Here is a 72,089-nt window from a genome sequence, read left to right on the forward strand (position 1 = left end):
TTGACCCTTAACCAGGCGCCCCTCTTCCATCACCTTAAGTAGACGCGTGGGGGTAAATTTGACCCCAAAATATAAAATATCATTTATAATAAAGTAAGATTCATATGCACCAAAGATAATTTTTATGTGATTAAATTTACTAATTTACTAAATTTTAATAGTGCACACAAAAAAGTGCCTCGATATTATGGCCTAACTTCCATACAAAGTATGTTTTTACGCAAGACTAACAGGAAAAAAAAAAATATGTGTGGAATATTCGAATATTGTTTGAGATTTGTTGACCGTGATTGTTTTGTTTTTTTACTGAAAGTGTTAATTGTGCAATAATTTTGTGCCCAAAAGCATGTTATCAGGGTGTCTACCAGCCTGGAAATCCTAGAAAAATCAGAGAAATATGCTTGTATTTGTGGAAAAATCAACGTTTTCGTAGTAATGCACCAAGAGTAGGTTTTTGAAAAAGGAAAAGGACAAGTAATAAATTTAAAATTTGTTCCCTGCAAACTCTACTTCAATTTGACATTCTGAGTATAACTGGTAATTATACAGTAGAAAATTGTATATTAAGTACTCTAGGAAAAGGTAACGCTTCAAAATTTCCCATTTCTTTTTCAATTTTTTAGGTTGTGTTTGGTAGATATGAGGAATAATTCAGATACTCTTACTATAATTACGATATTTTATGAGAAATATTATGTTAATCACAAGTAAATACATGCCAAGTATTACGTAAAAGCTCACTCATGGCAACCCTTTCCAACAGTCGGTTTCTATTCAATTTCCCTTCTTGTCATCACTTTTACAATGTTAAGCATTTTTTTGTCATTTAAAAGGTATTTTACACACGTTTTATTCACAAGTAACAGGAATGTACATAGAAAGTGGTATCTGAATGCAAGTAATGTACTCAATGCAATGTTTTCTTATAAATTATGGCATTTATTTCGGAAATAATCTGTCGTAAAAATCCATTTGCCGCCACAGAAAAATTCGACTGCTTCAGCCTTTCTTCCCACATTCCCTGGCGTAACTAAGCGAGATAACGGCTTCACTTTTGCGCCGTAAAGCAGTCCTTCCATGTTATATATAGTTCAATGGGTGCACCCAAGGGGGAGTGGGTTTATTTAGGTAGTGCCATTTCTTAGCTGTGTTAAATACTAATATGATTTTCGTAAAGTGGGCCACGTTGGGAATACGGGCTATCTTTGGCTACCCTACCTTATAACATATGAAATTAACTATCAAGTAACCAGGTATTCAGGGAGCGCCCCCTTCAGCACCCCCTATTCAAAACCTATGTTGAAAATATTAACTCTTGCAGTGTCATATGTAGTAGTCACATTGAGCGCCCGAATGTTAGGTATTGTAGTGAGACCTCTGTTATTGTATACAACAGCCAAGCATTGAAAGAGAAGCCGCATATATTTTTCTGTACTGGCCGAAGTCCCTATAATGATCAAAGGCCGCTGTCTCTTCTTTCGACAATATTGTTGTTAAGAATTGTATCTTCTCTTGTTTTAAGTGGTCTGTTTGTATTTTTCGATATTAGCCTACAACTCAGTGAGTTCTTTTTTTGGCATTGTTGTTAAACGGTTTTATTGTCCGTCTAAATGTTTTCCTCCAGTCGCACTGAAACAAAAATTTCAGGTGCATTCAAGATATCATCAGGTCGTGCTTGGGAAATTGTTTAACGCGAGCTGTATACAGGCGAACAGGGCGCATTAGCCCCAACCTTGGTCGGAATTCAATTCTATCGGGGGGAGGGGGCAAATATTGAAGTAAAAAAAGCAAGGCTAGCAGAATCTAAGAGTAGCAAGTAGTACAAAATTATACTCAAGATGGAATTAGTTTTCATGTATTTCTTTACTCCAGACGGAGAAAGGCACCTGTAAAGGGGGGGGGGGGGCACAGAGAGGCAATTACCATCCTCGATTTCAAATTTTATGCAAATAAAAATACATTTCTCAAAAAAATGCTCGTACATTCCTATAAGTTCAGAGCCGTAGCTAGGTGGCGGTGAACAATCTGAATTAGAATGCTACAAAAGAAAGAATGCGGCGCCCTATTAAATAAATATTGTTTTCAGTTTGCAATAATTTGTAAAAAATGTTCTTGCAAGCGAAGCGAGCAATATCATTATTTTCTGTAATGCATTGAAAGCTACCAGAGAGGGAAGTATTGTTAAGACCAATTATGTACTTCAGACTGTTACCTGCTGTTGCTGCTAAGCAGTTTGGTCTTAAATGCATGGACAATTGTTTTAAATGAAAAGGAACGCACACATTTGAGAGATTTATATCATTATTGCTGTTCGTTTGTTATGAGAGAAATTAACTGATTATGTAATGCATTTAAATAATATGTTTTTTATATATATATACAGTAGAGCGTCGATTATCCGAAGTAATTGGGAGACATGGGTGTTCGGAAAACTGGTTGGTTCGGATAATCGAACTGTACATGTTTATTTGCCAAAAAGAAGTACTGTACAGTAAATTTATTCATAAAAACAGGCATCTCTTTAAGTATGTATTACAAAGTAACGTACAAAGGCAACTTTAGTAGGAATATATAGTATGTGGTACAGTTTATGAAACAAAAATATGTACATATTACATACGCATTTTGCATGAACAATACACACAGTACGCAAAATTAACGTTTAAAAAAATCCTTTATTTTGGTCTGTCTAAGCAAGCCTACACGCTTACGAGCAGCTAAGTCACGTACTTTTTTCATTACAGATATCTGAAAGTGAGCGAGTACACAGTTCGGTTAAGCGGTCGTTCGGTTGACCAACGTTCGGATAATCGACGCTCTACTGTATATATATATATATATATATATATATATATATATATGTGTGTGTGGGGGGGGGTGGATGGGTGTGTGTGTGTATGTATTATAGAAACTTTGAATACGTACACAATTTAGTGATAGCATGTTGCATATGGATTTTGTTGTTTTTTACGTCGCATGTCATATGTATAAAAAGAATTATACAGGGTCCGGCAGAGGAGTTAGATGGTTTAGATCTTGAAGTCAGCGCTTTGCCCGTTTGAACAATTGAAAGAAATTCAAATCAACAATCGGCGATCCGGTGAGAAATGGGTGTGTTGAGTGAGATTACTTTCGTAACATCTCTGGCTGTTTTGCATTGGCAGCTTTGAAGCGAGTCATAAGTCCCGGAGCTGCCAATCAACAAACGGGCCGCTGGCGTCATCTCTACCCAGCACCTATCGCTATCCCTGTTGCTCTCGCTCTGGACTGTTGGTAGGCTCACTAACTGGACTCGCTCGGTCAGCTGGAGTTGTTATGAAAATAATCTGACTACCAAGCTGCAACACTATCCTCGCGTGGGTGCAGAACTTCAGATTGACAGCATCAGCTATGAATAGGTCACCCACGAACCTGGCCGTGTTCGAACCCATGGCGTGCCACATGAAAATGACGTTGAAAAAGATGCTGTGCTGCGTTTTCAATACAGATTCTCCAGTCTTGAAGAATCCCTCCATAACAAACGCTCGATGCTGCACATTCCAGGGCTCCATGCTTACTTGTCTGACAAACAGTTAGGCAGGCCACCAATTTCTCACCGATCGTCGATTGTTGATTTGAATTTCTTTCGATTGTTCAAACGGACAAAGCGCTGACTCAAGATCTTACGTAGGTCATTTAAATGGAAAAGAAAAAGGCCTTCGAATGTGTATAGAAGTAAATTGGACGCATTATTTTTTTTTAGACTAACTGTCGTGGTAAATAAAAATGGCATACAATAACCTGTATTTCTGTAGTAATACATTTCTGTACCTTTGAAAATTAAGTGTGTTATTCACATTTCAAAACCATCTAACTCCTCTGCCGGACCCTGTATTAGTCATGCATTATCTGTCTTCCAAAAATACAGTTTGTGTGCTTGTTTTCAATTATTAGCTTATGTGAAATTGAACGTGTTGAAAAATATTTCAAATCGTTTGTCCAACACAAATGCTTTAGCATCGACTTCTCTTTTTGCGTGATTTACGAGAGTAAAAACGTATTTGATACTATTACTACTATTACTACAACTATATTACTACTACAAATAATAATAGCATTATTATTATTATTGGCAGGTTTATCCTGGTACTTGCCCCCCCCCCCCCAGACAAGAATTCGTGGTTTCGGCTCTGTTAAAACATGCATGCATATTAATGCTTTCTTTATTTTCAACATCGCACCCCCTAAACTTTATTCCGCACCCCTTCAGTACCCCCAGATGATTCATCCTGGCGCCGCCACTGCAGGTATGATATTATATTTTAAGAACCTATGCAAATTTATTTAATGAGAGAGATTCAGTTGATATTACCTGTAGAGAATGTGTTGTATTACATTTGTCAGAATTGATTATTATGTACCAATATTGATTTTCAATTGCTTCCTATTAAAATAATATAACTATCGTTGAAACTCCCTTTAAGGCACTCCCAAATAATTGATTAAGATTCGCAACATAAAATATTTGCACTCCTTCCTAGCTATCGAATTGACTGGCCTTTTGTAATGAGAGGTATTTTAAAGCTAGATTGATTGATTGACTTACTTTATTTTACTTCGCTTTTTGTGCCACTTTAGGATAATTTGCGAAGATGGGGATGAGTGATGATATGATGAAATTGATGAATGGACACTCACAAACATCCATGCCCAGGCCGGGATTCGAAGCCGGGACCCCTGGCGTCGTAGCTAGATGTGATAACCACTCCGCCACGGCGGTTGGCATTAAAGCTACAGAATGAAATACAATACTTTTGTTCACTTATATGATTTATTTTCCAGAAAAAGCTTGCTTCCACACATTATCAAAATAGCCTCTGTATTTGTAAGGTATTTTCGTATCTTGGTGGTGTTTCTTGTTGTTCTTGCTGCGGTGTATGTGTATGTATGTGTGTGTGTGTGTACGAGGGTTGTACAACAAAGACTGAGACTGTTTTCTTTCTTAAGTTCTCGTTGTATGTTATACAGGGCGTTTCACTCGCTCTCAGACCCTCATTTCCGCTTATAAAAATCAAACTATTGATCGCAATAACATTTGCTGCAGACATACGTTGTTATATGAGAAGCATGGAGATGGCGCCACAGGCTCTCTAATCGTTTCGTGGGCATGTACATGCGTATAAGCAATTCTGCCGTTAAATGCCGATCGTACGGACGTGTGCTTTCAGTCTGAGTTCTTGGTCCTGTTGTTGTGACGCACATGATAGTTGCTCGTGTGGGTTCGGGTTCTGTTGAAAGTTCATGCTCACAAGCAGTGGTTCGTCATTACAGTACAGTAACAAAGCAGTACAGTTACGAGTCGGCAGAACAGCGTGTGTTTTTCGTTTGCACGTACTGGACAATTTACTGCACATTTTAAGGTCCGGAAAGCACATTCATTCAATATTTGGTGAAGACACTGGGAACAACGTATGCAGACATGCATTGATGCTAATGGCGACCAGTTCCAACACTTGCTGTGACGTCACCTTGCTTTCCATGCACCTAGGTAAGTCCATAGCAAATTTCATTACATTATGACCAAGAGTTTGATTTTATGAGCGAAAATCAGGGGTCTGTGAAATAAGTGAAAACACCCTGTATTTTTTAATTAACATATTTCAAAAGAATGGGTGTTCGTACATAATACCTGTAGGTGGCAGCAGCGTACGTGTCTTCAGTTGGTAGCACTGTTCCTTTATTTGATTATCGTTTTCGTTTCGCCTGGCAAAAATGGAGGTGGCACGAGACGAGCAGTTTGCGGCAATAGAATTCTGTTTCCCTTGAAGCATACACCCGCGGAACTTGCGAAAAGCTTAAGCAAGCCTATGGTGAATGTGCACTACTTCGTTCTACTGTCTTTACATGGTTTAAGGAGTTCATAGAAGGCAGAATTTCAACAGCGAAGCAAGGTGGGCCTGGCACTTCAGCAAGTACAGTTATATAAATCAACTTTAACACAGATCCTGTGATTGTCCGTGAAGATCGATGGATAACAGTAAGACAAGGAATTTCAACAGGTTGTACTTTCACAATTCTCCATGACCATCTACATATTGATGACCCAGGTTTGTGCCCGATGTACCAGAACTTCATCGGGACGGATGGTGGGTATATCATGACAACACGAGGCCTCATGCGAGAAATGTTGCAACGGAATACTTAGCTAAGTTCAAAGTAAGTTGTGAACCACAGCTTCCCTTATATCCCTGATCTCCCTCCTTGTAACTTTTTCTTATTCCTCACGTTGAAAAAGAAGCTGATTTAAGAACTCGAAAGTAGTGTTAGAGAGGTCTGAGGCGAAGCTGAAGGAAATTACAAAGAATGGCTTACGCCTTACGTCATGTGTTTGAGAACTGTCAGACACATTGTCATAAGTGCATTAAAGTGGGTGGAGCTACAACCTTGGTGACAATGAAGTTCGACCAGAAAGAAATACGTGATTAAATGCACAGAGGCATAGGCGGTGGAATGGGTGACCCGCAGAAGTGACGCATTTGTGTAAGAGGAGGCGTGTGAGCAAGCAAGAATCGTGATCCCAGCATGTTGCACCGAAGGTCACGTAAAGAACGAAAACGGGGAACAATACGCGTGACATTGAACTTCGACCAGCCACCAGACCCATACGGCAAATTCCAGATAGTGGCGCATTCGACGGAAGCATGACGTCACGGACACGATAAAGGAGTCCGCTGTATATAAGCGCGTGCTGTGCACCGAGGAACCGCAGTGCATCATCACCATGGCCAGGGGCAAACCTATTGACAACACCGTGAGGAGAAGAGTGGTGGAGTTGCAACGGGATGGACTCAGTGAACGGGTAATAGGGCGCCAACTAAACTTACCCAAGTCAACCGTCCACTGCATCATCAAACACCACCAAAATACGGGTACTACAGAGCCAGGTAAGGACCCCGGTCGAAAACGCCTGCTGAGCGTGCGTGACCTACGGATATTTAGGCGCTATATCCAGACCAACAATCATGTTTCTGTGGCCGAATTACGACTGTGGACTCGAGAACGCTTTCACATTGAAGTGTCAACCAGAACCATTCGCCGTTACCTACAGCGATGCGGTTACCGAGTGTACAAGGCGAAACGTAAACCCTTCCTTTCCATGTTGAACAAAGGCAATCCGACTACGGTGGGCACGAATGTACCGGGGATGGACGTTTCGGCAGTGGAACAGGGTTTTGTGGATGGACGAATCCATTTTCAATGTTGTGTACGGGAAAATACGGAAAACAGTCATTTGTCGGAAGGAGGAACAGAATGTAGCAAAATGTTATGCACGTCGGGTACAGAAACCTGCGTCAGTGATGGTATGGGGATGCATGACGGCATCTGGGGTTGGCCCACTACACGTCTGTGAGGGCATTGTGAATGCACACGCCTATACACGCATACTGGAGCGGCATCTTCCCACAGTGCGAAGGCACCTGTTCCACAGGCGGCGTCTCATCTTTCAACACGACAATGCCAGGCCTCATACAGCGCGGCTGACAAGAGAATGGTTGACTCGCCATCACGTGCGAACTCTGTCATGGCCACCATCGAGTCCCGACCTCTCGCCCATTGAGAATGTGTGGCGTGTCCTTAAGCGACGTGTGCAACAGAGGGGACCCACGACATTGGCTGCTCTTATCGCCTGCCTGCAGGAGGAATGGCACCGCATCGATGTGGAATACCTTGAATGACTCGTCCGCAGCATGCCCCGACACATTGCCACAGTTATTCGCCGACGGGACAGCGTCACACCATGGTAAACAGGATCCCCTCTAACAGTGGTCGAACTTCAATGTCACGTGTAGATGGACGAAAATGTTTTATTTTGTGTGGACACCATACATTGCTGCGTTGCAGCGGAAATTTATGTTTTCCTTTGTTCCATGTAGCCTGCTGAATAAAATATGTTCAGCTTATGCATGTGTTCTCCTTCTTTCACAACGCACTCCTATATTTGTGACTGGTCGAACTTCATTGTCACTAAGGTTGTACTTTGAAAAGTATCATGTCCACTGAAACAGAGAAATAAATTGTTGCATGAAAAATTCAGCCTCAGGTCTTTGTTGAACAGCTTTCGTATGTATGTATGTATGTATGTATTGGCATAAGAAACTATCAGGATGGAAATTTGAAAAACCTGGAGCTCGCAATTAAGTTATATTATTTAGAACCTTCTGGAGCTCGTTCAAAGGATCGGATTGCGGTGAAACTTGATAACGCTAATGCTGATGAAAAAATAGTTCAAATTCTCACCTCCAAGTTAAAATGTGGCAATGAAGTCCGACCATGAGTCGAGCATGTAGGAACTTTATCTTTAGTGTCAGTACAGTTCAATATGTGCGCCGTCAACGTGAATGACCCTTCGGAAGCGTATGACAATGTGATCAATGGTCGCACAGAGCCTTTCCCGGGACGTTGTTCACTGTGCACCAAATTTCAGCGCCACATATTCACTGGTAGTGAAAATTTGAACTATATTTTTAATCATCATTCGCTTTCCTGTGTTCTCCATAGCCTCTGTACCAAGTTTCACCTCAATTCCACGCTTCGAAAGGCTCCAAGGGGCTCTGAGATGGGAAACACTAAATACTAAGACCATCTGATATAAACATCCTGGCCGCTATTTCAGTGACAGGCTCGGATTAACCTATGCGCAACTGGGGCAATTGCCCCGGGGCCCCCACGAAAAGGAAGCTGTGAAGGGCCTCCACCAAAAAATATTTTAACCAGCTGGCTATGCTTGTGGAAAATCACATAAGAAGTTGTATTTAAAAAAAAAAACTTCAATATTGTCGTATGCCTACACTCTTCAAGATCCAATTGTAGCACAGCTCTCAGTCGATCTGTTTGCTCAGTATACTTTATGCCATGGATTAATTTGGCTGTGGTGTGGAAATAAGGCACACTTATTCAAACAATCCTTTCTCAAAAATGAAATTAGTGAAAAACAGGCTTCGTGCTGCCATGGGACAGGATCGCTTATCCAATCTTTGTTTATTAAGCATTGAACATGAACTTCTTCGTGAATTGGACTTCGATGATATAGTAGATGAATTTTCGGCGAAAAAGGCAAGAAAAGTGTGTCTACTATAAGTGTTAAGCCTTTGGGAATTTTCTTGAAGAAAGTGTAGTTACTATAATTTCCACAATGAACCTGTCGGTAATTGTCCAGTAGATGGACCGTCCATATGTAGTAACATATTTACTCTTAATTGTAAATAATATCATTTATAATAAAATATGTACGTAGGTATAGTCTACTGCTCAGTTCTCTGTTTCCGTCTGAACCCCTTTACTATTTACTATATATTGTAGTTACGGTGTTCACTCTTCATAACATACTGTAGACATTTAGACGCAGAATTTTACTGCTGCTATAGCGCTACAATTTTCGTCCTGTAACTTTATTTTACTGCGCTATTCTCCCTGCAAACCTATCTGCGATATGTTTGATTGTGAATGACTACTGATTCTAAAATCAGGTCTACCATTTCAACTGCTGAAAATTGATGGTTAACATATTGAGCTAATAAAGCTCCTAGTAAAATATAATAAAACAAATGGGGGCCCTCACAAAACATTTTGCCCCGAGGCCTCCACAAACCTTGATACGGCCTTGTCTCTTTCAGTCAAATGTTTATTAGCCATGGGTGACATTATTGAAGCAGCCTTTGTCCATGGACTTGTACCCTTCGTAGGTGTCACGCATCTGGCTGAAATAGTAATACCAGTAGGTAATGGTGAATGAGGCGTACATTGTTGGGAACGCAATCAGAGAAATCTTGTCCAGTTTGTTCCAGTTGCTCGACCTTGAGAACAAGCAGCATCTTCTCCAGCCTTTTCTCTTTTCAGTGGTCTGGCTGGAAACCATCGCAAAGAGGTCTGGGTTCTGGAAATGATCAAAGAGAAATGCATGGTAGTAAATTTTATTACAAAAATACAGCTTAGTGGCGGCGATTGGGTGAGGCGAGGGAGGCACCACTACCACCAAACATTTGGCAACATTTGCTCTTGCACTATGCTAAACCTTATATACAACGGCAAATATACTGTCTTTGCCCCCCCCTTGCCCCCCTGGTATGGAACTCAATCGCCACCACTGATACAGGTTGTTTGTTTTTATATGCATACACAAATATCTAACTTGCAATGTGGTGTATTATTGTCAGGGGTTTCGCCTGATAATGTTCGCATGAGCACATGAACACTCATGTATATGTCTTAAATTACGTACATATTAAATGCACACACATACATATATTTCTTCGAAAAAAAATACTATGTTTGATGTACGAGTATATACACACAATTGACTCTGGCACAACATCTTTCACGTCTGATAATTTTTTTAGATAGTTGGTAACGCTGACTCTCACGGTGTTTCACGGAGGGCGTTGAACACAATTGCTGTGATGCAGGGTGCGAAATCATTTAAAACTTGTGGGGGGGAGAAAGATCATCATCTACAACCCCCCCAGTCTTAACTCGTATTACAAACCTCCCCCCAGGGGAGTGTTCTAGTTGTCAATGCAAGATAATCTATGATCTGGCGATAGCGTAGTGGTTAACGCCATTGATTGCTAAGTAAGGCACATCACTCTAGCAAAAGAAGCACAAAACCGAGATCTAGGTATCCTCAATAGATTCTAAACTAACTTTCGATAATCACATATCAACCATCACAAAAAAGGCAATGCTTATGCTAGGCTTACTTTACAGATTCACCGAAATCAATAACCCGAAAGCACTTTCTATATACTTCAAAACATTTGTGTCCCCCATTCTAGAATACTGTTCACCCATCTGGAACATGGCTGCCCCTTCACATACCTCCAAGATCGACAATGTTCTCAGCTTTTTCCTCTCCATCGTTCGATATAGAGACACCTACCTAAGAGAGATCTGCTTGTAAACTTAAACATAAATACTTCAGAATCACGTACATACGTTGCAGATATGAAATTACTACATAAGATCATTAATGGAAACCAAAGATGAACCATCCCACTCCACGAACTCTCCCTCAGAGTGCCCAGACACAAAACACGGAGCAAGGAAACTTTCCACACTGCAACTCCAAGACTCTCACTCGTTCAACGTTCACTATTTCATAGGCTACCAAATCAGTTCAATGTAATCTCAAACCAAACCGATATATTCAGTTCATATCCATCTTTTATCACCAACATCTGTTTACCTTGGAACTGTCTTGACTTGTTTATGTTTATATTTATATTTTGTTTATTTTATTTTATTTTATCTTGTTTCGTGTGTTCATTTTAACACTAGTGTACTGTTTTACTGTTGTTTCTTTTCGGTTTAAAATGGCTTCTGCTATACTGGAAATTTCAATAAATAAATAAACCAGGCTTCTATATCTGTTTTGGCAAATTGCGCAATACGTCCGATAGCAATTTAAACTGTAGGATCAGTCCGATTTGTCTATCTGAGCATAAAAATGGAGTTGAATCAATCCAAATGATTACCAACAGTAGCGTACCCATACAGAAAAGTGGGAGAATATGTGCATGGAAATAAGTAAACTGAAATAGTAATGGTGAAAAATGGTTCAATTCTATTTCTCGCTTTAAGATTATCTTGGGGATCTCCTGATGCCAAATTGATTAACGCAGTGATATTTTAATCAAGAGTCTCCTATGGGTGAAAACTTTCACAGGTAATTTGAGGTGTCAAAGGGATGGGGGGCGCTGCTATTACCGTGATGATAATTTATTCTTAGTTTTCTAGATCCGGCGGCATCGCCCATCTCAATAATCCATAGATGGTCGTAAGAAATCAAAAATAAAGGATTCCGGGTTAACAATATTATGTCATCTTCACCTCAACCATGGTGCTATAAAAAGGTAACTGGAGAGAGAGGGAGATGGTGCGACGCAACCAATAGAAACAATAACACGTCACCTGCAAAATGTATACTTATGGCAAAAGTTGGTCTATGTGGCCTGGAGTCAGTGATGGTATCATAGGGAGGGCATGAAGGCTGTCGCCTCAGTTCACAGCCAAACGAGTACACGAAAGAGCCAGATCTGGCTCCAAAAGACCTAAGGTGGCAACAGTTCCGCCGAGGGAAAAGCCTTGCGGAAACTGTTATTCATGCTCTTAAAACGAACGCTATGTAGTATAGTATTAATTCGCACACTGGGGGGCACATGGAAGGAAAAGAACACTAGTAATTAATTATATAGTTATAATTGTAATTAAAATTACCGAAATAACTCTACAGCAAAAGAGATGGAAAACGTTACCACTAACCTTATTGGCTACCAGGAATCGATTTCTGAAGCCTTGTCTTGGGTGTTGTATTTCATTCTCTCCTCTGTCCTCCGTTCTTCGAGCCAGGAAGAGGAGAAAGGCAAACTCCAGAAGGGAAAGAAAAACGAAGACGATGCAACAGAGGAGCCAAATCTCTACGGCCTTCACTTGCAGAGCTGGCGGCATCTCTCTCCTGAAAATCACGAATCGGGTTCTGCGTTAGAATGTTGCATTGATAAGTGTCTACGGGGTTGTATTTCATCTTCTCTGTTCTCTGTCCTTCATGTCAGAAAGAGGAGAAGGGAGAACTCCAGAAGGGCAAGAAATACGAAGACGATGCAACAGAGGAGCCACACCTCAACGGCCTTCACTTGCAGGGCTTGCGGCATCTCTCTCCTGCAAAACACGAATTTTGTATCGAGTCTTGACTTACAGCGTGACAATGATAATTGCTGAAAATTGAAAGTAGCTGTCAACCTCCCTTTCTGGACTGTAGTTTGCAGACTAGCGAGGCTCTGGCGTCTGTACTCACAGCCAGTATAATCCACTAGTTTTGTGTCGTCCCTATATGTTTGTAATTGTCCTTTGATCCATCTCATGTTCTCACCACTCAACCTCATCTTCGCGATTAGCCAAAAGCGAAGTTAAATAAAGCAAATCAGTCAATCAATTTAGAGCAATTAAATCAAATAATTTGCAACTGTTTGATATCATGGAGTGTTCATCTAATTTCCTGTGATCTAAATTTCTCTACAGGTTTGAATAATGGTGGTCGAAGAGTTGATGAACATGGAACATGGAACATGCATGCTGATTGCAAAAATGAAGGATTGATTGAATTTGTTTATTTTACTTCGCTTTTATGCCAGTTTTGGCTAACCGCGAAGATGGTGTTGATATGATGAAATTGATAACCAATACTCATGTGACCCCTGGCGTGAAATGAATGATAGAACGACCACAGGACACAGAGCACAAGACTCCACATAACATTATACTGGCTGTAGGCCCGAGCACCAGAGGTTCGTTAGCCTCCTAGGATGCAGTCCAGTATGTACACTTCGCAACATCTTATTTGACCGCCCTGAAAAATTTCAAAGTCCGGATTTTGTAAATTTGGCAGCATAGTGCTTCAGAGTAAGAGTAGCCAACTTTGCAACATTTCTTCTTCCTGAATGAAAACGCTCGTGATTTTTTTTTTCATTCTTTCACATTCCATAAAGTAAAGATACCCTAAAGCAGTAATAAAATATATGAGTAGACAAAAATAATGTTAAGTAGAAATACGAATGTTGAAAATATTAAAAGATTCTTCGTTCTGAATTTAAAAATAGGAAAATGTATGTGCATTGTGAAACACTGAACAGGTTCTCATCCACCTGGAAAATTTTGCGGTCACATTTTAATGCAAGAAGGCAAATTTATGATGATTTTATGCGAAATGTTTAGTAAAGATACCTTGCACAACACCAAATGATTCTGCAAAGTGGTTCGAAACTCCGGCACAATGTTGCTTCAACTGAGATTAACGTGTTTTACTTAGCTTTCTGTTAGCAATCTCCTGGAGTAGTTGGTTAGATGACAGCACTTTCGTTTTTTTACTGTTTTCGTCAAGATCGAAACATCGTAGGTTCAAATCCCACGCTTTTCCTTTTTATTTACCGAGTACGAAGTGTTCTAATAACGTAATATAATATTATATGATATTACTGTAAATATTTATGCGATGCATGCTCAGTGGCGGCGATTGGGTTTCAAAGCTGATGGGGCAAGGTGGGGGGGGGGGCAAGGACAGTTTCTGTCCCTGGGTAGATAATGTTAAGCATAGGGCGGGGTCATCTGCCCCTCCTCACTCCATGATCGTCGCCACTCTGCCTCAAGTAATGCTTCTACTAATGTTTTTAATCTTTCAGTGATTGGCAGGATTTTAGGAAATACTTTTCCTTTCATTCAGCTGTTATAAGTTAACACATATTAAGAACTTACATGTCAACTTTCTGCATCCGGAAATGCTGGACATAAATCGCATAAATATCAACGGAAATATCCAAGAAACGCAGATAAGCATTGTCGTCCAAAGCCGTTTACTTCCCGAAAAAGATTTTGCAAAGAAGTAGGTTTGAACCCATGACCTTCCATTCCATAAGCTAACGATCCCCCTACACAACACGGTTCACGTTATTTTATGCACTCGGTTCGGATCCCACTTTAAACTGTAGGTCCAGTCCCCATTAGCCTTACTATGCAGAAAGTTGACTTAAAACACCAAATCAACCAATTCATCTCCTTTCAGAGTGGGCCTTCTATGATACTGTAGTCGGCCAGCATCCGAAAATACAGTTCTGCTTCGCGTATACCAGAGTGTAATTGCATTTAATATTGTGACTAATTTTACTTTAAAACTACAGATTAAAGCGATAATAGTGTCCAGAAAAAGAACCTCAAAGTAGATCTTCACACAAATTATTTTAATCCATTGCCAAACATTTCAGTTAAGAATAATACATGCTTTTCCATTGACCGTATTTTCGATTCATGGTGAATTTGCTAAAAGGACCACGTCAAGAAATCTAAATATGTAAGTTTTACTAGTAAATGCATTTAAAATGCACGAAACTACAGGGGAGGAGAAAATAAACCTCGAAAATAAGTAAAAATGCAACAAAAACTGTGAATTAATCATGATGTGTGTGTTAATACAACATATGAACAATAATTAAAAAAAATGTTTTAACTTTAAATCCTGGAAATCTCCAACTTCTATATATGCACAAGTGTGCATCGGATTCATTTTTTAAATTTTCTAATATCAACGGTATCTGTTCAGCAAATAAAGAAAAATAAGAAATAGGAGAGGGTGGGTTTCGAACTCGCGACCTTTCACGCTTGATGAAAAATAGGGATAGCAGCGCCTAACCAACTGCTCTACGTTAACTTAATGAAGTTATACATTTAAAAACATGTTGACGTTTATGAAGACTCCCACCTTCCTGTATTTCAAGCACATTTTCTCGACAAGTCGTGTAAAATATATGTTTTTGAGAACTGTTCGATATTATGCAAGGTATTGTAAATAAAATGTCGCATAAACTCCTCACAAATTTGCTTCTTTCTGCACAAACTTGATGGCAATTTCCTCCAGGTGGGGAAAAACTCTATTCAGTGTTTCAAACCCCCAAAATTTCAAGTCGAGCAAGCAGAATCGTAAATATCCTTCAATGTTCTTTTTCCAATTTATTATTTCTGTTTGATTGTGTATTATAATAGCTGTTTATAGTTTCTAAGTTCATGGAAAGTGTTAAATTGAAAACCTATCACCGCAGCGTTTTTCGTCTAGTGGAAGGACCTACTCAAAGTTGGTTACTCTCACCTGGAGCTGAAGTGCAATGTTGCTAAGTTTACGATTTCGGGACTTAGAATTCTTTCGGGGCGGTCAAATGAGATGTTGCGAAGTGTACAATCACGGACATTTATGGGTTGTTATGATACCGTTAAAAGTCAAAGTGGTTGATACAACCCAGAAGTCTACCATTTTTTTGAGTAATCCTCTTCGATTTAAACGATAATTTCCAAATTTCTTCATGACGTGTGTTCCAAGGAATGTTTTTTTCTGTGGGTATGGGAAATTTGGGCATGAATTTTTTCCCCAGTAGTCACTCATTCGTCAGCTGTTAGCAACATGTCGATTAAGTGCCCAGGGTGTAGTAGTTTTTTCACAATTATTAGTTTTTTGGTCGCAAGTCGGAATAAGTAACAAAAATCTACAAACTACAATAACTCGAAACCCATTGATCTCCGACCCCCGGTGCATAGGGTCAAATTTGTTGCTCTAGTATTACCCCTTTCCAGGAATAGGTCGAATTACCAATCACCCTGTATACTGAATTGTTGTGTCAAGTCCATTATGCAAGGTGACGACGCTACCACTGCGCCATCGGGAGTCCCACAGTGTGTGTGTGTGTGCATTTATGTATTTATTGGTGGGTTTAGCTTGAGGAACACGAGGGCACATGACCTCCCAGAAGGAGTGACTAGGTAGCGCTCTGTGCTGATGATGGATGTAGGCTGAACCTTTGTAATTGTCTCGAAGTTAATATACAGGGTGTTCTTGATATATCTAAAAATCTGTGTATTATGTTTTGGTGTAATTTGTTGCTACAGCTTTTCCGGTGCCCCTTCCAGAACTAAATTCTAGATTTGCCTCTCTCTCTCTCTCTCTCTCTCTCTCTCTCTCTCTCTCTCTCTCTCTCTCTCTCTGTGTGTGTTTGTGTAATTCTAATTCACAATTAATCGCTGTAGGTAAATTAAGTGTGCAGCAGTCTACTGCGCATGCGCATAACAAAAAGAGTAAGGAGAAGGTTTTATACCTGGTTGCTCCAAACAACGTCATGAGGCTGAGCAGCGTGGTGACCAGGAGGACCATCCGACCAGGAATAATATCAACGGGGACGACGAACCCTCCCCAGGAGACGATGACGAAGATCATGCTGGGGACGTACATTTGAAGGAGTTGCGTCCTTAGTTGACGGTGGAAAATCAGCACGATCCTCAGAATGGGAATAGGCGCTTCAAGAGAAAGAAATATACTACAAGATCTATGAAATATGCATCATGAAAAAAAAATACGTTTCCTTCAACATTTAGTTTTATATTTTTTCTTCTTCTAACGCTTTTTAGCTGAAGTTTGTAACGACCCAACTTAATCGTAACAAGAATTTGTTCTTGTAACGACTTAGCTGTGTCGTTGTAATCTTAACCGAAAATGTGTTATCTCTCTCTCTCTCTCTCTCTCTCTCTCTCTGTGTGTGTGTGTGTGTGTGTGTGTGTGTGTGTGTGTGTGTGTGTGATGGTGTGTGATGGTGTGTGTGTATGTGTATGTGGGTGTGTCGTGTGTGTGTGTGTGTGTGTATGTATGCGATTGTGCTTACAAAAGTATTGTTATAAAACAGAAATGTTATATAATGAAATCAAAACGAACACACAAGAAGAACAAAGAAAAAATTGTGACGTAAAGGATAAAAGGCTTACCGAACGATGCTATTTCAGTGTCTGGAACTACGCAGATCTCAACTACAAAGAGAGGAAGGAAGTAGGTCCAGGATTTTCCTTTTGTTTCATCGTCCCACTGCACCATCAGAACGTCTGTTCGTGGACCCCCTAGAATTGCAGGAATATGTGCATTGATCATTGTTTAAAATATTTAGTTCTAAATATCTCTTCCAGCCATCAACCGTATCAAGTACATTTTCCAGAGTAGATCGATTTCGCTGAAATGCAATTCTGATTCAATACTTCAAAGTATCCAACTGCTATAGGAGATATTCACCGGTTGGTTACAAAATAGTTCCTGCAAATTTTAGTGCCTGTAGTTACTGCCTATGGTGCAGGAATGTTTTTGATTTGTGGTACATTATATGCTATAGTAAAATGGTCTTATCTTAATGACTACACTTCCTTTCGTTTATTTTATTTTCACTTCATGACATTTTCGTGAAATATTTGCAGTGCAGATGATTTTGCGATCCCAGACTATCTACGTAAATGGGACGCGTTCCAACGAAGCCGTAATTTCGATTTCAGAGAAGTGGGAGTGATGTTCTGACACGGAAAGGTATTTGCTTGAAAATTGAAATCAATAAACAAGTTTTTCGTTTCGTTTTTAACCTCCCTTTTTGATTTCGGCTCTTCTCATTAGAATCAACGGATGATATTCAGCGAAATCACGCTCCGCCGCCATAATACTGGAACACTGATTAGATCCTGGATTATAAACATGCCGGGTAAAAATTGTGCGTTTGATCTTTCCTTCAATGAATGATTACCATCATCATATGAGGAATGTGTACACACAAAATCGAATGAAACGCCCCCCCTTACGGTTATGCAACCCGGAATTTTATATCATCTAGTTTCGCCTGGTAGAGTAGTTCCCGAGAGGAGCAGTGTTTCCAAACCTATAACCGTAGTGTTTCCAACCCTGTATTGGTTGGTTGGTTGTTGATTTGGTGTTTTTAAGTCCACAATGCACAGTATGACTAATCGGAACTGGACCTACAGTTTAAAGTGGGATCCGAACCACTTTGTGCCTCCACCGGGACCCCTTGATTACAAGGCGATGACGCTACCACTGCGCCATCCAAGCCTGTATTGCTTCGTAGAAGACTAAACCCTCACGTAAACTTCTTCATTCGTGAGTTACATTTGGTTTACAGACTCACATTACAGGACACTCTTTTCCTGAATTGCATGTTGTCTGGAGCATTTATTTTTCCTTCTGCGGAGAAAATTCTGTTATTATTTTACATCTTATTTTTCGCAGCTTCTCTACCATTTATTGGCTAATCGCAACAATGAGGATGAATGATGACTCGATGAAATTGATAAAAGGACAGTCATAAAGGAACCATGGGGGGCTAGATTCATATTATTATTATTACTAATATCTTTATTTTTTTTACTTTACTTTTGGCTAATCGCAACGATGAGGATTAGTGTATGATAAAATTCATGAAGGAACACTCATAAACAATCATACCCAGGCCGGGACTCGAACCCGGGAATTTCGGCAGCGAGATCAAAAGCCGACGGCTTACCACGCTCGGGCAAAGCGGCGGCCAATTATTATTAGTGCATACAATCATGAAACGGATGAAAATTAACATGTTAAAATAGTTGCCTACTTTCTTTTTTTAAGCTTGCAATATAAACCCATACTGCACGAAGCCAAATTGTGGGAATACAAAACAGAACCAACTTAACATATCTTGACCGTTGAAAGTGTTAATACAAAATCTAGAAAAGAGCCATGTAACAGTTGCCTGATTGCTTTTCCATTTGTTGTATGGGAAGAATTGTCTGAAATGTGTGTGTAGTGGCAGGCAAAGGAGAATACAAAGATCGAATAGAGAGGCAACACTGTCACTGTTCTGCACTGCACAGACAACGCGTCTCGTCGAGTGGGCGGGGCACTGTGGGTGCGAGCGAGCTGCTGTTGCTTCTGCAAAAAGAACACTCACAAACTGGTTGCTTAGCGGACCGGATTTGGAAAAAATCACGGACTGTCATAGTTCCAATCACACTACAGACATAGCAAACATTGTTCGTCTGAAGATGAGAGAAGAGGTGATATCTTGATATGTCTCGAAATATATAGATAGAATATATAGTCAATCAAAAAGAAAAACAATGGATAATGTCCAATTAAGTCGAAACGCTGTTTGAACCGGTTTTCATTCACAGAGCAGAAGGGTTATTTTGACAAAATCCTGTTTCCCTGCTGGCTGCTTCGGGGAGAAGGGCTTTGTAAAGTTGCCGCTTCTTGCCCAAGAGGTAGGCCTAATTCGTTGTTTGGCCACGAGTTCCTTCGTAGGTAAACGCGGCAACAGATGATCACTGCCATAAAGGTGGTTCCCGCGCCGGCTGAAAGAGCGACGGGAAATTAAAGAACCATTGTCACTAACTTCAGACAGACATCTAATCATTTCCTTAGGTTTCGAAGCTGATCCGAAGGGACAACAAATACCAAAAAAACGACATGAATTAAATGATCGATTGGTCCGTCATTCTGTTGATGGATGGCAATTCATATTAACAATAATAATCGTAAGCTTATCATTAAAGAATCAACAATCAAAGCTAATACGCATCTATTGATCAGAAATTACTAGAGTGTTAAAGTTGTTTTTGTACCTTTTGTTATGTTAAGTCGCTCTTCTGCCACTTTCGGCTAATGAGGATGAGTGACGATTAGATTAAATTGACACCATGATACCAATAGTGAAGCCGTGGCTCGAACCCGGAAATTTCGTGGTATCGGAAGTGGACCATTTAACGCGCTTGGCCACCAAAGAGAACCGGCTCTGCGGCCAAGCGAGGTTAGTGATGGACTAACGATCCAGACACCGAATGTTCCGGGTTCGAGTCCCGCCCGGACCTTTGTCAATTTCTAAATCGTCAGAAATCCCTTCGCAATCTAAGACATAACACTTTATCAAAACTTCATTCCCCTCCCCTCGACCTCAAATTTAATACTCAATCTTCCCAACAAAATTCCCATGCCAATTTTAGACTTCCTGTTGATATTGCTCCCTCCAAAAAAGCAATCTAAGACGTAATAGTAATACACAAGAGTTGGGATTCCCTGCCCCCCAAAATAATTATCAATCCCGCAACCTGAAAATACCACTAACTTCATTAATCGCCCACCATAATTTCCCTATCAATCTAAGGCCTAATATATAAGAGTTGGATATCGCCCCCCACCAATATTACTTATTATCCGTAACAATTCCCCTGACAATCTACAAATTACTATTTGTATAACAGCAATGGCTAATGGATAACGTAATTCAATTTGTGCCCTGTTTACTCAGTCAAATTTCCATCACAGTCTGCGCCTCCCCCTGGGCACCACTGATCTAGAACTGTGACAACGTGATAGGTGTAATGTAACTAACAGTTAAGTGTTAGGAATGGGTGCATGTGTGCTGCGCATTTGAATTTCATGTGAATCAAATCTGTCAATAATGTGAATATTAATATTATAGAATATAATATAATGGTGCAAGTGTGTGAAAAAGTAACCATGAGCACCAAGGTATCAATAAGAAGGAATTGGAAACATAAGTTGCATATGGAGATGTGTGTAATTAGTTTTGTTCTGTGATGTAACAAAGAACATCGGTTAAACCGTGCGGGGTTTCAATACTGTGTCCACCCGCCGTTGGATTCAAGCACTGCATCTAGTCGACGAGGCAAGGATTCCACGAGCAGATGTTTGGTCATCTCCTTAAACTCTCCCAAACATCAAACACGTGAGCCAGTACAGCTTCCATTGTTCTCAGCTGTCTAGGTTCCCACTATCTCACCATCAACGCCCAAATGTTTTCGATTGGGAGACTTCGCTGGCCAATCTACTCTTGAAATTCCTGGGTGCTGATTAAACCAGGTGGTGTTCGCTTTCGATGTATGAACGCTGCTGTTGTCTTGATCGAAACTCACGTGCGGAATCTCATCTTCAAGGTGTCTCTCTCTCACGCTTTAAGCATGTGGTTTTCCAGAACTGCGACGTATTCCTGCGAATTCATTCTCGAGGACACTTCCACCAATCCATCTACTCCAGACGAACTGATCCATCCCCACACCGCCACGGATATCCTGCCACTCCTAGCATGGGTAGAAATGTTCTCGGGGCCGTAGCGAGTGTTGTCGCGCCTCCAAACATAAACCTGACCATTTTCGTCAGACGAAAATACTTTCTCGTCGCTCAAAATTACGTTCTGCCAAAATTCTTGAGGAGCTGGTAAATATTGTAAAGCAAAACTGATCCGTGTTTCTTGATGCAAATGCATCATTGCTTCTTTCTTTGCCGCTCGACGGTGCCGAACTGTTGCAGCATGTCACTCCAGTTTCAACTCATGGCGAATCTTCCTTGCAGCCATGAAGGGATTGCCCTCGCTCATCTCAATGATGCCTGCATCTTCTTCCCTGGTTGTCTTCCTCGGCCGGCCTTTGTTGGGTCTTCACTTCATTCCTTGGTCCCCTTCATCCTCGTAACACCGAATCCAACGCCTGACGCATGAATCGCCCACACCAAGAGTCGTAGCAATCTGAAGTGCAGGAGATACGCCGCACAAAAAAATGCGGACTATATTCTCTCTTGTAAATTCCGAAGTGTAAGGCATGATGAAATGATATCGTAAGGGAACATTCGGACCGAAGGAACATGCTGCACTTTGCACATGCCTCTTGAAAACAACTTATCATTGGTGCATGTAGAGTTTCACGCCCATTCCGGTGCAGAAAGTTTCATTTTATTGGTTCCGTTGCAAGTGACATGCTCAAGGCATAGATACGAGTAAAACTGCTGCAGTATCTCGAACGAAGCACCTACCGGGGCTCGAATTAAAGCCAAAGCGTGGTGGCAAAAGGCAACCGCGAAGTTACTGCATCTGATATTTACGTCAAGCAGGGCTTGCGTGGTGTGTGCAAAGAAACTCACGCTTGCTTTAGGAAATAAGGATACTAATGAATCAATGCAATATAAAAGAGTATATACAGTAAAATATACATTATTATTGACTCATGCATTCCCTGAAAAAAATGCAATGTTTTCTCTCACATTTCTTCCCGCAATGAATATAAATGTATAATCTATTTAATTAAGCAGGTGCATGCAGATTTAAAAATATTGATAAGATGATTCAATTGAATTGAATTGAATTGTTGTTTTTTAAGTCCACTTTGTGCACAGAAAGGCTAATTGGGACTGGACCTACAGTTTATAGTGGGTTCCGAACCACTATGTTCCTCCACCGGGTATCGAACCCGGGACCCCTTGATTAAAAGGTAACGACTCTACGACTGCGCCATCGGGGAGGCCCTAGTCCTCTTACGGAGATAATTCGTTCAGAGCAATAGAAATGCCCTATCAAAACAATTGGGGAATATTATTTTCAATGTGGATATTCTTCGGAAAATATGTTTCTAACAACAGTTTACCTAAATAGAAGAGAGAGAGAGGGAAAGCACACAATTTTCTGTTCAGTGCAAACCTTTGAGATTGCTTTTTCCTACCGCACCAAAAACACAATACGTATAACCCAAATACAACCCAAACCTTCAATGGCGAAATTGTGAGTCAATCACTCAACTGGAATAAAAAGTAAGTATTTAAATCTAGGAGGCCAGAAGATAGTTATTGCGCTACCATGTGCCAAAAAAAATCCACTTTGCCCGCGAGAATTGTCATGCCTGAGTGATATGTAGTTTACGTTAGTTGCGAGAGTTGCTTCAATTCCATTGCCTGCCAAGAATAATGATAGCGCTGAAAGTATAAAATACGGAAATGTGCATGTTTGGCGAGCTATGAGAAAAGTAGATCCTTGTGTTTTCTTTTCGAAATTTACTCATTTTATGTCAAGTTTTACATATAGCCAATGGCGACAGAGGATGAATGATGCTTCAGGGAAATTGATGAAGATTGAAGAAACAACGAAAAGGCTAGGACCCAAGAACCCTGGCTACGCAGCATGTTATGATACTTAAGTATATCACGGATTGCTGCTAAATCCTTTCCTAGATATTTGTAATGAATGAACCCCCGCCCCCGCTACGAGAAAAAGAAAGATTACAAGATGTGAAACATTCACAATGTAATTGCATTACTTTACATCGCTCTTGGCTGTATTCCAAATGTAGTAAGAGTAGTAGTTTTTTTTGTTTGTTTTTTTGCCAAGGTATAAGTGTATTTGAGCGCAAGGGCTACCTATTTCATCATTTATAAAGAGTTAACTTCATCGTTCCACTAGCACCAGGCACAAATGCATCAATTTCTATTTCGGTTATTTTACATCACTCTTCTGCCTCTTGAGTTAATCGCGATAATACGGATGGAATATCAATTTATAAAATTGTGACGGGACAAACTCAGTGATACATTCATGCCTGACCAGAGTTCGAATCTGGAACATATGACCTCGCTTCGCTAAAAAGGCTGGCAGAAATGTATCGGAAAAGTATAGGAGCACCAAGAACCGGTTTCACCCAGCACAGACGATGAAATCATTTACAGCGACTCGCTGTGGCAGTGTTGCTCGTCACCCCCTCCCCCTCGCTCGCAGATAGCCTAGCCTTCTCAGCACCCCACCTGCTGATGGAAGAGTGGAACCACAAGCAAAACAACCTGCGCAGACCCACGACTCCTGTTCACTGTACTCCCGCGAGGAGGGGCGGGGGAGAGTGGACCATGCTTCCTTATGGTCCGAGCTGAAGGGAAGAAGGGAAATCTGCGCGGGGACTTTTCGTCCCAAGGATTTTTTCCCTTGTGGTCGATCTATACTTTTCGTTTCAGGCATATTCCGTCTGGAAGATTTCTGACACCCCTCAGCCCCCCCCCCCCTTCCCATCATGGTTAATAAATGAGACCCTTGCACTTTCAAAACCCTTATCCCAAGAAAAAGCTGGCATCAATTTTACACCACCATACAATAAGATTTACACGGGAAACATTTCCTAACATATTTTCTTGATTCGAACTAAGGGCAAATTAAATAGTCAAAGGAATTATACACAAGAGAATTAAATTACTGAAAATATGGAAAAGCACGATACCGAAATCTGTAATGAGTGCAAAGGGAAAATCGAGAAAAGGAAAAAAAAGTATAAAAGTATTCGAATAACCAGATTAACAGAGAAAGTTATCACGGCTCGAACAATGCAAATGAAAAAAAAAACGGGAAAAGAACTAATACGAATTGAAATATACGACAATCGGAAGTAGGCTGAAGGAAGCAAATTTTAATAAACGTGGAAAGAAAACATAATCAAAGGAGCGCTGGTTCGATTCGCGACGGAAGCTCATATTTGTTGTTCGAATCCCACTCTACACTGTATGTCCAGATGCATTTACATTTAAAACAAACTTCGTAGAACTTTTTCCAAATCAGATGTCGCCAAAAATTTAAAAACAAAAGGAATAACTGAAGGAAAAATGCCGAAAGCGTTATTGCAAAATGAAAAAAAAAAATCTTCACATATTCGTTCGGAAGTGGTAAAAGAATAATAAAAAACTCAAGCAGAAAAGTTAATAACACTTGATATTATTACAAGAGACATTCTCAAAATAAACTTGTTGTCCTTTGAAATCAAATCAAGAGGAAAGCAAGATCTCCACCCATTCGCGTGAATCTGTAGCTATTCAAGAGTTGGAAACAATACGCTTCTCGCGAGCTGCTCTTCCTGGCGAAACTAGATGATATAAAATTCCGGGTTGCATAACCGTAAGAAGGGTCGTTTCATTCGATTTTGTGTGTACGCTGTCTCTACTCCACCACACGATCTCGAATGGAATGGGATTGCAACACTGCTGTGTCGTGAACACAGCACTAGCAGTGCGAGTATAGCCCATAATACCGCGATGGTAGAAGAGCGAATCCCTTCTCTTTTCTTGCGTGCTGCAAACAAGCAAACGGCGACTTGTGTGCGAAGCGAACGTATCTCAACGGCAGACGCTGGTAAATAGAAAGATTGAGTTTCGGAACGCTTGATGTTTTGAATGAGATAGTGTCCAGTGAATAAGTTTTATAAGAAAAAATTGCATTGCAGATTTATTTTGGTGTGCACGTGCCAATGTGCGAATAGGCAGAAGTCGCTACTGTGGTTTACATTGGTCAAGTAGACGGGAGAGCAGCTGGAGCGAGTAAGCTAAAGCGAGCAACTCTCTTCGTGTAAACAACTGGGCAGAGTACTGGAGCCAGCACTCGCTCCAGTAGTCGGGACAGTCGAGTGGCTGTTCAACGAGGACTGCGACTTGACCGAGTTGCTTCCTACCCCAGGAATTTCTTCACTCGCTCGTAAACTTGACAGACGACTCTATCAATGTAAACTACAGATAAGGGCTTTCTGAGGACAATATACAGGGTGGCTCAATAAGTCACTTAACACCCTCAGTACAAGGCCACTGCGGCATGGAATTTGAAATTGGCGATGACCAATCATTGCCTGGCCAAGGGGGAACCACAATGACGCCACCCACACGGTCGGCGGCCATCTTGATGTCTGCCATCTTGAATTCAACTTCAGAATTTTAAATGGGAAGGGGGTCGTGCGACATATCAAAATGGGCTAGAATTTTACGAGAAATGCAATGGTGAAGGTTTTTTCGACGTATCTTTAACCAGTAAAAAGTTATGACTGAATTCTTGTACCAATGTGCTCCTTTTGGAGGTGTTAGAAAAATGCCTTAAAATTTGTTTTGCGCATCGGTAATGCATCGAGATCAAAGTGACGTCTATGGAGAGACGTTCGCATGCCATTGCACATTATTTTAATCGGATACATCCATGAAGAGCTGTGCATTATGAATGGTTGTCGCGAACAATTTACAGTGTGACGCTTCCATTGAATTAAAAGTCCTTCACATTGACAAGGCTAATGTTTATGTTCATAAGGAAGTTTATAAACAGAATATTCGATTATTTTTATCTGATAACCCATTTTTGACAGATCAAAGCTGAATGGTTAGTGTTGGTAAGTTAATGGTGTGGCGTGCTGTGTGGAACACGATTGGTTAGTCAATTTTTCAACGGAACCTTAAATACTTAGGGCTACTTGGATTTGTTAAATAAACAGGTTTTTCATCCTTGCTTGTGGAAGAAGGTACTTTTTACAGAGTTTTTTTTCAATAGGGAGGAACACCAGAACACTATGGGAACGTTGTGAAGCAGTTTCTGTCCAAAGTTAGTTATCAGATGACAAGGGTCGCACATTCTGTTTATGAACTTCCTTATGAACATAAACATTAGCCTTGTCACTGTGAAGGACTTTTAATTCAATGGAAGCGTCACACTGTAAATTGTTCGCGACAACCATTCATAATGCACAGCTCTTCATGGATGTATCCGATTAAAATAATCTGCAATGGCATGCGAACGTCTCTCCATAGACGTCACTTTGATCTCGATGCATTACCGATGCGCTAAACAAATTTTAAGGCATTTTTCTAACACCTCCAAAAGGAGCACATTGGTACAAGAATTCAGTCATAACTTTTTACTGGTTAAAGATACGTCGAAAAAACCTTCACCATTGCATTTCTCGTGAAATTCTAGCTCATTTTGATATGTCGCACGACCCCCTTCCCATTTAAAATTCTGAAGTTGAATTCAAGATGGCGGACATCAAGATGGCCGCCGACCGTGTGGGTGGCGTCAATGTGGTTCCCCCTTGGCCAGGCAATGATTGGTCATCGCCAGTTTCAAATTCCATGCCGCAGTGGCCTTGTACTGAGGGTGTTAAGTGACTTATTGAGCCACCCTGTAGAGTCTGTGTTGTCTAGACACATTCTCGTGCACTATTGTTTCATTTCTCGTAAAACAAAAGTGTGTAAACCGTCTCAGACCATTTTTTAATCACCAACGACGTCGTTGAGTTCGTTCTGTAAAAATATCACCAAACAGCTGCGCCCACTATCACACTTTGCTAGAGTAGAGTAGGAATTGTGTAATAGCTACTCGCCACAGATGAGTCAAGTCGAGCAGACAGACCAGTAACTCGTCCTAGTAACTCTCCCGCTCACTCGACAAATGTAAACCAGCGACACGACTTCATATTGATTCCACCCAAAGTGCACTGTGGGATGAGGTCAAGTTGAATATAATCCATTCAAATTAGAATAACAGCTCTGCTATCTCAGTTCCTCACACTTGTTTGATTACGCAGTCAAACAAAATTGCATTTTAGGTAAGTCTGTGATCAAGGAGGAGGCAAATCTGAAATTTGTTCCTGTGAAACCATTACTTGAATCGAAAGCAAATCAACAATGATATATATTGCTTGATTGGTCGAGTTCGTTTTATAGGGGCAGGGCATAGAGTTAAAAGTGGGATCCAATCCAGTATGCCACTATGTGCCTCTGCCGGATATCCAACCCGGGACCCCTTGATTGCAAGACCACGACGATACCACTATGCAATTATATATATATATATATTTACATATATTCATACATACATACATACTATATGTGTGTGTGTTTCAATATATTATATATACAGGTGTATATAATCTTGCTATCTTAAGGGACAAAAACTCGGGCGTTAGTATGACACATATTTTGGCCAGATCCAAGTTAATCGATTCTCATGTAAAAAATTATCACAAACTCTCCCCACATACGAACAAATGCGTATTGAGCGCATCCACAGCAACTCGAGACAAGATACTTGCAAAAACTTGCTCTGTAGTTGAAGCAGGGAGAAATTTTTAATCTCAGAACATTATCAGTTATATATATATACTCGTATATATAGCTATATATAGGTTAACTGTTGACATATACCAAGTCGGCAGAGACTGTCAAGCTACTTTTGCAACAGCGTGTATAGTGTAATACTACTTATTCTTGTACTGTACCTGTGCTGAACCTTATCTGGCATCTCTGTACGTCGAAGGGATACATTGAGAAATCGAAGTCACAGTCCGAGTACAGGAGAATTCTGAAAGAAGGGAAGAGAACATAAAAATCTCCAATTATAACACCATTAAGCCTTGTTTCCATGATATGAAAAACTCAATATGCTGACCAAGGCAGAAATTTATTTTATTATAAAAACATAAACTAAGCGTAACGTTTCAACCTTCTAGCAAGGTCTTCTTCAGACTCTGCACCAAGTACAAATGTCAAGGTACAAAACAGGACGATATATATACACAAAAATACTCCCCTCCAGATTATTAGAAAATAGTTCTGGAACATTCTAGCAGGTGACTTTCCCTTTTCAACTGTACATTTACCTGAAACTGAAAGTGGTTCGACTCTTTATCTCACGCTCTTTTTCCGTTAATTCTTCTTCCTTCTTCTCTCATCTTTCTCTCTTGTCATTTCCACTCTTTCTAACACCATATTCCATTCTTTGTTTATCTTCAGTCCCACATTCCAGTTCATTGTGTCTTCTTCCCCTTTCTTCTCTATTTCCTTGGCCTCCTTCCATTTTCTCACAGGTATTCTCTTCTCCCTTCCTATCTGCTTAGCCTCATCCCACTCTATGTCATGTCCTGTTTCTCTCATGTGTTTAAATATCGCATTTCTCTCTCTCTGTCTCTCTCTCTCTCTCTCTTAAGTCGTATATCATCCCTATGTTGTTTCAACCTGTCTTTCAGCCTCTTTTTCGTTTCTCCTATGTACACACTCTGACATTCTTTACATTTCACTTCGTAGATAATTCCTTCCTCTTCGCCTTCTTTGCTTTTTATTATTTTTTGTTTGCATTCTTCGTTATTCTTAAGATGCTTCTCCCTCCCTTCCTGTAAGTTTTAATGCCGGCTTTCCTAAGCACTTTGCATATCTTTTCTGTGGTCATCCCCATACTCCTTATTCCAAACCTCCTCTTTTTCTTTCTCTTCCTCTTTTTGTTTCTCTTCCATTTCTCCCCTGCCACTTTTCATCCTTCTTCTGTTTATGTCCAGTCTATCCTCCTTCTCGTAGCCATTCTTTTCCAGCTGTTTCCATAGACTATTTATTTTGCCTTATTTTTCACATTCTTTTGTGCATATTTTCTTGATTCTGTTCTCCATATTCTTTATAAAATTTATTTTTGTCACCTCACTTACATCACTTCTTCAGTGGTAGCATACCCCTGCCGCACACTTCTTCTGATGCCAAGCGGTTTCAATTTCTTGTCCTCTCTTCCTTTTCATCATTATATCTAAGTAGCTTATCTTGTCTTCTTCTTCTTCTATTTCGAGTTCCAATAATATCCCTCTTTCTTAATCTTCTATTTCTTTGGCAAAAATGTCGAGCTGCCTCTTAGTTCCCTTCCATATGCCAAAATAATCGTCCACATATCTGCAAAACAGAATTATTTTGTCACCTCCTTTTTCTAGCACTTTCTTTTCCCATTCATTCATAACCAATTCAGCCAATGCTGGGCTTAGGCTAGAACCTATATCGTAACGCAACTCCAATGCTGCGTTTGGGATCGAACCAAGAACCTCTAGATTGTATTGGGTGATGTAGCTATTCCTCGTTCATCTTTCAGATGGTTATCACTCGCTTGGACTAAATGTGATAAATGTTATGCTAGAATGTTCCAGAACAACTTTCTAATAATCTGGAGGGGAGTAATTTTTGTGTATATATATCGTCCTGTTTTGTACCTTGTTACATTTGTACTTGGTGCAGAGTCTGAAGAAGACCTTGCTAGAAGGTTGAAACGTTACGCTTAGTTTATGTTTTATAATAAAATAAATTTCTGGCCTGGTCAGTATATTGAGTTTTTCATAAAAATCTCATATGGATATGTTACTATTAAGTTTTTATTAATAGGTGCCTTACTCAAAATATGCGTTCAATAATTTACTGAAGTTCATTTCTTGTTATGAAAAGTGGAACAACCATAGGGGGACAGAGCCGTTGCTAAGGGGCGACGGGAGTCGGCTCTGAACGCCAGATGATCTAAATGAAAAAAGATGTAAAAAAGAATGCCATGGCGCCCCGTGAAATTATTTGTACCCTATTAAATCAATATTGTTTTCAGTTTGCAAAAAAGTCACATCTTGCAACAGCTTCGCTTGCAATGTGATTGTTTTCTGTATTGTAAATTACAAGAGACACTTTATCTTCAGTGCATGAACAATAGATTTGAGGAAAAGGAGTGGGCACATTTGAGAGAGTTGTTTGGTTTGAGTTGTTGTTTTAAGTCCACTTTGTGCACAGTAAGGCTAATCGGGACTTAACCTACAGTTTAAAGTGGGATCCGAACCACTTGTGCCTCCTCCGGGTATCGAACCCGGGACCCCTCACATTTGAGAGACAATTTATATAATTCTTGTTGCTGGTTTATTGTGAGGTGTATGAATTTATTTATTATGTAATATACGTATGTTGTTATGTGTGTGTATATATATATATATATATATATATATATATATATATATATATATATATATATATATAATTTTACTTTTCTTAGATGGCTGTTGCTGATAAGGGATGAGCGCCCCCGAAATAAAATTCTGACCACAGGTTTGCACACACATGCATGTCAATCTTTTCCTCTCCCCAAATTAATTTGAACCCCTTTCTGCTGCAATGGCAGGAAAAACATCTTGATGATTATTCAGAAATCTACTTACGATATATAATAATAAATTGAGTTGTCTTTTTTTAAAATAGTGACCGTTCTGTCAATGTTTCCCCTAGTTGTGATGAGCTTCTTCATTTCGAAGCAATAAGGGATGATTCTCCAGAGATTGGCAGCTTCCTCGGGACTCAGAGGGAACTCATGCTTCCCACAGCCATCACATGTGATGTTGATTCTCTTGTCTACCCATATATAACGCAGGACCATGTCCGTAAACAATTGCTGGAAAATCAATAAATAACAAATAAATAAATTTAGCAGACTTGTATGACCTGTTAAAATTCTTTGGTGAGTCGGCACGAATGGCTACTTTGCATCCTTGAATCTATACGAGGAAACATCTTATCTAAAACCCTTATCTGCAAGTTAAAAATATTGGGAAGTAAAGAGATTATTGAGAAAAGATATACTGTTACTGAAAGCCACTTTTTAAAAATACTTTACTGTACTTCATCTGGCCATAAAAATAAATTTTCTTCATCTAACGGATTATATATGAAACGACTAGCAAAACTAATCTGAAACCAGCTAAAATAGAAATTACTAAGGAAATACAGAAATCTGAATGCCCTGTCCCCACCCTATTGTACACATGGCAGCATGTGCCAAGGTATAAACTTTCTTACACATAGGGTAGACCGGGTTAAAAGTTCGCACCATAATGTTTTCATTTTTTCCTGATGTCAGTTTTGCCAATAAGGATTTATATTCATGACTTTATTAACTAATCATTTCTTCGTATCTTTAAAGATCTCAATACTTAATTGTTTATAATAATGTTACTGTGCTAAAAAAAGATAAAAAATGGTAAAATAGGAACTTTGCCCCATCGTCGGGACAAAGCTACACATGGCATTGTGCATATAAAATATATAGCAATTTGCTTCCTCTTAAATCCAATCCACATTTTGTTTAATTTACTAACACTGAACATTTAACAAAAGGAATAGCATTAGACGGGAAAACATTGAAAGTATATTGAGGTAAAGGTACGCAGATTGAGGCAAATATACTCAGGCGTACCTTTGCTCCAAGAGCAATCCGTACTTTTACCCCAGACGACATTTCTATCACGTCTGACTGATGCTGGCTTCTTGTAACTAAATCAGCCAACAGGAGCCCAGTGGCTTTAAATCTGAAGGAGACATTGTTTATGAGATTACAACTATAATTTATTTTTAGACAACACGGATGATATGAAAATATAATATATTGAAAAGGCAAAATAACACCAGGAAGGAGAAAAACTTATGTACATTATTCTGTAAACAAGAATTAACTAGACAAAACAAAACTTCGTCTGCAGCTTATGCACCATGACACCTCTGCAAGAAACATTTACGGAACCACACGATATGTACTGAACCAGAGAAATTGCTAACAGGAACTTTGCCCCGCGCGTACCTTTACCCCGGTCATTTTATGAATATCTTTGTGCTGGAACAGAGTTGTTGCTATTACTTGATTCCGAGATGCTGCAAACATTATTAGCCTCATACCATTGTAATTTTTTACTTTATGCATGCTTTGTTTACCAATTGTTGGTTGATACACGTCTTCAATGCCTAGCTGGGCATCGAAGTCTCCAATTACTACTTTTATGTCATTTTTTGGACAATCATCAAATGCTTCTCTAATACATCATAGAAATCTTCTTTTACATCATCTGTGGATACTTCCGTGGCATTGATTATACTGTAATTAAAGAACTCTTCTTTTAACTCTTATGTCCTATTTAGAAAAATATATACATTGTACATTTTAAATTATTTTAAGGAAAAATATAAATACATAACCTAGTTCCTCCATTATACACTAAACTATTTTCGATCCAATGTGTAACCCCGCTAAGAAAGTAAAATTAATTACCCCTATACATTATTTAAATTATTTATTTGTAGAATTTCGGGGGGTGTTGAAGCTCCCTTAGCCCTCCCCCTGGCTACGTGGCTGGGTGCTGTGCTAATTTCTTTTATATACAATGTGGAGACCTTGTGAGTATAACGTTAGATCGTACAGGGGGCTAATATTGATCAATATCAATGATATCTGTTCTATGTCTACAATCTATCAGCATGTGGTTAATTTGATTGTAAGTTTTCCCATCGGGTTGGTTATCGTTTAGGTACACAAATGATGCAGACATAGGACACGGGCCTATCTATATATCTAATCTATTGAACTTATAGCTTTAAATGGTAGAATATAAAATTCCCCACGTGGTCAGCCCTGTACGAGGTCGACAATGTGTCACATTAGCATGTTCACAAAGGTTGGATGATATTTCCAAAACTTTGTAATTGTTTGCGTTCCAAATTGAAAAATAGAATTGTTACCCTTTCCTTTTCCAAAACCTCTGCTACGGTAATTCTTCGAAGAGTTACTTCAACTTGAAGAGGGCCTGAAATAATATGAAAATATGATCTACTAATAATTTCGGAGTAAGTAAATTAAAATTACACCTCACATTATTATTTTAAACTATATATTTTAATGGTAAACTCAATTGAGGCAAACCCTGTAATCCATCTCCTGAACTGTACGAGATATCGAAAAATTCCTAATAACTTCTTTGAGTGGTTCCCAAACTTTTTTGTTTCACGACGCCCTTAGTGTTTCAAGATTTTTCCGCGGCGCCCAAGTCAGAATGTAGGCCTATCTAACACTTTGCAACGCTCAGTTAGTGTGGTTAGGTTGTTTGACTTAGTTAAAAAATTTACACATTTTTCAAATACAGAAACATTTTATATGTAAAAAGTACTAAAGCTCTCGCCACGAAAACAGTCCAGTCAAGGTCACGCCACCTACCTACAGTGTTGCCAATGAGCAACAATTTCAACCGGCGAAACCAACCGCATACGTACAACGCGCGAGGTGTCGCCTGAGCAGCTTAGAAGAAGTGTTGTAATCCTGGAGGGCCACGGATGTGGAGGAGGTAAGGGGAAGCTCTGATCTTGACTGGACTGTTTTCGTGGACAGAGCTATAAATAAGCACTTATTTGGAATAAGTGTCACATCAGCGAAAATATTTTAACCACTGACTAATTTGATCATCTTTTCATTATGCTCACCAAACTCTCTCTGTAATCTCTGGAGCAAGCGAATCAAACAAGTGGCTCAAGAGGCCTTGACAGATAAACGCGTGAAAGGGGACGGGATTGCGTGGATGATCAAACGCGACTGCAACTACCTGCATTCTCTCCACTCGTTAACCCCGTTTAGTTAGCTGCACTCTTTGACACGGTGCTATACTCCTGCCAAAAATCTGGGCCTATCGGAGGTCCTCAATGCTCGAGGAGGAACAGGATTTCAGTACTCAAAAATGTAACAAATTAATCAAATCAGACAATGCGTACCGGCTAAGCTTTTTAATTAACTCGGGAATGCATATTCATACATGAGATTCGCAGGATTCATTCACACACAAAAAAATCAAACATTTAATTTAATACCCTTGTAATAATAAGGATTTTCATTTTCAGCTAATCATATTTGTCACGTACACATCTCATCGTATTGCAAAACTACCAGGGCTGAACCGATACCGATACCGATGTATTGGTATCGGTATCGGAAAGTATCGGTTGAAATTTTTTCACCGATACCATTGTTTTTGAGTCGCTAGAAGCGCGGCCAAAACCAACATTTGTTTCTTTTCAAAAGTTCATTCACCTTTTCCAACTTACATTTGGCTTTGAAGAAAAATGAAAATTACGTATTTGTATATGTATGGACTCAAGTTCCGTGAACAGCAATTACGTGACAAAGAACCATACGCAAATACGAGGGTCACTATTTATATTTTGAGCCTTGGCAACACTGATTGAAGCTAGGCGCGATTTGACGCTTGCACGGAATCGTCTGGCATTATTGACCATAACATACTTCAAATGTTTTGTCAATAGCTTGATTTGTGTTGTTTATGTTGCCTTGGAGATTGCGCGACAACAATAAAATGGAATTAACTCGTGAACATTTCCGTGCGATGATTTTGTACGATTTTCGACGTGGATTATCAAGACAAGAGTGCATCGATCAACTCACTTCCACATTTGGCGATGAAACCCCATCCCTTGCCACTGTGAAACGCTGGTATAACGAATTTAATCGTGGCCGCCATTCGCTCACCGACAAGATTCGCGAAGGTCGTCCAAAATCAGTTGTTGTTCAAGAAAACATTGATGCTGTGCAAAACCTAATACTGCAAGATCGTCATGTGACATACTGTGAGATTGAGGCAACCATAGGCATTAGTTCCACCAGCATATATAAAATATTACATGATCATTTAGCTGTGAGAAAGGTATGTTCTCGTTGGATCCCACACAATTTGACAAAAACTCAAAAAGACGCTCGCGTCAATTGGTGCACACAAATGCTCAATAAATACAATCGTGGTGCTTCAAAAGACGTATATAAGATTGTAACAGGTGACGAATTATGGATATATGCATATGAGCCGGAACGTAAACGACTGTATGGGTGTTTCAAGATAAACCCAATCTAACAAAAGTTCTTCGCGCTCGAAGCACATCGAAACAAATGGTCGCCTGTGTTTTTGGGAAAACTGGTCATGTGGCAACTGTGTCTTTAGAGGAACGTAGAACGGTCAACTCTGAATGGTACACAACAATTTGTTTGCCAGAGGTCTTCGGTCAAATACGGAAAACAAACAAACGCCGTTGAATCATTCTTCATCAAGACAATGCCAGCTGTCACACATCTCGTCTAACAACCGACTTTATGAACAGTCAAAAAATCGAATTGATGGGTCATCCGCCGTACAGTCCTGATTTGACACCCAATGACTTCTTCTTGTTCCCGAATGTCAAGAATAATTTGCGTGGACAACGATTTTCGTCGGCGGAAGACGCCGTTGAGGCGTTCAAAAACCATATTATGGAGGTGTCTCAAGAAGATTGGAAAAACTGCTTTGACAAATGGTTCGAACGAATGCAAAAGTGTATTGACCATAAAGGAGAATACTTCGAAAAACAATAAAGCAGTTTTCAATGCCAAATTCCTGTTTTTTCATTGTTAGGCTCAAAATATAAATAGTGACCCTCGTAAGACTGTCAAGTATCTTGCAAGTCGAGGGTAACGAGAAATTATCCCCATTGAAGTTCCTTCGAAGTCCACCAGGCTTTAGTCCTAAAGATGCGGTCTCGTGTCACAATAATTCTAATTAGGCACCTGGTGTATTGCGGACATTTCTCTGTTTAGAGACCTCCCGCAGTCAAAACAGTCATCGCTCATGTGAGTGGTGCACGTGTCTCAGACATAGTACAAAGCATATTCCTGGAAATTCAAATACCTGGGCTAATCCCCCTTTTCCTTTCCAACTTTAGACTTTTGTTGTCCCGACCTGCATAACTGGGTTTCAAAAGGCGTGTTTCGGCACATGGAACGCGGCAAGGGAATCATTTTATTTGAACGACAGTTGATGGCACTTACTTTCTGGAAAGTGTAGGTTAGTTTGGACAGTACTAAGCATTTAATACATTTTCAGAAATAATTTGCCAAAAGTATATATGTCGAAAGCAAAGTCAAGTTGTAATATCACTGTACTGAAATCAATCACCTGATATATAAGCAAGAGACTTGCAAGTTATCATTCTCTCCTTACATTTCATTTATTATTTATTATTCTCTTTGTTAAAGGACAAAAAAGAGACGAGGTAGGTTTTACATTACAGTTTTACTGTTAGTTTTTTAGATGTCGTGTCCGGGGCTGATAAATCTCCAATTATTCTTGCGTGATTCCTTAGTTTAAGGGAGGTTGAAGAGGCATGATCTCATTTTTCAACATTGCGGGGAGGAGGTGGGTAAGAGGCACGATCGCCTCGTTCTTAGCTTCTCATAATATTTTCCCCATATTTCAAACATCTGATCGATTGTCACTGCTCTATAAAAAAATCTGTAAAGTTGTGATGCATTGTTGCAAGAGAACATCGTTTGGATTCATCGCCCCTGATCAAAAATACATATCTACAAAATGTAACAATACTAAACACACACACACATATAAGTAATATAACTAGCCTTTGTTATTTTACATTGGAAATATACAAGTATCGGTATCGGTGGGTATCAGTGAGAGTATCGGCATCGTATCGGTTCAAAGTGGTATCGGCTCAACCCTAATAAATACCTACATATTAATTAACTGAGCACGAATGCACTGCACGTCATCTCTTTACTTCTTTCTTTTTTTTTTTTAGAAACGAACAAATACAGCCAATATTGTATTGCAAGATCAACACTTCCTTTTCACGGCGACAGATCATGTCACACAACATTAATTAAATATTCGTTTTGAGTCTGCAAATACGAAAAGATATAAATCTAAGGTCTTGAAGCAGAAAGGACTTGGAATGTCAGTTAACCTAACCTCTTGAGTTACCTCGAAAACCCATTACAGAAAACACTTGGAATGTCAGATAACGTAACCTGCTAGCTTGAGTTACCTCGCGGACCCGAAAGGAAGAATTGTGCGTGCACTTATATTACATGCCAACATTTGCTTCAAGCGACATAGGAAAATATCAATGTGGTCGACCGCGGACATTGAAACCAATAAAAAAAGATATACAGTAGTGGCATTAATTCTGGACACTTTTAGTAAAATATTAATTTTTAAAAAATCTCGAATATCTCGAATGTAAAAACTATATTCTGTATAGAAATATTAAACAAGTTTAAATGACATCGTTTAGTAACTTCAATAATTGCATCTGAGTGCAGCATTGTAGTCTATTATTGTTATTGTTATTTTTAACCAACAGAACGCTTGTGTGCGATTGATGTATAGTAGGTCAACTGGGAACATCATTGTTGTACATTGTTCAGTAGCTTCAAGAATTTCATCTTACTGCAGCATTGTTCTCTGATTATTCGTATTTTCTGTATTTTACTGTGGCTTAAGTGTGAGCTTCATTGTTTGTAGCAGTTGGAAGTTGACCTACTATACAACAATCGCACACAAGCGTTCTGTTGGTTCAAAATAACAATAACAATTATAACTTCAGATGCAATTATTGAAGTTACTGAACGATGTCATTTAAACTTGTTTAATATTTCTATACAGAATATAGTTTCTACATTCGAGATTTTTAAAAAAATAACATTTTTCTAAAAGTGTCCAGAATTAATGCCACTACTGTACGTGCTAGCATTTTTTTCATTGCCAGCTACTAAAGAATGGACTCTATTCGAAAGCTTTAATATCAAATACACATTCTGAATTATAAACATGTAAGAAAAGTGGAAGAACAAATTCACTGCAAACAAACTGGGGCAAGTTCGTCAGTGGTGCTCAAGCATAACAACAGTGGATACTGAGTAAAATGGGAGAGGATTCTAGAGCTGATGGAACTCGTGGTGGAACTTCGATCCAAGCTGGAAGGGTTGAGTGCTTGAGCCCCCATCTCGCCTGAATGATAGTTTAGTTCTTCGTCTTAGGAAGACCCTGATAGAGGGTAGAAATAGGGTGACCATCCGTACTGATTTTCGCAGTACAGTCCTTTTTTTTGATGGGCTGTCCTGCAGAATGCGAAGCCATGTATAAAATTAAGATATGTCCTTTTTTTCACATATGTCCTGCGAAATGTCCTGATTTCTACTCCGGTCTCCGAAGTCCAAATATTTATTTTCTATTTATATTTTCTTTTGTTTTTTTCATGTCAACAGTTTATGCAGTACATACTTTTCTGTTGTGGTCGGGCTGGAGAGAATGAACATCCGGTTAGAACAATGCGTAGTTACCACGGCAGAGAGCAGGTTGTAGACAGTTGCAAACAAAAGGGTCAGGTGGCGCCGATCTGTCCAGTTGTTGCGGGGTGCTTAGAGTGCGTTCCTGAAGTGCACGTCTCGTATTTCAACACTGTCGGGTGAAGATGCCTCCTAGGAGGAAATGTGCATTTAATTCAGAACTGAAATCTCTTTATCCATTTCTTAAGAGAGGCTAAAGCGATAGTGATGTTCACTGTGAAAAATGTTCGGGTGAGTTTTCATTTGCAAGCAGTGGAAGGTCTGAAATAACACGACATCTGAAAACGGCAAAACACAAATCTGCCGACGCTGCTGCTGCATCTAGTTCTACTCTTTCTACATTTTTTCGAAACAAGAATTTTGGGCCTAAAGAACAAACTTTGGCAGCAGGAGAAGCGTGTTTTGCATTTCATACAGTGCAACATAATCAATCGTTTCGTTCCACAGACTGTAGTTCGAAACTCGTTAAGAAGTGCTTCAAAACACAATATGCTTGTGCAAGAACAACATGTGAAGCGATCGTGACAAACGTGATAAGCCCCTATGCAATTGCAGAGCTTCAGAAAGAGTTGGATCAGGTAAATTATATTACAGTTTACACAGATTCGTCGAACCATAAAGCTACGAAATTGTTTCCATCGTTGGTGCGCTACTTCCTTCCTTTGAGCGGAGTGCAGGTTAAAGTTCTGGATTTTCAAGATCAGTGTGGTGAAACGTCCGATATTGTGTCTTCGTATATCCTGAAGACATTAAATGAATACAACGTTGAAACTAAAGTTGTTGGATTATGTGCTGACAACACCAACTGCAACTTTGGAGGAGCAGCAAGAAAAGGTAAAAAAAAATGTTTACAGTATTGTTCAGGAATGCTTAAACAAACCAATTGTAGGTGTAGGTTGTTCTGCACATATAGTGAATAATTGTGTACAAACTGTGATGGACTGTTTACCGATTTGCATAGAAAGTGTGGTGCACAAAATATACTCATATTTTTACATATATGCAGTACGTGAACATGCTTTACGTGAATTTTGTGACTAAGAGGAGATAGAGTTCTCAAAGCTTCTTTCTTATAGCAAAACTAGGTGTCTCTCTTTGTTGCCAGCCGTAGAGCGCATACGTAAATTCTATCCAGCATTGAAATCATACTTTCTATCACAGGACAAGTGTCCCACAATCATTAAAATGTTCTTTGAGGACCCCTATCTGAAATATGGCTTTATTTTATCCATTCCAATGCAGCACTTTTTAATGACTTTGTTCACTTTCTAGAGGGTCAATATGTTTCTATGATAGAAGGTTCTGCATTGATTGCAGAACTTAAACAAAAATTAGTTGACAGATATATCTGCCTTTTTTTGCCTCTTATAGTGCAGTCGAAACTGAAAAGTCTGGAGGAAAATGGGTTTGTTTGTATGTCAAGTTTTAAGGAACATGTGCGTTCATTTTATTCAACTTGTATTGAATATATTAAGCAGTGGTCCTCTCCCTTTTCTGAAATAACTGTGTTGGATTGGGTAAAACTGGATTCGATGATCGAATGGGACAGGGTGCAAAATAGCGTACAATTTTTCAACAAATGGTCAGGAAAGCAACTTAATGATTCTTATCTCTCTGATGAAATTTCAAATGTAAGAGCGTATGCTACTCTTGAAAAACTGAAAGCATGGAACACTGCTCAAATGAGAGTAGTTTTAAGATGGATTGAGATATTCAAATATTTTCAGGAAAAATGTATTTCCTTTTATCAGGTATTTGATATTGTAGAGTTCAGTTTGTGCCTTCCAGCCGCAAATGCACCCACTGAGAGAGTTTTCTCATTAATGAATAACATGTGGACTGCTGAGAAATCTTAATTGAAAACTTAAACTCTGAAACACCTAATAATAACTAAATATAATTCCAGTTGTACCTGTAGTGAATTCCATGATATGGTTATGGAAAATACAAAGTTATTACATGCTATTCACTCGAAGCAAAAGTACAGAACCATTAAGGATGATACTTAAATATTGGTACATTTGATTATGAAATATTTGTTAATTTGAAGTTATTGGAATTGTTTTAAAGACTTAAAGTGTAAGTGATGTGTTCGCAACAAAATTTTGCTCACAACTGTAGTTTGTTTAATATGTCAAATTTTAAATACATTTAGTTTTCATTTTTGTTTTATGCCACTCATATACTTTGGGGATTAATCAAATAAAAGAATAATTATTTTTATAACTTTTGTCCTTTATGTCTTTCCTTTTTTTGAAGAAAGTTTGTCATGGTATGTGTGTGTACTGTTTTTTGCTGGTAAGGATCTGGTCACCCTAGGTAGAAACGTTACATGCAAGTTTTCTTTAAATCATGATATACCGCCTTGTTCAGCAACTTTAGCGTTTTGAAAAGTCTTCGTCTTAGAATCAGCCAAACTCCAAAACACACGCACACATAACTTACATAGAAATGAGGGAACTAGAATGTTAAGTATTTTAGTGTCAAACAAATGCTACCATTTATATGTGCTTACCATTTTCTTCAGGGGGTACTGCATATTTTTCATAGTCTTCAGGTAGTGAATAATACTGTTTACCCAACGCATTTCCAAGCAGAATCGAAAGTAAGCTGTAAAGTATTAAAACTGTAACTCTTACTCTTTTGTATTCATGAACACAGTTAACATACGCACAATGTAAAAATTTAATCCTATTCTATTCTTAAAATATATTCAAAATTCAGTCGACCTGCATTCAAAGCTCCATTTTCTGGTCGTTGCAAACTTGTGAAATACCACTTTGAAGGTCAAAGTTGGGTAGACGGTGGTTTCAAAACCAAAACTTTGCCTGCCTACGTAGCAACCGTAGTACCATGTACGTACCAGTACATGGTAGTAACGATGACTGTAACTATAGTTATCAACTTTTCGAAATGAGTAGCTGTAACTCATTTCTATTAGAGATGAGTAACTGTAACTCGTTTCTTTGTTTAAATCAGTAAATAACTGTACCTTGTTGTATCTCAGGTGAGCAACTTAAATTGTTACTTTATAAATGACTAACTGAAACTTGTACTTTTTGAAATGAGTAACACCCTGTAACTCGTTACTTTCTTATATGACTAAGTAGGACCTTCCCGATGGTGCAGCGGTAGCGTCGCCGCCTTGTAATGAAGGGGTCCCTGGGTTCGATACCCGGTGGAGGCACATACTGGCTCGGATCCAACTATAAACTGTAGGTCCAATCCCGATTAACCTTACTGTGCATAAAGTGGACTTAAAACACCAAATCAATCATTATGACTAAGTACCTGTAACTTATTTCCGTAGTTGTGCACCTGTAACTCGTTACTTTTTGAAATGGTTAGGTGTGACTCTTTTTTTGTACGAGAACTCTAACTTGTAACTTTTTAAAATGAGTATATGTCACTCGTTAGCTTTTAGTCATTAAGCGACTGTAAGTCAGTTATTTTTTTCCTCTAACAGAAGATAGCTACTTTTCTGTTTCTTTCAACCAACGATATCTTCGCTCTTAGCAGGACAACAAGCCCTTTGATTGAAATAAATATCTACTACCTTTACTATCTACTAGCCATGTTGTTACTTTGTCTTCTATTTCACAATGACAGTTCCAATTGCAGTTCACAATTGCAGTTATACACTGAAGAATACGTTTAAAACCAACAAAACAACACCATGGAACATACATACATTGCGGAGAAAAGATTGAATAAAAATGACCGACTGAGACAAATTACGTAACTATCCCATCTATTTTGCACCCTGGCGTTAAGTAAAGTACAAAATAACATATCCAAGGACGTGTACGAGGTCCGGATCCCCCCCCCCCCCGAAAGACTTACCAAGCACTAAAATAAAATAATGAAAATATACTTTTTAGTATTTGTTGTACTATAATCGATTGTTATTTATTTCCTATGAACTTTGAAGACAAGGAATATTATATTAGGATCATACTGCTTTGAAACACACTACCAAAGAAAGTGTATGCACACTGCTACTTATGAAAATATGCATAAAATATTAGTGAGGAACATTCAATTTTTTAAAAAAAAATTACATTAAAATCATAGTTTTTATACAAATTTGGCGATTTTAAGTACATGCAAACTAGATAGTAAATATATGCTGTTATATTTATATTCTTATACCATCTTTTTAAGTATCCATGTAATAATAAAAATGTACCTTGTAATCAAAGGTTCCCGGGTTCGATATCCGGTGGAGGCACATAATGGTTTGGATTCCACTTTAAACTGAAGGTCAAGTCCGATTAGCCTTACTGTGTATAAAGTGGACTTAAAACGCCAAAACAACAACAACAACAATAAAAATGCAATACCTATTAATAAATTTACATATTCTAATTAATATTTAATTTAATTATAATTTAATTGTTTTAATATAAACATTATTATTATTATTTCTGGCCCACCGAAATATATTTGTAGATACGTGCCTGACAATATCGTATCAAAATAATTTATCTCACCTTTGAAAAAGCATACTGCCTTATGAAGCCTTTGTTTCGGAGTTTAATAACTAGATGTCTCCACCTGTGCGGCATGTTATGGCAACAGTGTACACAGATAATGAGACGCCCTCCAAAAGCATCAACGCCATTAATTATCTAAGCAATATAATTGGTGTGTGGTCTATAACATAGGAAGCGTTATCGAAACAAGTCGTCCAAGTATACCGCACGATGCTGCTCGATATGCGAGTAGGACTATTACGCAAACTTGTTAAAAATGTATTTATAATGAATAATATATAATGAAAGGGTACGAAAAGTCAATATATTTATGTTCGTGTGTGTGTCCAGCACTATAAATGAAAATCAATACAACATATTATTTGTTCACTTGCGTGTAATGCCTGGATTTACGGTCTTGCATGAATAATAAATCCAGTTTACTATTGCGTTGCTGCATATTTTATCTCTGTTATAACAACTTGGACAAAAGGCAAGTTTTGAAATTGACCTTATCATTACAGAAAGGCCTATCACGAATTTCCTATTGTGTTATTGACGTGTCATGTATTGACGACGACAGGGGTGTTTGGAGGAAGGGGGTTTCATGACGCACTGAATCATGGAAATTAAGTGGAGGAAATACTGAAATTTGATAACATATAAACAATAAACGATTTAAAAATATGTGATGGGTACGGGGGGAAACAAGGAAGGTCCATTTTTGGTGAAAATTGAGATTTTGATACCATGGTGTAACGTTGAAGCCCTGATTCGAACGCCACTTCAAAGAAAATTTCGAAAGATAAGTCTCCTCTGTTACAGGAGGAAACAAGCAACCATCACGTCACGTCCGCGTGGAGCGCAGTATATCCTCCCCTCAAACCTTTCCCACCAATAGCGGCCGTTGTAGGAACTGGTAGTACTTGTCAAGTCCACGTGGAGTAAATGCGATGTTGCCAATGCAGTTTCTGTAGAGATTTCTTAACGTGAGGTTGCAGTTGCGTTATCTTTGCTAGATTGTGTTATGGTGTTCAGGGCCGTAGCCAGGATTTCATTTCGGTGGGGGCTCATCTCTTATCAGCATGAGCATTGCCAGAAATATTTGTAGAGGGGGCAGGCCATTGATAAAACTTGATTACTAGAAATAATAATGACAATAATAAGTATTATCACTGTTATAATTGTAATTTTGCAAAAATAACTATTATAAGTTATTAAAGTAAACAAATTTTAAACAAAATTTATTGTTTTTATTATTATATAAATGGAGACACTTTTCTACTCGATCCATCGTGTGAGGGAGTGATTGAATATCCAATACAACTATTGTCCATTATTTTTTTTTACATTTTGTACAGTTAGTGTACTGAAATTCATAATTATTGTATTTTGTTATTAACTTTTGCACATTCCGTTCAAAAAAAGGCTTTAAAAGTTAGGACCAAATTTTACTCATAAAGTTTATATTGTGTGATCTCTCACAAAGACAACTATACATATTTAGAGCTGTGGATCCATTTATTCTTTGGATTAAATGCTAGAATATGAAAACATAACCTAGTTTCTTTATTATACAATATACTTTTTTCGATCTAATGTTTAACCCTGCTAAGAAAGTAAAATTAATTACCACTATACGTTTTTTAAATGATTTATTTGTAGAATTTCGGTCGGAGGATGTTGAAGCCCCCTTAGCCCTCCCCCTGGCTACGCGCCTGGGTGTTGTGCTATTTTTTCTATACAATGTGGAAACTTTGGGAGTATAACGTCGCAATGAATGAATGGATGTCTAAATACTGCAGGCAAAAGTGACAACACAGCTTTTCAGAAAAACAGGTGCTGGCTGCAAACCAGGGGCCTTAGTCTTGAACTGTCAACACGTTAAGGTCTAACGAGTTCGTGACGTTTTTGTCAAGAAAGGCCAACGAATTCCATTTTGTGTAGTCTCCACTGTTCGTTAACGAATACGTTTACGGACGCGCTAGCAGAAAACGAGTGGAACCTACTCACAAGCCAGGCACCTACCGAGTTCGTTCACGGCTGCAGATTTTCAAGATGGACACTATCAGCTGTTAAGGAGGAAGGTTTTGAAGAAAGAAGAATTGCAAGCCCACTTCGTTTCAGTCGTATTTCGAGTAAGTACGTGATGTTAGTATGTTATTAATATTATTGGGTATGAAAATTAAGGGCAATTGGAACAAATCTGGGGGAGAGTGAAATACGTATGTATTGTGAATTGTTGCTACGATGTACCTAAATAATTGAATACTTCGTGCCATTTTCCTTTTTATTGTTGATTACATTGTTCCATGTACTTTGTAAGAATTAGAGCTGACATTTTTGCAACGTTAAGCTTGGCAATCGCGAAATAAAATACTACTGCAAAATATGTTTTGATACACCTGGGAAATGTGTGCCAACATTCCACCCACGTCACATCAAAATGTAAAATAATGATGCCGCACAAAATAGGAACAATTAATTTTCTGCAACATATTGTCCTGTTGCAACCAGTGAATGAAATTACGGTACTATAAAATACTTCATATACACTACCATATGTATATATAGGGCGGAAAATGGTACGCATGATTTATACAGTACGTGAACTCATGATAGAAAGATTTTAAAGGAAATTCCGAAACTATGTTTTAAGTTGTATTAATTGCAGGTCGAGTGTACTAAATTACGTACTCCCTCGAATTTCCAGGAAAAATTCCCCATGAAAAGATTAACTGTTGTTAAGCTTATATCAGCATTTTGAAGGGATAGAAACATATATTTACAGAGTTACGGAAATTAGAATGTATTCCAAAAGTATTTTCTTTATAAAGACGGGAATGTAAAATTATCTTTTTTTTATTGTAATCACAAGATCTAACCTAACTGCCTAAGCACCAGTAAAACTTGCCACGTCCTCTCACGTGAGCATCTGCCAGCTTAGCACAGGGTAGAAACAATGAGATACCTCTGGGCACGGATCAGGGTGACTAAAGCTACAAATATATGGAAAGAAAACAACAGATTTAACCCACTACTGAGGGTACAATTCGTACTATATTCTTGATTAATTATGTACAAATATTAAATAACTTTTGAAGTCTTTTCATACAGTAATTTTCTTCTATTTTTATTTTTTATTAATTCTAACCAATCTTCTTCGGGCTTCTTCTTCTTATAATCGATATGGTATCTTCTTCTTATGGCCTCTTCTTCTTATGATCAATATGGCATCTTCTTCTTATAATTAATATGGCATCTTCTTCTTATGGCCTCTTCTTCTTATAATCAATGAATCTTCTTCTTCTAATATTTAATAATTAAAATGCCTTCTTCTTGCAATTAATAAGGCTTCTTCTTCTTATAATCAATGAATCTTCTTCTTCTAATATTTAATAATTAAAGTGCCTTCTTCTTGCAATTAATAAGGCTTCTTCTTCTTATAATCGCTAATATTTCTTCTTCTATATATTTACATCTTTATTCCTCATCCTTTCTTTATTCTTTACTTACATCTTTTGTTTCGTTCCTTGATTTTTCTAAGGAACATTTTATATCCTTGCTGCCTGGATTATTCTTTGTCCGTGGATCATTAAATGAGCTTCCCTTTATATCTTTGTATACGCTCCCTGGAACGGTATGTATATCTATTTGATGCAACTTATTTCCACGTTCTTGTTTAGAAACGTCGTGCAAAAGACCCAGTGGATCATAATTGATAATTGGAGGTTGTATTATTTCTCCTCCTTCCCTTACTCGTCTTGCCAGAATAGATTCTCTTGTTTTTCTTTGTCCTCTCTTTCCTCGTTTCTTTGGCATACCAATTGACGTAAATACCGATCTTCCAAATAAACAAAGAGAAAGGGGTTAGTTAAAGATCGCCGCCTGGCCGGCGCTAACCTTAACTTGGAGCTACAATGTATCCGCTTCCAAATGTGCTTGGGTGCTGCCGAGAAATGGCGCTACACCTGGGAAAAACAACCCAAAAGCCGCACGAAACTCTCAGTTCGTGGGAACTGTAATAGACACAAAATCGAAATTGCAATTCGACTTCTTTACTTTTGTATATTAATCGCTTATGTCATTACTGAATGATAATTCCCCTTTTCTCCTTATTTATATCCTGTTATTATTTTAAACATATTTATTTATTTCCTTATAATTAGTATTAATATATACAATCGTTATTTCATCACATCTGTTCTTTCCGTTGTCTCTATTTACAATCGTATAAGTTCTCCTGGGTGGTGCCATCTCTTACCCACTTTCCAAACTGATTTATGCAGCATCTTTTATAACCGTTGTTCCTCTTGCATGCTGCCATCTATGGTCCTTTATTTCAAAGAATAGCAACGCAGTTTGTGTACGTGACAAAGTGAAAGTACTCCATTCCGTTACCCAGATACTGGTGAGAGAAAAACTTTATTTGTAATGTATGTGTGTGTGTGTGTGCATGGGAGGGGGGTATTTGGTATACTGTATTCATAACCATCAATTGAAAGGGGAAAACATTTTTTTTCAATATGCAACTATCAATAGAATGCACTGAGTTTAACTACCTTATGTCATGTGATGATACAATGGGTAGCATGAATTTATTTTAAGCATGAAAAGCTTTAAGTCAGTGGAAACTGTTTGATAGAAGTTTCCTTGTAAGGGAATTTATATTTATTTTTTCTGAAATAATTTTATAGGTGCTAGAAGCTCTCATTTTCACAACATGGAGGTACAATGGTTATAGGTTATAGGTCATCAGCCAGTGTATAGAGCAAGTGTGCAGTGCTATGGTGGTTATTGCTCCTCACAATGGATGAAGTTCCCAATGATACAAGCAGATCAGCTGGATGTTAAAAGGAGGTACGATAGTGTGTTATTTTGTTTCATTATACACTTATTGACATGGTGGGTTTGAATCATGTGGTGGGTTTGAATCATGTGTTGGGTTTGACTTTCTTTCCATTCTCATGTGAAAGTTTTGCACAAAAAATGAATTTCTCTGGAACATTGCATTTATAAATATTTTTTCCAGTAAGTAAGTAACTAGCTTAAGTATGTATAAATATTGTTAAGCCTATTCTTACATGAACAGTGCAGTTTAGATAGCTTCTACGATAAAATGTAATAAAACATAAATACTGAAATGGGTGGCTGACTGGGTATGTAGGTAGGTATATTGCGCGAGTGAACATGTTGGTTAATTTTCAATACTATCCGTATAGTTCTGGATTAGCAAACAAAGTTGTATCACCTTTTATCTCATATTTCTATTTGCATGGACAAAACAATAGAATTATAATTGTTAAGACAAACCAAATCAAAGGTGCGCATGGCAATAACAGTTCCAGATATTCTGTTATTATTTTTTATTGGAACACAGTAAAAGGTGAATTTGTGGTTTTCAAAACAGTTGTTATTTTCAAATAAATCAGAAGTAAACAACTGAGTAATGTGTAACATCAGATGGTATTTCTCATTCAGAATAACATGAATATATATATATATATTCATTAAGTTTGTGCAGTGTCTCATTACCTCAATACCTCAACTTGTTAACCCAAATTATTTGTGCAAAAGTTACAGTACTTTTCCTCTTTTGCAGATAACCGATTAAAATGAAAATATTGTGACTACTCTCGGTATCCAGGGTGGACACATGAGGATTTCCAACATCAGATACTTTTGTCAATATAAGAATAAGGCAGGTACAGGAACACTTGGCTGTTAGATATGTACATGTTCTAAGTCTGGAATAATTATTGTTAATAATTTTCCCCATGAAGTATTTAAATTGCTCTCCTCCTATATGCACTGCATTATTAAAGATGTGAAGTACTATGTTTATTACCATTACTGTAATTGAATACATGTGCAGCGTTGTTTCATAATTATGTATATTCTACAATAAGTCTTGTATTCTGTTTTCCTACCTTTATATTATTACAAAATGTGCATTATCAGTAAATTTTAAACTTAAACATTTCTGAGTTCTTCAAATGTTAACAAAAAGTTTTATTCTTAGATACAAGTACTAATACTAATAATAATAAGAAGAAACCCTACCAGTATACAAGAAGATCATGCTAGGGACAATTTTATGTGTAAGCATTTTTATTAATAGAAATGTTACGTGAATGTTTCATAAAATCATATAACTATTTTTATTCCAGACAATACTTTACATGGAAGCCTTCACATAACATTCACAGTTAGCATAATCTATAATGTTTGCCACATAATGAGCATGTGATTAAATATGATACATGTTTAATTTGAATATGAATAACAAGATTGTTGAAATGTAATAGAATTTGTAGAATGTAAAGCGAGGATGATAAATTTATCTAATTTGTTGTAGGCAAGTTTAAAAAACACCTAGGAGTCATAACACATTACTTGTTCATTTGTTCAACATGCCATTTGCTATGGAAATAGAGCTTTTGTGAAACACTTACGTATTTTTAGAAGTCAAACATTGACATTGCGATTTGAACTAAAGTACTCCAAATTTCTATCACTGTGGCACTTTGGAGGATTGCCAAATTTAACATACAGTTTCTTCATAAGGACTGGGGGAACCGTCACCGGATATGTGCACTTTAGATGTTTTGAAGTAAAGGCATAGATTATAGAAGTGCTCATAAGTTAATACTTGAATTCCTGCTGGTCCTTTAAAATTTTTAAGTGTAGTTACTTTCAATTGATATTGGGATATTTATTATCTCCAGTGGAACTAAAGACAGGCCTTTTTTATCTTTGAAGATAACAGTGGGTATTCAGAGGACCATGGGTCATGACACCAATAGATGGTGCTGGTGAAAACACTCCTGAGGCGCATAGCTGTGTAATGGTTTGATTTGATTTGGTATTTTAAGTCCACTTTGTGCACAGTACGGCTAATCGGGACTGGGCCTATAGTTTATAGTGGGATCCGAACCACTATGTGCCTCCACAGGGTATCGAACCTGGGACTCCTTGATTATAAGGCAACGACGCTACCATCGGGAGGTCACATAGCTGTGTAATGTAATGGACCATTGGCATCGTAAAACAAAGATGGAGGTGTCTTTTAAAGGACATGGTGCTTCACTATCGCCCTCCTACGGCAACAAAAATCATAGATGTGTGCTGCACTGCAAGATACTAAATTGAGCCTTTGTAATAAAAAAAATGATGCCAACATTAAGACACTTGGAGGGATGGAAGAAAAATCAGTTTTTCCATCCACTCTCAACTCTGCATGTGTGTGTTTGTGTGTGAATCTTCAGATGTGATTTAATGTTATTAACTTTGTGTGTTAAATTGCAGTGTGAAATATTTTTTCTGTGACATTCTTTTTGAAATATAACATTGTAACGGTACACCAGAACTTTATTTCAATATTGTTAGCAGTGGCAAATTCCTTACTTGTTTCATTTAATTATGGAATGCTTTAAATGGTTCACTTATTTATTTTTAATACCTGCTGGATAGTTTTTCTTTTTTTAAGATTGGGTCTCAACCAACAGAAAACTAAATGTCTGTTTGAGCCAGAATTTTTAGATAATTTTTCAGTAAAATGCACATCAGCCATTTCATATGGCTTGGATGGCTGTTACCTTAAAATATATTTATTTAAAGAAAGGAGATTTATATTTTCATATGCAAGATGAAACATGAAAAGGTTTATTTTATTCTGTTTAAAGCTTCCCCTTTGAAACAGTTTTTAAGCCTTGTTTGTCGTTATGAAATATCAATGTACTTCATTGCCTTAGTTACTCTTGCCATAGAGTAGTGTGTTGTTGTAGAAGATTGTTATTGCAAGAGCTGTAACAGAACACACAAAAGGGTTTTCCTAAAGTTTTAAAAAGCTGATATTACATGCAAAGTTCCCATGTAGTCAGTTTTTTTTTTTTTTAACTATGCCTTTTCTGTGTACAAAAGGTCTGCATCAGTGTGTATCTGATTTCATGAATACATGTTTCATAATGTACACAATCACCTCCCACTTGATTTAGAAAAGTTTCATTGCGAATATATTTTTCAGTGCTGTTCTATCTGAAATTGGTTTACTTTACACATTTGCTCACTCACAGTTCAAGCCTCTTCATTGGTGTATTGGAAATGTTGCCATCTTGTAATCAAGGCATTCCAGGTTCAATACTCAGCAGAGGCACTCAATGGTTCAGATCCCACTTTAAACTGTAGCTTCTCTGTGCATAAAGACGACCTCAGGTCATATGTTGTCGTGTGAGAACTAGAGGAACGTAACTCTAAAAAAGCCGTATTTGGAGTCAAATTCACCGATGTCCAGCTTTTCTCATTAGTGGTAAAGAGGATATAAGTATCTTCAAATTACTGACTTTTTTATATTCAGACATAATCACTCGTGAAAATTACATAAATTTAAGTTAGGTCCACCTGGTTCTCGTACAACAATATTTCAATAGTCATTAATGGGAGGACTTCTTTGAACAGTCTCCCCATTAATAGATTAGTCAAATCTTAATTACCTCAACATCAAGGGGACTCCAGATTTCATTTTCAGTCTCTTGAGAGACTTTTTTTATTATTATTATTACCTTTTGATGCTATATTTCCATTTGCATACGGCATCCAGAATAATTTTTGTTACATCATCTACTTCAAATGGTAGAGGTGCTTCCCCGATGGCATAGTTGTAACATATTTGCTTTGCAATCAAGGGGCTCCAAGTTTGAGACCGGTGAGGCATAGTGGTTCGGACTGTAGGTCCAGTCCCAATTAGCCTATCTGTGCACAAAAGTGGACTTAAAAACTCCACTCCACTCAAAGAGTAAGGGAAATGCTACACTGAGATTGTCATTATAATTCATAAATCTTTTCACATCACTGTCTCGGTACTATAACGACTGAAAATTACACTTCACTGAATAAATAGTTTTGAGGAATTAAAGTTGTTGTACCAATCATTAAATAGCATCTAGAAATGCAAAATTTACATGTTAGAGACATTATAATTGACTGAAAATTTATGAAATGGAAAAACATGTCTTTGGTATTATGTGCCAATGCTCACAGAGTTTCCAAAAAAAAACCCTCTGTATTGCACTCCCATAATTTCCACAACTTGGATCTCTGTGTAAATTTATAATGCCACTTCTGTAACTTCTTGGTGCTGTTAGGCATTAATAAGATACAGCATACTTGTATTGGTAATGCAAAGGAATTCTGTATACTTCCATCTCCATTCAATAAATTATGAATTAGTGAAGGGAGGAACCTGGATTTACCAGGAATGTGCCATAAAAGAATTACATCAAAAGGTTACTTTTGCACTTTAATGTTATGTCAACAATGGATAAATCCTGTATTTCCCAATCTTTGATGTGTTCGTTCGATTTTTCAATTTTTTTTAATATTTTTTTTCTGTAAGTAAAATTCAAAAAATTTAGGGTGAAATGCATACATATTCCTAAAACGCTCATAGAAAATCAGCCCTCATTCACCAACTCCTACAATTACCCATAGAGAAGTTGGCAACGGTTCCGAATGTTGAATGATATTCTTTTCTTTTTTCTTTCTTTTTCATTTTTGCAAATTTTATAGATGTATTAGAAAGTAGTTTGGAATACTGGAAACAATATGTGAAGGTAAGTTTGAAGCTTGGAGAAATGAATTAGCACTGTTAAATTCTACACAAAGTATTATTTACCTGAGATACTTCGATCTTTAAAGGAGCTTACACGTGTACATATGATTTGCAGCAAATAATCATTCTTGGTTTCCGGTTATGTAAGACATGGAGTTTTAGCAGATTTTCATCAAGGTTCGAAGGGAGTTCTGTGCTTGAGACTGGGTGTTTTGTTCACTTGGAGATGTTGTTATAATTCTAAGAACAGTGGCGTGCCCAAGGATGGGTTGATGGGGTTTATAACCCCCCTTTCGCCCAGTATTTCTAAAGAAAGAACGTCAACGGTAGGAAAATATGACAAAATGAGGACGGACTACCAAGAAAAAGTATACATAACCCCTCCCTTTCGAAAATCCTGGGCACGCCACTGGCTAAGAACTCTAAACCTGACTAACCCAACCTTACAGTATTTAGGGATGTTTTATTAATTCTAAGAGCCTTAAATGTAACCTGCTTAACCTAACAACGTAAGACACCAATCAACTATTTGTATCAAAGACATGCAAAACATTCATTTTAGGAATATGTATGTATTTTTGCCCTTAAAATTTCGTAAAATATTATTTACCAAGAAAAACCTAACCTTCAATATGTTGCAATATATATATATATATACTCCCAAACAATCGTGTGTAAGAATTGACAATATAGAGAAAGTCTCCAATTTTGTTAATTTTCGATATACTAACTAATTTTGGCCTCCTAATCACGAATCTGTTGTAAAAAACCGGGGGTCACGTCTGGAAATTGTACATTTTGATGAAACATTGTTCGTTAGCCCCACAAACAATTGACGTTAGCCCCAAAAACCATCCATGGGTAGCCCCACGAACCATTCACACGAGGTTAGGTTAGGCCTGTTAGGTTAGGTTCCATTAGCACTCATTTCACCCCTAAATTCATCGAAAAAATAGGGTTCGTCCCAGTATTGAACATCATAAATCATTTTCGTGTAAAACAACGGCGAGGTTGGAAACAATGACAGGAGATTACATTTTCGTTTGTAAAACTATACATATACACCTATATATATATTGTTGTAAGCCCGTTTTACCTGGGCTCTGAGGTCACAGGGAAGTTTCATTTAAACATTTAGGTAGAGCTTAATAATGTTTGATGGCTGAACCTGCTCCGTTAGGAGGGTAGAGATATGGAAAGTTGGTGTAAAAGGTTATTCACGCTTGTTCATACCTGGTAGATGTGTGTAATGTCTTGTCCTAATGCTTCTCGCAGACCGAATCGTGACAGTTCCAAGGTTCTATCCAGCGACCCTCAGTACACCAAGCCAAGCGATCCCATGCGCCTTGTAGCATGCTAGGCAGCGGTAACTCCGTGTTCCATCGTCGTAGTTAGCAGTGTAACGTGTTGTAGAGTAATCGGACTAGTTATCCATGTAGCGTCGATGAGTGTCAGAATCAAAAGAGAGCTAGCTCCGGGTAGGAGCTTTCTTTTATCATTATAGGCGTCGAAAGGTTGTTAAACCTTTCAAACGCGGTAGATCCTGTTTAGATCCACGCGTTTGCCTTTCCAGTTCCTGGTTTTTTACGGAAGTTACAAGCTAGCGCATTCTTGGGATCACTCGCTGGTCGGACAAGTTCAGGAAATAAACAAGTGTGAATATTAACATGACGAGGTTTTCTCGGTTTAATGGTCTCCATATCTCTACATTCCCCTTGTTGAAATAATCGAACCACTCTGTGATGGTCGACTACCTCGTCCGGAGTAGGTTATATTTAAAAATTATGATTTATTAACATATCAAAACTCGGAGAAACCAATACAGTAAATCACTAGAAGAATCGCTTCACCATAAAAAAAAAATTGAAATCACCAGAAGAGTCATATCATATCGTGGCACCAAACACCGTTGAGAAAAAAATATAAAAACACGTAGAATAATAAAAAATTAAATTGTAGGTCATAGCCTCGTATAAACTCAAAAAGTACGAGCACAAATAACTAAGTTCTGAGGCATGGATAAAATAATTACGTAAGTGTGACACTGAACTAGTTTTGGTTGAGTGATGACAGCACAATAATAATAAAAAAAAAAACACATGTCAGCACAGTGTGAAGAAACGCCGGGAACCGCAAGCGGTTGTATTTACTGTTTGCTGAGTTCAAAGTACACTCGGCGGAACATACACGATGCTGGGCGGAGCCTTGAGGTATGTTACCTATGACAACTCTGTAAACTGCATGCCGCCATAGGCTGGACGTGCTGTGCAGCTGACGAGAAAAAAAAAACACAAAAGAAAGAGACGTATCTCTAATCCAATATGGGTAGTACCCATGGGCACAAACTTTGGCACTGTAAATGACATATGTTTGTATTAATTGCGTGTGCCTTACGGTACTTGAAGTAGCTGAGCACCGGAACACTTTGAGCCGATGAAAAATAACATTAAGTATCATGTGTCGTCAGTAAACACGAGCACAATGCACTCAGTGGGCGGGGCCTTGTCGATGTAGATCGTCATGGGAGGGCAGTCTGGAAGTCAAATTTGCGATGGCGCTTCGGGGCAACAAACGTCCTGGGTAAAGCGCTCCACATCTGGGTCGCGGCGTGGGAGATGGAAAAATCAGCCATGGGTCCAGACGGGAACGGGTCCCTGTTGGTGCTGGAACTCCACAAGATCGTTGTTGGTCTCTGCGATGAGCCTAGGTCTGTCGCTCGAGGGTACAAGCCGGTGGTCGTCATGGGTCCAGTAACATCCGTGGCGACGAGATAATGAAACAAGCGCAAAAAAAAAAAAAAAAGGAAAAATTAGGAAAAAGCAAAAGGTAGTGGAGCATATTTTACAATAAGTGAAGACGGGTTATAAAATCGATTGAAAAAGGACTTTCAGTTAAAACTGGTGAATTATTTTGGTGGGGAGGGGAGGTAATATCTAATTTGAATGACGGCGAAGGGGCGTTATTACTTATATGATGTAGAGTTTTTAAGGGGACCTGTTTTTGATTAACAGGTTTACCTGAAGAAAAGTTCGCCGGGGCAACGAGGGGGGAAGTAGGTGGAATAATTCCATGTTGTAAGGAAAGTTCGCCGGGGGGGAATGGGGGGGGAAGTTAGAATAGTCGGCTTAGCCGGGAATGAAATGAGAAAAAAAGAAAGGAGAATTCAGCGATAATAGAACGAGCTAAGTGATTACGAGACATTTCCTTCTGTAATATGTGTAAATGTCGTTTATAAAAGCAATTGCAAGAATTTTACGTGTTTTGTGGACAAAGGTTTAAGCGCCTTCGATTCGCTGCTAATAAAAAAAATTGAAAAAGAAGTGAAAAAGAGTAAGTAATAGATTTGTGTAATAATTCATTGAAAAATAGAGTAGGTTGTAATTTCATGGGATATGAGCTATACCATGCTGTATGCTATCAATATTTGAACTATAAAATTAAAGGAGAGAGTGGGAAAATTTGCCTATATGTATTATATGCTTTATTAACATATTTAGTGCATTGCAGCTTTCAAAGAAGCAGTTCGCGGTACACCTGAGCGCAAATAAAAAAAATTGCTATGGCCAAAAAGCCAAATGTTCAAGCAAGTTCTACGCAGTTCATTTGTTCTTTAAATCGTTGATCTTGTTCTATCTTAGTTCATTCGTTCTTTATTTCTTTCTTTGTACTTTTTTCTTCATTTGAGCGTATATGTACCAGCAAATGGGGGGGAAAAAAATATTTGCTAGTTAGGATCATAAACACACTAAGTACTTATTAGTCAAATCAGCTAAGTGATATGTTCTGACTATTACTATGCGTTTAAACGCAATTTATAAAATAACATTAAAATATCTGTAAAAAAATTAATTATTAGGCAAGAAATGTATTATAAATGTTCCGACGATTGAGATAGCATTCTGTAATCCTGATCTTGTTAAAATAAAAATAACCATGTTGTATTAAAAATAAAAATAAGTTCGTTCTAACACAGAAATGAAGTGCGAGGACGTGAAGTGGAAAGAGGGGGGGGGGGGGTCGATGAGCGTGAGAAAATGCTGGATCAGGGGATGCTAGCATGTGCAACGTACGCAACGAGAAGCGAGGAGGCTAAAGCGAGTGACAACGGAGTGGCGTGTTAATGAATGTTAGTGGGGTTATCATGGCACTAGTCGTAGCGTGCTTTAAGTCTAGAAATAGTGATAGTGTCAGTCTTTTGCTTACTCCTGCCGTCGATGTAAGTTACCTCGTAGGAATTCTCATTAACTTTACGAAGAATAGTTCCTTTGTACTTATAAGAGGACGCAAAGGCTTTTGACACGCCTGGAGTTGGAGTGGCATCTAGAATCCATACATGTTGTCCTGGTGAGTACTGCATTTTCCTAGAAGTGCGGTCTACGTACTTTTTCTGCTGTTCGTAACGCTTGTTCAGGTTGTCATGTGCTGTCTTACGTAAGGAGGTCAGGAGTTCAAGTCTCTGTGCGTTCGTCTGGGAAACATTGTCGGGGTTCGAAGGAAGGACAGCATCAGCTAAGATCCTTGGGTTGTAGCCAAATAAAGTAAAATACGGGCTCTGGAGGGATCCAGAATGGATTGTAACGTTGTGGCTGAACGCTGCGCTAGCTAAATAGTCACACCATGAAGCTTTCTTTTCTAACACAAAGACTCTCATAGCTTTCTTTAAGTAACTAAATGAACTCTCAACTAATCCATTCGTGAAATGGGCACAAGTATCTACATATTTTAGTTGCACGCCTGTAATATTAGCTAACTCTCGTAAGAGTAAACTTGAATTGGGTGTTGAACGATCTAAATAAATCGTTTCCGGGATGCCATGGACTAAAAAGACTTTCTCAACTAAAGCTGTTGCTATGTTTTGTGCATCGTGATTAGCCAAAGGAGCTGTTATTACGTACCTTGTACAACTATCGACTACTGATAGGAAATATTTGTATTTGTGCGTTTTTGAAGAGACTAAAGGACCACATACGTCAATATGAATTCGTTGGAAAGGAATTTGGGCTGGTTGAAATGTTTGCAGCGTATGCGGCTTAGAACCTTGTGGTTTCTTTGAAATCTGACAAGGGATGCAATGTCTAACCTTATCGTACACAAATTTCTTCATATTGGGGAGAAAGTAGCGCATAAGCATTAAATTATATGTCTTTTGAGCACCTTGATGACTTCCATTCATTTTGTGTGCATGAATAAGATCGAAAACTTGATTTCTTAATGCATGAGGAATAAAAAGTCTATCCCTATTACCAGTTTTGATTTTATTAGTCCTGTATAAGACTCCATTTTTGAGTACATAAGAATACGAAAGCTTTTCTAGTTTAGGGTCACTAGCTTTATCTTTGTTTTCTAATACATCAATAATGTCTCTGAAATAGGGGTCTTTACGTTGTTCTGAACTAATATCAAAATCTGCTGCTTATGCATGAAATACTTGATGAAAGAATAGATCATCATCATCATCATCATTTTTCTTGTCAAGATTAGTCTTTTCTATAGGGTTGTCTTTGGGAATTACAGGTGACTGAGTGTTTACTGTATCATTGGGAAGGACTTCTGGATGCTGGGCCATAAGGGAAGCAGATGGGGTAAAAAGTACAGGCTTAGGGGTGTTAGGTGTCGTAGTGGTAATGTTGAAATTGATAAAAGTCTTGGATCGTGGACTTAACTGAACTGTGTTTGAAAGGGTAGCTTTTCCCTCATACACATTTACATTTTCAATCTGGGTAAATATGTCATGCGACAGCTGGTGAGTCTTGTACTTTGATCTTAAAATACTATAATTAGGAGTACGTCCTAAATGACAAATAGTTATTGTATTGTCTTTTAACGACATTTCGCACCTCTGCGTTCGTAAAAAGTCATTTCCTAAAAGGGGAGGGACGTTAGTTGAATCTACTATTCTAAATGGGTGCGAATATTTACGCTTTCCAATTATGATTGGAAGAACTACAATTTCAGACACACTCAGTTTCGATCCGGACACACCTTGGATTGTGGATTGTACCTTGTATGTTTTTCTTTCAGTAGGAAGTAGGTGGGAAGGATAAATTGAGATTTGGGAACCCACGTCAATAAGTAAATCTACCTGTTTTCCTTGTATGCTACTATTAATAAAGTATAGGCCATTTCTCTCAATTATAGGAACTTTATCTAATCTGGTATTATCTTCGATTTCGTTCCTGCAAGTCGAAGACGATTTTAGTTTAAAACACTGTCTCGTTGTGGCTTGTAAAAGCAGTTGTCGCTCTCGTGATTATAACGACCACAAAACTTGCAGGCTGAGGTATTTGCATCGTCGCGATTAGCCTGATCTCGACGTTGAAACCTCTTGTTACCATTACTTCTGAACTGGCCTCTTGAGTTCGATCGAAAGTTACCTCTGTGATTAGCTCTAGAATTATTATTATTTCTGTAGGAAGAGGACTTATTATTCCCCTTGTTGAAACCTCTGTTATGTGCGTTTTGATTAGCCGTTTTCGCAAATTCCAGCACATTTGAGCAAAGATTGAAGAGAGAACTTGCATTCATCTCTTCGGTTGAGTGCAGAGCTAACGTCGAGATTTGTGACGAAAGTTTGTTTATTTCGTCACCAGAGGTAGCACTTGGAGCGTGTTCTACTCTAGGTACGGCTGGTGTCGCCGCGCAGCGGGCACTATCAGAACTCGGTATATGATACATTCCTTGATACACTGTGTGGGAATTATTTACGAGAGCCGGATTGGACTGTAGACTTTGGACTTGATGTGTCAATGGTGGGAGAGAAGGAGATGAACACTGGTTGTATGACACAAACTGCTGAGCTGGGTTGTGAGAATGACTGGGGAGGGGGGAATAGACCTGTGCATGCGAACAGCTGTGAAGTGGTGACGGGGTGAATGTCTGGGGCAAGCTCGCCTGAGCGATTGCCTGATCAATTTCCAATTTCTCTTCCAACATACGGGAATTAATTAATGACTGCTGGCGTTCGAAATTCTGTAGCTGGGCAATTAATTCTTCTGTTCTAGCAAAATGCTTGTTGGTTAAACAGCCAATGTATTTGGCTCTCAGTCCCGTGATGATGTAAGAGAGAGTTTGTTCTTCAGTGGCGTTCGGGAAGTTTTGGTGGACTAATGCTTTTTTAGCAATAACGTAGGTGTGAATGGGTTCGGTTACCACCTGTTTTCTTTGGAGTATTATCTGTACAGGATCTGCTGACAAGTATGATCCCTTAAATAGCGTACTTAGCTCGTCTTTGATATGGGTGTATGTCAAGTCTACAAAATTGGGTCGTTTCTGTATGTCATGAAAATAAGTTAAAGCGGTGTCCGTCAAAAATAAAGGTAACATTTCTTTACGCTTAGCTTCCGTCCATCCTGCAGCGTGTGCTACATTTTGAAACTTAAGGAAAAATGAGTCAATGTGCTTAGGGTCATTTCCGCTAAATGGTGCCGGGTATAATGCAGTTGGAATTGGGGTGGCCATGTTAGTCGTGGGAATTTCTACAGCTACGTTACCAGAACTATTAACAGTGTAAGAGGAAGTTGAAACGGGAGCCGGGGTACTCGCTAAGGGCTGGGGTTGGTTTTTGTTGGGTGTTTGTAGTCCAAAGACAAATTGAGGGTAATTTCTATTAGCAGACCTTAACCGTGTTAGTGGAGGGGAGGGAATTGGGGATAAAGGTCGTGAATTTATTGGATTTGCCGTGATTGCAGTTGCTAACTCTATGATTTGGTCGAGGGAGGTATCTAGGTGTTCGTGCAACGCTATCTGTGACGTATTCATAAACGAAGGTTCGTCGTGCTGACCAAAGAACAAATGAAAGTATGGGTATACAGTTATTTATGTCATTAATATATCGCTGGTCAAAGAAGTATAAGCAAGTGTTCTCATTCCTGTGTGAATGATGCTTGAATACATGTTATGCAGAAGAACTAGTTTTTTGTTGAAAAAGGGGGGGCTCTGCATAAAAGAAAAAGAGGGGTTGTTTTCCATAAGGTAATACACAAAATTGTCACTGGGTCTGACGCATCTTAAGCGTTTTGTGGGAGTATGAGTTGGAATTACTAAAAATTTACTTTAAAAATGCTCCCAAAGTGGGAGGGAGGGGTGGGAGGGAATAATTTAATGTAAAGCAATTCGTACAGGAGGGTACTTAATTGCAAAAAAGGGCCTGAAGCAACTCCACCATGTTGTAAGCCCGTTTTACCTGGGCTCTGAGGTCACAGGGAAGTTTCATTTAAACATTTAGGTAGAGCTTAATAATGTTTGATGGCTGAACCTGCTCCGTTAGGAGGGTAGAGATATGGAAAGTTGGTGTAAAAGGTTATTCACGCTTGTTCATACCTGGTAGATGTGTGTAATGTCTTGTCCTAATGCTTCTCGCAGACCGAATCGTGACAGTTCCAAGGTTCTATCCAGCGACCCTCAGTACACCAAGCCAAGCGATCCCTTGCGCCTTGTAGCATGCTAGGCAGCGGTAACTCCGTGTTCCATCGTCGTAGTTAGCAGTGTAACGTGTTGTAGAGTAATCGGACTAGTTATCCATGTAGCGTCGATGAGTGTCAGAATCAAAAGAGAGCTAGCTCCGGGTAGGAGCTTTCTTTTATCATTATAGGCGTCGAAAGGTTGTTAAACCTTTCAAACGCGGTAGATCCTGTTTAGATCCACGCGTTTGCCTTTCCAGTTCCTGGTTTTTTACGGAAGTTACAAGCTAGCGCATTCTTGGGATCACTCGCTGGTCGGACAAGTTCAGGAAATAAACAAGTGTGAATATTAACATGACGAGGTTTTCTCGGTTTAATGGTCTCCATATCTCTACAATATATATAAAATCAATTGGCTTTTTTTCAAATTTCCCGACGTGACCCCCGGTTTTTTACAACAGATTTGTGATTAGGAGGCCAAAATCAGTTAGTATACCGAAAATTAACAAAATTGGAGACTTTCTCTATATTGTCAATTCGCTCCCAATCGTGTAGGTATGTTTGGAAGGGAAAAATCGTTATTCACATGAGATGCAGAAAGAAATCACTAAAACTATAAAGCATGTGTTAATACAGATAAAATATCGAGCCTTGTAAAAAATACCTTTGCACCATTAATTTTGAATTAAACAATCGGAACTTGAAACACCTCTTTTCATAATAAATTTGAAAGAAACAACCCTCCCCTCCCTGCCTTCTATGCAGTTAGGAAAACTACCATTACATCTTAAAAAAATATCGGGCTGGACATTCATAACATTGTACAACTTTTTTTTTTTTTTTTAAGTCTTGACGTTATTAGCTAATTGGTAAGTGCATAGGTTTGTTTTATTTTTTCTTCCGAAAAATCCTCATGGAGTGCCACTCACATACATGAATATTATCTATTCGAATAAACTCACTATTTATTTTTCCGTGCAGTTTTACATTTGAGATCAATTTCGATATTCGGGCAACTTCATAAGACAGTAAGCAAACCCCAATCGATTTTTAGGAAGATCGATCGATTCTTCGCGACTCTCGATTTTAATTCTCGCAATCTGATTGGTTCTTTGGGTGTAGCCTCTACGACAAACTTGTTTTGAGTGCATCACAGACTATATTCTCAGTCGTTAGCGAGAACTCGTAAGCTATCGAAGTCGGCACTCGTCAACGACCAGTCAGGACTACGATTTTCTCTCCGATCACGAGTTGGGGTGATAACGAAATGGTCGTTTCCGTGCTCACGTATTGAGAGTCGGGACTAAGCACCCAGATACGCGTCTGGTCGGCTTCCTCTCGAGCTGTGTCAAAAATACCGAACTGGCGTTGAAATCAGAGCATCAACTGTATTACATTCCCACATGCCTAATTTTAAGTCAACACACTCAGAGTTCCGAGTAGATCAGCATAAAAGAAATGTTTCTCTGCTTCATTCAAATTACATTCGACTTGTCCAGTTACCCCTTACCCTCCTCCCACTCGAGTATTACCCATAATGCCTTGGTTGATTGAATATTCGTAATCATATAAAGATGGGATAAAACATACAAGCTTCTGACACGCACCTGTTCACCACTGTTACCTTATTTGGTTGTTGGAGAGGATCTCCGCCATTATGTACAGTCAGAGAAAGTAGTTTGTAGGCCACGTGAACTACAATATCGTAACATCCTAAAGCCTGTTGTCTATGCAACCCAAATAACATCGCTTAGGTTTGCCTGGTGAACCTGGCTTCTCGGGAACGATTGAGTATTGACAGCAGCGTGAGTCATACCCCCAGGCCCAGCCATAACAAACAACAGCTGGGCGCCGTGAGACCTCCAGAAAAAGTTTCAGGAATTGGTTTCTTAACAACAACTACTCGTAAGGAAATGTTTTCTTTACCGATATTAGAGTCTTTGTCAAGATAGTTCACCGAAGTGGTGGTTCTCATCAAATCATAATCGCGCAACACATGCTGTCATTCCTTGAAAAAGTTTAGAGTTAAGGGACTATCCGATGGCGCAGTGGTAGCGTCGCTGGCTTGTAATCAAGGGGTCCCGGGTTCGATACCGGTGGAGGCACATAGTGGTTCGGATCCCACTGTAAACTGTAGGACCAGTCCCGATTAGCCTTACTGTGCATAAAGTGGACTTAGAACACTAATTCACCAGTTTAGAGTTAAAAACAACTATTTGACAAATCATAAGACGAATCGATTTTCATTAGTCCTAACTTAGAATGGATCATCATGTCCTATCATCCATTTCATAACTCCATTAATCATTCCCATCGCCATAGTTGAAGCAAGTGCTAGAAAAGCAATATAAAATAAGCAAAATTAATAAATTAATAAATTACATTTTCAGCGATTTCACGCAGCGACCCAATTGAATGTAGAAGGAGTTTCTTTATTCGAGAACCAAGGGCACCCCCTCGTTCTGCTTCATTGTCATTTTCCCTTCACTTTCCCTGCCGCGATTAACCTGATGTTGATTAATGCAACGGTAATTAAAACAATCAACCAACGAAACAATCCACAAAGTGCAACAAAGCGGCGAACATTATGAATAAGTAAACTATGTGATATTATGCTAATTTAGAATTTAGTAATAAAATGGGAAATTTTTGGGGTGTATCCAGTTAAGTGGCTGCATGATTCGTACACATCTATTATGGAATCGCGATATCATCAAATTTTACGAAGCGTGTCTACACCTACGTAAAATGCCAGTCCCCGTGATGGAATATGTGGCAAAAAGAAGGCTTTAAGATCAAATTTGGTTTGTTATTGTTTTAATTAGTAATTATTATTATTATTATTTATTTGAAGTAGGGTTACACTTAAGCTTACAGTATTTTCACACAGATTATCTTACTATAAAAACAGCTTTTTGCCCTATTTGCTCAATTTTCTTCCTCTGTACGTTAATTATTCATGACGACGATTTATAATTACATTAAACATATGAATGAACATACACAATGAACCCATTTTGGTCTGGACTCGTACTCGGAACCTTGTTCGGCAAGAAATGCAAATTCTCCATAAGGCATGAGTTGTTCCTCTACTTCCGTCATTTTATCACTAATGTATTTCTTTAATATACAAAAATAAATCACAACTGCCTAAAAAATATTATATTGCATTCTCACATGCATATGTTTTTTTGACTGTTAGAGTGTGAACTGGCACCTGTTTATTTAGATTGTTCTTTGTGTTTCGTGTGTAGTTAAATATAGGAAAAATTCTTGTGGAATGATTAGGGCTATAAGAATTCCGACCGTGACGGACTGATTAGCAAAGGTCGCTACGATGCCTGATGTCCTGGGTTCGAACCCTGCCGAGGGTATGAGTGTTAATTGTGAGTGCCCCTTCATCAATTTCATCATATAATTTATCCTCGTCGTCGCATTTAGCAAAATGTGACAGAAAAACGACGCTAAGTATGAAAATAAAAACGAAAATAACGAAATATAGCATGTATGAATTGTGTCAAGATAAATTGAAGCCTATTCACATCCATACGGAACTTGGAAGAAAGTCCACCTAGAGATTGGAAAGTTCTGTTCCGACAAAATTGGGACGTATAGTAAATTAAAAAGCAAAGTGCTACCTTGTGCTTTGCACCAAGCCATGAAGTATTGTCGGGGGGTGTGGAGTTAAAGCCCAACGCATTCTTCATAAAGCCGAAGGTGGGAATGATGTGATCAGCACCACGCCCGTGGTTGCCTTTACGCCCCCGAGTTTCCTCCAGGTACCCACTTTATACGACGCTGGGTGGGCGCCGGATCCGCTTCAATAGATGGACAAAATCCTGATTCTCCCTATGTAGTATGATTCAATGCTTTGTTTCTGTGTAACAATAGAAACTAGAAGTAACGTGTTCTATTTGCTTGTGTATAATAATAACAACAGTACATTATTATTTTCTTCGGGCACTCTAGAAATCAGTATTGACAAGAGATTTTTGCATCAACGAGAAATGTTTCCCTCCGCCTATTCGGTTTCTCCTTCTCTACTGATATGCGTATCCTTGCTCCAGAGATTCCCGGGATAGACTATAGAAATAGTGTTCGAACCCAGATCTCTCGCATGGTAATTAAACGCCCTAACGACTGAGCTACTGTGGCACATATAGTATAGTAACCTATGTAATTAAGGCAAGAATTATTCTAGCGTTTCGTTCAACGTTTTTAGGCGAATCATTTTTCGACCCACCCCATACCTCCGATTTACGAGCCCCATTTGATATTATTGTTTCCCGCAAACATCACATCGCTACTGTTTCTGATTTCTTCGCTATTTCAGGTGGTACTTTTAGGTGCCTCACGCGGCATATACTTTGGTATGTAGAATACTAATAACATATAAATTTATAATTAATTTTTATTAAGTATAAATTGTTCTAACATATTTTTGAAAAGGAAATAAATATATAAAACCAAAGAAATTTTATTAATATATAAAACCAAATCTTTTTTATTTTTGAAAAAATATATATACAAATTATATAAAAGAATAACAAAAAAAATGAATAACAGAAACAAAAAACAAAAAAAATTGTATACAAAAATATATACTATATTAGACATAAATAACGAAGATACAGATATTTCAATTTTTTTAGCTAAATTGAAAGAAAAAAATTATAGAAGCAATTAAAAATAAACTTGAAAGATGTTCTCTCAAAATATATTTTAATCTATTCTCTATGTATATACATTCTCATAGTGAAAAAGAACAATATATTCATCGTACCCGTGTGTTAATTTTACACAAGAGTGATATTCGTTCTTTGTATGATATTTATGAAAAACATTGTAAAGAACTTAAGTCAAAACAAGAAACGTTCCAAGGAAAAGGTTCGGGTTGGTCATTTGTGATACAAACCATAAACTTGAATTGAAAATAGCAAAATATGTCCCTCTTGGGGGTGGATCTAGTTATATTAAATTACCCGATCAGATCAAAAACAAGAATGCTGTAATAAATATTCAAAATGAAGATAATAAATGTTTTCTCTGGTGTATCATAGCTTATTTTCATCCAGCATCTGACCATAAATATCGTATCTTTAGTTACAATTATCCTGAATACATAGAACAGTTTAAAAAACCTATGTCAGGCATAAAATATCCAGTGGATATCTCAGATATTAGTAAATTTGAAAAACAATATAAAGAATACTACAATCGACCAATAGCTGTGGAAGTTTATGGTATTGATAAAAAGAATAAAATTTATCCACTGCGTCACTATCCAGCAGCAGATGGTACACGTGTTATACATTTATTATATGTTACAAAGAGAAACAAGAAACATTATTGTCTTATACAGGATCTAGGACGATTGATACATAGTGAAATAACATCAGATTGTCATAAAATAACAATATGTGATCGATGCTTGTCAAAATTTGATGGAAGAGGTGGGAAAACATGTGAAAACAAATTAAAGGGACATATTAAATATTGCTCTCTTTACCCTCCTGGGACTTATGATGTTTCATCCAAAAGTGTAAAATTTAGTAATTTCAAATCATTGCTAAAAAATCCATTTGCAATCTATGGAGATTTTCAAACAATACCAGAACCAATAGCAACATGTTTTCCAGATTCGAATGCATCAAGTACAACAAATATAGCTAAACATAAAGCATGTGGCTTTGCACTAAAACTAGTAAAAACATATGAACAAAATAATTCAGAACTATATTTTTATCGAGGTGAAGATGCAGACAAAAAATGTATTCAAAAACTTCGAGAGTGGGTGAAAATTATGGTCCAATCTTGCATAATGAAATACCAATGAAGCCTTTTACATCAGAACAACAACAGAAACATGATAATACTTTAAGTTGCAGATACTGTAATAGATATTTTAATTCTGATAGTGAAAAAAAGAAACACCAGAACCATTTTAATGGAGAATATATTTATATAATTTGTAAATCACGTAATTTGCAAATACAAAAACCTAACTTCATTCCAGTATTCATTCACAATTTGCAAAATTTTGATGCACATTTATTTATCAAAGAATTAGGGTATGATACAGAGAATATCAATATTATACCACGCAGTAAAGATAAATATATTGCCATAGAGAAAACTATCAAATCAGAAAATGGAAATAAAGTTGTTCTTAGATTCTTTGATTCATATCAGTTTCTTCCTAGCAGTTTGGCTACTCAAGTGAGTAAATTAACCAACGAGAAATTTGTTCACACAAAATAAAATTTGGTGAGGATAAGATAGAATTCTTGAAAAGAAAAGGGGTCTACCCATATGATCACATGGATAATTTTGAAAAATTTAATGAGACACAGTTACCATCAATAGATAAATTTTATAACGAACTTGATGATAAAGAATGTAGCGAGGAAGATTATCAATATGCACAGAGAGTCTGGACAATACTAGGTTGCAAAACAATGGGGGATTATCATGACAACTACTTGATTTTGGATACTGTCCAGTTGGCTGATGTATTCGAAACTTTTCGAGAACGTTGTTTTAACTTATATGAATTAGATCCTGTTTTTATGTACACAACACCTGGTTTATCCTGGCAAGCTATGCTTTTAAAAACTAAAGTATAAATTGGTCTTATTAAAAATATTAACCAGTTCATGTTTGTCGAATCTGCTAAACGTGGTAGTATAGTGCAGTGTCCTTTAAGATATGCAAAAGCAAACAATAAATATTTACCTAACTATGATCCTAGCAAACCTTCTAAATACATATTTTATGTTGATATGAACAATTTATATGGTTATGCGATGACTCAATCACTGCCAATTGGTAATTACAAATGGATGAGCAAGAAGGAAATTGAAGACAGGGATTTCTTAAATTGGTCTGAAGATCATCCAAAAGGTTGTCTACTGGAAGTTGATTTGAAATATCCATCTGATCTCGATCTCCATGACAAACACCACGGATTAGCTATGGCACCAGTTTCTTAGAAAGTCCCAGGTACAGAGGAAACAAAATTGATATTATATTTTGAAAATAAAAAAATATGTACTTCACTATCGACTGTTGCAATATTACTTGGAGCAAGGCATGGAACTTACTAAAATCCATAAGGGGTTAAAATTTGACCAAGAAAAATGGTTAAAATTTTATATTGTGGAAAATACAAAGAATAGAATACAAACAAATTCTAAAGATGAAAAAGATCTTTTTAAATTAATAATTAATGCAATATATGGAAAATGTACAGAGAACAAAAGAAATCGAGTAAGGTGTAATTTGGTATGCGATCCAAAAAAACTAAGGAAACTTATTACTGATCCCACATGCAGTGTTCCATTCACACATGATACAACATACCTTTTGCCAAACTCCAATGTGTTGCATGCTTGAAATGGATACTGATACAGCATTCAGGAAGCCAAGCATTCTATCAATTCTTGCTCAATTGAAAGCATAATATCCATGCATTCTATTAGGGACGATCCTGTAATAACAATAATAAATTTAAGAATCTCATTCAAAATATTAAATATATGAACAAAAAAAATACTTGTATTCAGTACACAGAAGGGTTATTTCAAAGAATGTCAATTGGTCCACTTTTTAGGAAAGCCCACTCTGACCTTAAATAGCTACAGGAGTTTGTATGATAAATTGGCAGCATTTAAAAAAAAAGTAGGCCCTATGTAATTCAAGTAATTGTTCAATTCCATGACAAACTCTCTCCACATACAGTCATTCACATGGAAAGTAAAGGTAAGGAGATTGAATAATAGTTGTCAGAACACAAGATTGAAAAATTTCAATAACCTTTACCATTATTTATTTCATTTACCTTTCAAGATAACCAACCATTCAGTGAGTAACATTTCAAATTTCTCATAAAAAAACTTATTGGATCCATTTCTAATGGGAGGAGGGGTATTTTATTGCTTCAAGTTCTGGTTGAAAACATGAAAAGCAACTTACTTGTGAATCTTGTCCGAGAGTGGTTCCAATGCAGTTTCTGAGACCTCACACAGAAATTTCACAGCTCACTACCCATCGGCACAATTCTTGGCATATCTTTTACTTTCCAGACTTAAAATCAGAATTTCTCGTAAAAACCTGTAATTAAATGAATTTTGAGCATGAAAACCATAAATTATTAACAATCTTGTACAGTTTTAAACTTAATGATAACAATTAAACTATAAATTACCTAAATCTAGTGTATTAAACTTATATTGTTTCATTGTTTTGATTACTGGAACTTGAAATCCAAATTTTGTCCAAAATTGTAATTCTTCCGAGAGAAAAATAATTTTAAACCAGTCATAAGATACCTAATTACAGCTAAATATGCATGAATGCTAATTTTGCAGTCATAAACAGCTTAAACTTGAAGGGAAATACAAAATAACTCCAAGAACTAACATCTTTCATGTCAGTACCACTCAGTTTTTATGTAAAAGTGTCATTCTTGGAAAATGCCGCAAAACCGAAGGAATTTTGAATTATTACAAAAATTTTGCTTTTACTTCACATTAATTGCTTAGAACTAGCAGAAGGTTTTAAGTGGATTCTCAATATGTTATGGAACATCCAAATGGTTAATATTAGTGAAAATCAGTGTTGCCATCTATTTTTTTTAGAAAATTCCTCTGTGTTCCGCAGTTAAAAATTTCTAAGTTTCAACTTTGTGTTAACATACAAAGTTAAATATAACACCTCCAACATGTGTAAATGTACACTATTATAATTACTCATGAATTTGTATTTTTAACCATTCACTTGACTTTTGTCAAAGCCATGTTTTTGTACTTACCTAAATAATACAAAATGATGAATAAAATGAACAATATTGGAAGACCAGTTCTTCATTTATAAATCTTCCATGGAATTAAATACTTCTCAATAGATAACCTTAGCTAGATCAAAATATCTTTACTCTGATGGGGTCTAGAACCCAAAATTAAATTTTACTATAATTTTGGAACTTTCAAAAAAATATAGTCTAATTTGCATGATTTTTTTTTTCAGTGCAGAGGATACGTGAAGGAAGGGGACGATTGAATCACACCGTGTGTCATTTTTTTCCTTTAAAGCTTTTAAACCCTTCCCTGGAATTATTTATGTCACTACTGATAAAATCCATACAATTTCAGCCAGTATTTTTAGGCTGTTATGCCAGATGAATAGTTAGGTATCCTTGACTTTCTGTACACCATGTGAAATGTTTTGCATTTTTTATGAAGATTAAGTTGTTTATGTATCTTTTCTGCTGTTTTTAGCTCAGGGAAATGTGTTATGGTGAAGCAAAGTACCTAGTTTCCTTAGCCTGAAGCAGGATAGCTCGAAGGCTTCGTGCAAGTGCACCCAAATTATTAATGATAAAAGTCAATAATTGAGAATAAATATTAATTTTACATTTTAAATGTATTATAAAATAAAGTAAATCAAACACAAAGGACTGAAAACTCACAAAACGAAAATAGAAGTGTAACTATTGTTAGGAGTGTTAGATTTAATGGTATTTATAATTTTACTTTGTAGGTTAGGAGTGCTAAGTTTCGTGACGTTATCATTTGCCCGTATTTTACGCTTTTGAATGTGCATACACCAATTTTGACCAATAAAAAGTGGCGAAAGTACTCCGAGATAGTTTTTTTTTACGTGAGCTGTGCTTTGGTATCAAATATTGCGGTTGTTTGTGCTCTCCGCGCTTTGAAGCACATTCTGTGTTACATAAAACATTAAAACCTGTCAAGTAAGAAAACAATGTACCTCAGAGTCTGTGTTACTAAACATTTCTACCACCCGTAACTCGACAATTACAAGTTTCTGCTTTCAAAAATTTCTGAGAACTACTTGTAAACAACAGACACGCACTTCATATATCGTTTGTATACTACCTAATGAAAGTGACCGGTATTTGCAATGTGGAACATGTGATTAAGACATCGAAGAATTTATATCTTCTACTATACAGGCGAAGTGAATACATGCACGTGGTTATTATCTTCGTTGCATAGTACAGTAGTACAATAATAATAATAATATAGCACGGAATAAACTGCTACAATGAATTTTCATCCCATTATGTTAAAAAAAATGTTTTTAAAAACATTATACGTACCTTGAGTTATGTAGGCATTCGTAGCACAACCATCGATAAACAAGCACAACACAACATCAAAAACATACGCTTCGGCCATGTTGGCCTGTGAAAGTTGACGAGCAACATAAATGCGCATGCACGGTTTGGTCTAAAACGGTATGCACGTATTTTCCGAATCCACGGTCGAGTCCGTAAAATTTTAACGGTAGGATATTGTAAATTTCAAGGTAACTTCTAACAGTGTAGCCCGGTGGAGAGGAGGGACGAATGCCAGACAATGCGGTGGTCTAGTCGGTAGGGCTTCTGACTCCCACGCGGAGACCCAGGTTCGATTTCCGGGGTGAGTGATCTAAGGTGAGTGATCGATCCAGCTTTTTTCCTCGAGTCTCAGCCATTTGACCAGCAACTTCTTTCCTTTCCTGCGCAGGACCTTCTCGATGAGGTACGCGTCCCGATGTGTCGTCTTCGAGAGCTCCTCCTCGTAGAATAGTCCTTTCAAAATTTCGTCGCGAGCATCCTTTATTAGATATGTGTGCCTCGTTCCCGGCATGGCCCGAACCACGGTGAAGAGTTCCGTGCTCCAGATTCTGGTGAAGCCCTTCTCGAACGTGCGCTTGAACTTGCTAATCCTCACCTGGTCTCCTACTTTGTATTTTGGTTTCTTGGTAGTATGTCGGTACTTGGCACAGTAAACAGTGGAGATCAATCGCGCCTCATTGAACTTGATAACGTCGGCAGGTTTCATGCGTACCGTACGGTGAACCGAGTTGTTGTAGTCGTTCACAAGTTCCT

At 38.0% G+C, this 72,089-nt stretch overlaps 1 protein-coding gene across 1 annotated transcript; it reads right to left on the reverse strand.

The window, feature by feature from the left end:
• Window positions 1–9,664: 9,664 nt before the first annotated feature.
• On the reverse strand, window positions 9,665–38,365 carry LOC145999253 (glycine receptor subunit alphaZ1-like). Its single transcript, XM_083136188.1, has 7 exons — window positions 38,277–38,365; window positions 31,962–32,073; window positions 30,931–31,160; window positions 28,210–28,292; window positions 16,665–16,863; window positions 12,298–12,490; window positions 9,665–9,913 (listed from the first exon to the last, which is right to left on the reverse strand). Exons 1-7 carry the CDS (start codon window positions 38,363–38,365, stop codon window positions 9,665–9,667), a joined length of 1,155 nt encoding a protein of 384 aa, XP_082992314.1.
• Between the last annotated feature and the right edge of the window lie 33,724 nt (window positions 38,366–72,089).

Source organism: Lepisma saccharinum, chromosome 15, assembly GCF_977018435.1.
Source record: "Lepisma saccharinum chromosome 15, izLepSacc3.1, whole genome shotgun sequence".
Taxonomy (NCBI): domain Eukaryota; kingdom Metazoa; phylum Arthropoda; class Insecta; order Zygentoma; family Lepismatidae; genus Lepisma; species Lepisma saccharinum.

Excerpts from the sequence above, each read along its gene's own strand:
- LOC145999253 (XM_083136188.1), bottom strand. The coding sequence starts at position 38,365 with ATGGGGGCTCAAGCACTCAACCCTTCCAGCTTGGATCGAAGTTCCACC. Across the intron at positions 32,074-38,276 it reads ATCCTCTCCCATTTTACTCA|ATTTAAAGCCACTGGGCTCC; the intron begins GTATCCACTGTT and ends TGTCTCCTTCAG. Across the intron at positions 12,491-16,664 it reads ACGTTGTTTGGAGCAACCAG|GAGAGAGATGCCGCCAGCTC; the intron begins GTATAAAACCTT and ends CGTGATTTTCAG.